The sequence below is a fragment of the Ascaphus truei genome, unplaced genomic scaffold, assembly GCF_040206685.1.
Source record: "Ascaphus truei isolate aAscTru1 unplaced genomic scaffold, aAscTru1.hap1 HAP1_SCAFFOLD_1539, whole genome shotgun sequence".
NCBI lineage: Eukaryota > Metazoa > Chordata > Amphibia > Anura > Ascaphidae > Ascaphus > Ascaphus truei.
In genome coordinates this window covers 4,521-76,609 of record NW_027454427.1, presented here as the reverse complement: position 1 = coordinate 76,609, position 72,089 = coordinate 4,521, and the positions used below count along the sequence as shown (strand labels likewise).

The following is a 72,089-nucleotide window of genomic DNA, read 5'->3' as shown; positions in this document are numbered from 1 at the left end:
CTCTCTCCTTTTCCTTTCTCTTCCATCTCTCTCCTTTTCCTTCCCCTCCCCTTTCCTTCGCTCTCCCTCCCCTCTCTCTCTCTCCACTCTTCTCTCTCTCTCTGCCCCCTCCTTCTCTCTCCCTCTCCCTATAACTCCCTCGGTCATTCCCTCTACTCTCTCTTCCCTCTCCCTCTCTCTCTCTCCCTTCTCTCTCTCTCCCTTTCCCTTCTCTCTCCTCTCTTCTCCTCTGCTCTCTCCCCTCTCCCTTCCTTCTCTCTCCCCTTCTCTCTCCTCCTCTCGTCCCTCTCCCTTCTCTCTCCTACTCATCCCTCCCATTCCTTGTCACTCCCACATCACTCTCTCTCTCTCCCTCTCTCTCTCTCTCTCCCTTCTCTCTCTCTCCCTTCTTCCATCTTCCTTCTTTCTCCCCTCTCCCTTCTCCTCTACATCTACCTCTCTCTCTTCTCTCCGTATCCCTTCTCTCTCTCCGTATCCCTACTCTCTCTCGTCTCCATCTCTCTCTCCTATCCCTTTTCTCTCTCCCTCTTCCTTCTCTCTCCTATCCCTTGTCGCTCCCCTCTGCCTTGTTTCTACTCTACCCTTGTCCTCTCCATTCTCTCTCCCTCTTCCTTCCCTCTCCCTCTTCCTTCCCTCTCCCTCTTCCTCTCTCTCCATCTTCCTTCTCTCTCCCTCTTCCTTCTCTCTCCATCTTCCTTTCTCTCTCCCTTTCCATTCTCTCTCCCTTTTCCTTTCCGCTCCCTTTTCCTTCTCTCTCCCTCTCCCTTCTCTCTTCCTCCTCTCTCCCTTGTCACCCCCTCCTCTCTCCTCTCCTTCTCTCTTCCCTATCCTTCTCTCTCCCTTTCCTTGTCTCTCCCTCTCCCTTGTCTCTCCATTCTCTCTCCCTTATCCTTCCCTCTCCCTTTCCTTCTCTCTCCCTTTTCCTTCTCTCTCCCTTTTTCCTTCTCTCTCCTTTTCCCTTCTCTCTCCCTTTTCTTTCTCTCTCCCTTTTCTCACTCCCTTCTCTATCCCTCTGCCTTTCTCTCCCTTCTCTCTCCTATCCCTTCTCTCTCCCTCTTCCTTTCTCTCCCTCTTCCTCTCTCTACCTTTCCATGCTATCTCCCTTTTCCTTATCTCTCCATTCTCTCTCCCTTTTCCTTTCCCTACCCTTTCCTTCGCTCATCCCTCTCCCTTCTCCTCTCTCTCCACTCCCTTCTCTCTCTCCCCCTCCCTCTCTCTCCCTCTCCCTTATAACTCCCTCGTCATTCCCTCTCCCTCTCCCTTCTCTCTCTCAACCATTCCTTCTCTCTCACCCTCTATCCTTCTCTCTGTCTCTCCCTCTCCTCTCTCATCTCTTCCCTTCTCTCTCCTCTCTCCCTCTCCCTTCTCTCTCACTCTCCCTTCTCTCTCCATTTTCCTTGTCACTCCCTCATCTCTCTCTCTCTCTCTCTCTCTCTCTCTCTCTCTCTCTCTCCCTTCTCCATCTTCCTTCTTCTCCATCTCCCTTCTCTCTACATTCTACCTTCTCTCTCTCCGTATCCCTCTCTCTCTCCTCCTCTTCCTTCTCTCTCTCCCTCTTCCTTCTCTCTCTCCCTCTTCCTTCTCTCTCTCCCTCATCCTTCTCTCTCCCTATCCCTTGTCGCTCCCTCTCCCTTGTTTCTACCTCTCCCTTGTCTCTCCATTCTCTCTCCCTCTTCCTTCTCTCTCCCTCTTCCTTCTCTCTCCCTCTTCCTTCTCTCTCCCTCTTCCTTCTCTCTCCCTCTTCCTTCTCTCTCCCTCTTCCTTCTCTCTCCTCTTCCTTCTCTCTCCCTCTTCCTTCTCTCTCCCTCTTCTCTCTCTCCTCTTCCTTCTCTCTCCCTCTTCCTTCTCTCTCCCTCTTCCTCTCTCTCCATCTTCCTTCTCTCTCCATCTTCCTTCTCTCCATCTTCCTTCTCTCTCCCCTTTCCTTTCCCCTCTCTTTTCCTTCTCTTCTCCTTTTCCTCCCCTCCCTTTTCCTTCTCTCTCCCTCTCCCTTCTCTCTCCCTCCTCTCTCCCTTGTCACCCCCTTCTCTCTCCCTCTCCCTTCTCTCTCCCTCTCCTTGTCTCTCCATTCTCTCTCCCTATCCCTTCTCTCTCCCTCTTCCTTCTCTCTCCCTCTTACTTCTCACTCCCTTTCCATGCTCTCTCCCTTTCCATGCTCTCTCCCTTTCCTTATCTCTCCATTCTCTCCCTTTTCCTTGCCTCCCCTTTCCTTCGCTCTCCCTCTCCCTTCTCTCTCTCTCCACTCCCTTCTCTCTCTCTCCACTCCCTCTCTCTCTCTCCCCCTCCCTTCTCTCTCCTCTCCCTTATAACTCCCTCGTCATTCCCTCTACCTCTCTCTCTCCCTCTCCCTTCTCTCTCTCTCCCTTTTCTCTCTCCTCTCTCCCTCTCCCTTCTCTCTCCCTCTCCCTTCTCTCTCCCTTTTCCTTGTCACTCCCTCATCACTCTCTTTCTCTCCCTTCTCTCTCTCTCTCCCTTTTCTCTCTCCCTCTTCCTTCGCTCTCCCTATCCCTTCTCTCTCCCTTTCCTTGTCTCTCCCTCTTCCTTGTCTCTCCATTCTCTCTCCCTTCTCATTCTCTTCCCTTTCCTTCTATCTCCCTTTCCTTCTCTCTCCCTTTTCCTTCTCTCTCCCCTTTTCCTTCTCTCTCCCTTTTCTTTCTCTCTCCATTTTCTCACTCCCTTCTCTATCCCTCTGCCTTCTCTCTCCTTCTCTCTCCCTATCCATTCTCTCTCCCTCTTCCTTCTCTCTCCCTCTTCTTCTCTCTCCCTTTCCAATCTCTCTCCCTTTTCCTTGTCTCTCCATTCTCTCCCTTTTCCTTTCCCCTCCCCTTTCCTTTGCTCTCCCTCTCCCTTCTCTCTCTCTCCACTCCCTTCTCTCTCTCTCTCCCCCTCCCTTCTCTATCCCTCTCCCTTATAACTCCCTGATCATTCCCTCTACCTCTCTCTCCCCCTCTCCCTTCTCTCTCTCTCCCTTTCCCTTCTCTCGCACCCTCTTCCTTCTCTCTGTCTATCCCTCTCCCTTCTCTCTCTCCCTTCTCTCTCTCCTCTCTCCCTCTCCCTTCTCTCTCCCTCTCCCTTCTCTCTCCCTTTTCCTTGTCACTCCCTCATCACTCTCTCCCTCTCCCTTCTCTCTCCCTCTCCCTTCTCTCTCCCTATCCCTTCTCTCTCCCTATCCCTTCTCTCTCCCTTTCCTTGTCTCTCCCTCTCCCTTGTCTCTCCATTCTCTCTCCCTCTTCCTTCTCTCTCCCTCTTCCTTCTCTCTCCCTTTTCCTTCTATCTCCCTTTCCTTCTCTCTCCCTTTTCCTTCTCTCTCCCTTTACCTTCTCTCTCATTTTGCCTTCTCTCTCCCTTTTCTCTCCCTTTTCTCTCCCTTTTCTCTCCCTTTTCTCTCCCTTTTCTCTCCCTTTTCTTTTCCTTTTCTCTCCCTTTTCCTTTTCTCTCCCTTTTCCTTTTCTCTCCCTTTTCCTTTTCTCTCCCTTTTCCTTTTCTTTCCCTTTTCCTTTTCTCTCCCTCACCCTTCTCTCTCCCTCTCCCTTCTCTCTCCATCTCCCTTATCTCTCCCTTTCCTTGTCTCTCCCTCTCCCTTCTCTCTCCCTTTTCTTTCTCTCTCCCTTCTCTCTCCCTTTTCTCACTCCCTTCTCTATCCCTCTGCCTTCTCTCTCCCTTCTCTCTCCCTATCCCATCTCTCTCCCTCTTCCTTCTCTCTCCTTCTTCCTTCTCTCTCACTTTCCATGCTCTCTCCCTTTCCTTGTCTCTCCATTCTCTCCCTTTTCCTTTCCCCTCTCCTTTCCTTCGCTCTCCCTCTCCCTCCTCTCTCCCTCCTCTCTCCCTTGTCACTTCCATCTCTCTCCCTCTCCCTTTTCTCTCACTATCCCTTCTCTCTCCCTTTCCTTGTCTCTCCCTCTCCCTTGTCTCTCCATTCTCTCTCCCTCTTCCTTCTCTCTCCCTTTTCCTTCTATCTCCATTTCCTTCTCTCTCCCTTTTCATTTTCTCTCCCTTTTCCTTTTCTCTCCCTCTCCCTTCTCTCTCCCTCTCCCTTCTCTGTCCCTCCTCTCACACTTGTCTCTCCCTGCTTTCTCTCTCTCCCTTCTCTCTCCCTCTCTTCTCTCTCCCTCTCCCTTCTCTCTCCCTCTCCCTTCTCTCAATTTTTTTCTCTCTTACTCCCACTCTATCTCTTTCACTTCAACCCGTCTCTTGCTCTCACACACATTTCTTTCTTCCACTTCTCTCTCTCTCTTTTTCTTTCTCACACCCTCTCTTTCTCTCCCTGCTCTCTATTACTCTCCCTGACTAGCATCCCTGCTCCTTCTAAATCACCTGTATTTTACTCTCACAAATGTCCTTTCTTTCTCTCTCTCTTTCAAGGACTACCACTCTCCCCTCTCTCTCACAAACCCCTCTCTCACTCAGTCTAAGCATTGTTTATTTAGTCCATCAGTGAAAGAGGGTCCTCAACTGCATTGCTCTAAAGGGGATTGCATTATATTTTTTCACTTATCTTGGGTAAAATTTATTTGCAGTATGAAAATAGGTAAGTTCGTCTATCAAGATGATGTTCACAAAGGACATACTAACAAGGAGGTAAGTAGTTGAGGTAAGTGAGTACACCTACACAATGCATTGCTTTTATCTCTCAGGATATAAAGCTTTGAGTTGATTTCTCTCCCTTTACACGAGTGTGCCCTTTTAGAGTCAGGCAGTGAACTCTTCGCTACTGTCCCATCTGCAGCGCTAGCTCGACTGTAAATTGGGGGAAGAAAGCATACCCCTTTACGGACGATAGACAGTAGTGCTTCTTCACTCCTAGCATACGGCAGAGGAGAAGCTCCGCTCTGTACAAAACGGATCTAGTCCTCAATGTCCAAGTACTTAGTAGTGAGGTAAAAGCTAGCTCTTTACCTCTAAGGGTGCCTCTCGCTAACATGCAACGAATGCAAGAGTTTTCAAATTTTTGAATGACTAACTGCATATAAATGCAACATGTCAATTGGATAGGGAATAGAATATATACAACAAAATAGAAAGGGCAGGCTCACAGACTGATTCCATGCCCTCCCTCACCCGCTCTTGACCCATGTTCACTATCACCCACCACCTCATCCACCTTCACCCTCACACTCATCCACCTTCACCCACCCACCATTGCCCCCTCACCAACACCTTCACTCACCCACACCTTCACTCATCCCCCTACCTCACCTACATTCACCAACCTTTAACCCCACTTAAACACACCCTCCCTCTTCCACCTTAATCTTCACCCTCCCTCACCCATGTTCACTCTACCTTACTGGCCTCAACCTTACCTACAAAGCCTCCTATACCCATATTAACCATCCCTCACCCACCTTCAACATCACCTTCCCACACCCTCCTTCACCCAACCTCCCTCACCCACCTTCTACCCTCATCATCCATATTAAAATTCACCTTCACCACCCTTACCTGCACACCAATACCCAGCCTCACCCTTGCCCACTCACCCATACCTGAACTGACCCACACTTTTTTCACCCACCTTCATCCTCACCCTCCCAGACACATTTACTCACCCTCCCTAATCCACCTTCAACACCACCTACCCACTCTCTTCATCATCCACCTTCCCTCAAAAACCTTCAACCTCCTTACCCACACCCACCATACATCCCTAAACCTCCCTCACCCACCTACCCACAACCTCCCTCACGTTCTTACCCACTTACACTTTTTCTTACCACACTTTCAACCCCAAACCACACCCTCCCTAAATTGTTCAGAACTTAACTCTCATTGGCCAAGTACCTAAATGAGTCACATAACTAAAAATGTTCTATTCTTTTTTCACCAAACACAAATACAAAAATAATCGTAAGGGTCAACCCTAACCCTAACTTTCAACGCTAACCCTAACTCTTCTCTGATTGGTTAGTACCCAAATGAGTCACATACCTAAATTTTCGTATTCCCCTATAACCCTGGGCCAAACAAAAATAGAAAAATAATCCTAAGTGTCAACCCTAACTTTCAACCCTAACTTTCAACCCTAACTTTCAACCCTAACTTTCAACCCTAACTCTTCTCTGATTGGTTAGTACCCAAATGAGTCACATACCTAAATTTTCGTATTCCCCTATAACCCTAACCCTAACCCTAACCCTAACCCTAACCCTAACCCTAACCCTAACCCTAACCCTAACCCTAACCCTAACCCAACCCTAACTTTCAACCCTAACTTTCAACCCTAACTTTCAACCCTAACTCTTCTCTGATTGGTTAGTACCCAAATGAGTCACATACCTAAATTTTCGTATTCCCCTATAACCCTAACCCTAACCCTAACCCTAACCCTAACCCTAACTTTCAACCCTAACTTTCAACCCTAACTTTCAACCCTAACTCTTCTCTGATTGGTTAGTACCCAAATGAGTCACATACCTAAATTTTCGTATTCCCCTATAACCCTGGGCCAAACAAAAATAGAAAAATAATCCTAAGTGTCAACCCTAACTTTCAACCCTAACTTTCAACCCTAACTTTCAACCCTAACTTTCAACCCTAACTCTTCTCTGATTGGTTAGTACCCAAATGAGTCACATACCTAAATTTTCGTATTCCCCTATAACCCTAACCCTAACCCTAACCCTAACCCTAACCCTAACCCTAACCCTAACCCTAACCCTAACTTTCAACCCTAACTTTCAACCCTAACTCTTCTCTGATTGGTTAGTACCCAAATGAGTCACATACCTAAATTTTCGTATTCCCCTATAACCCTGGGCCAAACAAAAATAGAAAAATAATCCTAAGTGTCAACCCTAACTTTCAACCCTAACTTTCAACCCTAACTTTCAACCCTAACTTTCAACCCTAACTTTCAACCCTAACTTTCAACCCTAACTCTTCTCTGATTGGTTAGTACCCAAATGAGTCACATACCTAAATTTTCGTATTCCCCTATAACCCTAACCCTAACCCTAACCCTAACCCTAACCCTAACCCTAACTTTCAACCCTAACTTTCAACCCTAACTTTCAACCCTAACTCTTCTCTGATTGGTTAGTACCCAAATGAGTCACATACCTAAATTTTCGTATTCCCCTATAACCCTAACCCTAACCCTAACCCTAACCCTAACCCTAACCCTAACCCTAATACCCTAACCCTAACCCTAACCCTAACCCTAATACCCTAACCCTAACCCTAACCCTAACCCTAACCCTAACCCTAACCCCTATAACCCTGGGCCAAACAAAAATAGAAAAATAATCCTAAGTGTCAACCCTAACTTTCAACCCTAACTTTCAACCCTAACTTTCAACCCTAACTTTCAACCCTAACTTTCAACCCTAACTCTTCTCTGATTGGTTAGTACCCAAATGAGTCACATACCTAAATTTTCGTATTCCCCTATAACCCTGGGCCAAACAAAAATAGAAAAATAATCCTAAGTGTCAACCCTAACTTTCAACCCTAACTTTCAACCCTAACTTTCAACCCTAACTTTCAACCCTAACTCTTCTCTGATTGGTTAGTACCCAAATGAGTCACATACCTAAATTTTCGTATTCCCCTATAACCCTGGGCCAAACAAAAATAGAAAAATAATCCTAAGTGTCAACCCTAACTTTCAACCCTAACTTTCAACCCTAACTTTCAACCCTAACTCTTCTCTGATTGGTTAGTACCCAAATGAGTCACATACCTAAATTTTCGTATTCCCCTATAACCCTAACCCTAACCCTAACCCTAACCCTAACCCTAACCCTAACCCTAACCCTAACCCTAACCCTAACCCTAACCCCCTAACCCTAACCCTAACCCTAACCCTAACCCTAACCCTCTCCCTTTTCTCTCACTATCCCTTCTCTCTCCCTTTCCTTGTCTCTCCCTCTCCCTTGTCTCTCCATTCTCTCTCCCTCTTCCTTCTCTCTCCCTTTTCCTTCTATCTCCATTTCCTTCTCTCTCCCTTTTCATTTTCTCTCCCTTTTCCTTTTCTCTCCCTCTCCCTTCTCTCTCCCTCTCCCTTCTCTGTCCCTCCTCTCACACTTGTCTCTCCCTGCTTTCTCTCTCTCCCTTCTCTCTCCCTCTCTTCTCTCTCCCTCTCCCTTCTCTCTCCCTCTCCCTTCTCTCAATTTTTTTCTCTCTTACTCCCACTCTATCTCTTTCACTTCAACCCGTCTCTTGCTCTCACACACATTTCTTTCTTCCACTTCTCTCTCTCTCTTTTTCTTTCTCACACCCTCTCTTTCTCTCCCTGCTCTCTATTACTCTCCCTGACTAGCATCCCTGCTCCTTCTAAATCACCTGTATTTTACTCTCACAAATGTCCTTTCTTTCTCTCTCTCTTTCAAGGACTACCACTCTCCCCTCTCTCTCACAAACCCCTCTCTCACTCAGTCTAAGCATTGTTTATTTAGTCCATCAGTGAAAGAGGGTCCTCAACTGCATTGCTCTAAAGGGGATTGCATTATATTTTTTCACTTATCTTGGGTAAAATTTATTTGCAGTATGAAAATAGGTAAGTTCGTCTATCAAGATGATGTTCACAAAGGACATACTAACAAGGAGGTAAGTAGTTGAGGTAAGTGAGTACACCTACACAATGCATTGCTTTTATCTCTCAGGATATAAAGCTTTGAGTTGATTTCTCTCCCTTTACACGAGTGTGCCCTTTTAGAGTCAGGCAGTGAACTCTTCGCTACTGTCCCATCTGCAGCGCTAGCTCGACTGTAAATTGGGGGAAGAAAGCATACCCCTTTACGGACGATAGACAGTAGTGCTTCTTCACTCCTAGCATACGGCAGAGGAGAAGCTCCGCTCTGTACAAAACGGATCTAGTCCTCAATGTCCAAGTACTTAGTAGTGAGGTAAAAGCTAGCTCTTTACCTCTAAGGGTGCCTCTCGCTAACATGCAACGAATGCAAGAGTTTTCAAATTTTTGAATGACTAACTGCATATAAATGCAACATGTCAATTGGATAGGGAATAGAATATATACAACAAAATAGAAAGGGCAGGCTCACAGACTGATTCCATGCCCTCCCTCACCCGCTCTTGACCCATGTTCACTATCACCCACCACCTCATCCACCTTCACCCTCACACTCATCCACCTTCACCCACCCACCATTGCCCCCTCACCAACACCTTCACTCACCCACACCTTCACTCATCCCCCTACCTCACCTACATTCACCAACCTTTAACCCCACTTAAACACACCCTCCCTCTTCCACCTTAATCCTCACCCTCCCTCACCCATGTTCACTCTACCTTACTGGCCTCAACCTTACCTACAAAGCCTCCTATACCCATATTAACCATCCCTCACCCACCTTCAACATCACCTTCCCACACCCTCCTTCACCCAACCTCCCTCACCCACCTTCTACCCTCATCATCCATATTAAAATTCACCTTCACCACCCTTACCTGCACACCAATACCCAGCCTCACCCTTGCCCACTCACCCATACCTGAACTGACCCACACTTTTTTCACCCACCTTCATCCTCACCCTCCCAGACACATTTACTCACCCTCCCTAATCCACCTTCAACACCACCTACCCACTCTCTTCATCATCCACCTTCCCTCAAAAACCTTCAACCTCCTTACCCACACCCACCATACATCCCTAAACCTCCCTCACCCACCTACCCACAACCTCCCTCACGTTCTTACCCACTTACACTTTTTCTTACCACACTTTCAACCCCAAACCACACCCTCCCTAAATTGTTCAGAACTTAACTCTCATTGGCCAAGTACCTAAATGAGTCACATAACTAAAAATGTTCTATTCTTTTTTCACCAAACACAAATACAAAAATAATCGTAAGGGTCAACCCTAACCCTAACTTTCAACGCTAACCCTAACTCTTCTCTGATTGGTTAGTACCCAAATGAGTCACATACCTAAATTTTCGTATTCCCCTATAACCCTGGGCCAAACAAAAATAGAAAAATAATCCTAAGTGTCAACCCTAACTTTCAACCCTAACTTTCAACCCTAACTTTCAACCCTAACTCTTCTCTGATTGGTTAGTACCCAAATGAGTCACATACCTAAATTTTCGTATTCCCCTATAACCCTGGGCCAAACAAAAATAGAAAAATAATCCTAAGTGTCAACCCTAACTTTCAACCCTAACTTTCAACCCTAACTTTCAACCCTAACTCTTCTCTGATTGGTTAGTACCCAAATGAGTCACATACCTAAATTTTCGTATTCCCCTATAACCCTGGGCCAAACAAAAATAGAAAAATAATCCTAAGTGTCAACCCTAACTTTCAACCCTAACTTTCAACCCTAACTTTCAACCCTAACTTTCAACCCTAACTTTCAACCCTAACTCTTCTCTGATTGGTTAGTACCCAAATGAGTCACATACCTAAATTTTCATATTCCCCTATAACCCTGGGCCAAACAAAAATAGAAAAATAATCCTAAGTGTCAACCCTACTTTCAACCCTAACTTTCAACCCTAACTTTCAACCCTAACTCTTCTCTGATTGGTTAGTACCCAAATGAGTCACATACCTAAATTTTCGTATTCCCCTATAACCCTGGGCCAAACAAAAATAGAAAAATAATCCTAACTTTCAACCCTAACTTTCAACCCTAACTTTCAACCCTAACTTTCAACCCTAACTTTCAACCCTAACTCTTCTCTGATTGGTTAGTACCCAAATGAGTCACATACCTAAATTTTCGTATTCCCCTATAACCCTGGGCCAAACAAAAATAGAAAAAAAATCCTAAGTGTCAACCCTAACTTTCAACCCTAACTTTCAACCCTAACTTTCAACCCTAACTTTCAACCCTAACTTTCAACCCTAACTCTTCTCTGATTGGTTAGTACCCAAATGAGTCACATACCTAAATTTTCGTATTCCCCTATAACCCTGGGCCAAACAAAAATAGAAAAATAATCCTAAGTGTCAACCCTAACTTTCAACCCTAACTTTCAACCCTAACTTTCAACCCTAACTCTTCTCTGATTGGTTAGTACCCAAATGAGTCACATACCTAAATTTTCGTATTCCCCTATAACCCTGGGCCAAACAAAAATAGAAAAATAATCCTAAGTGTCAACCCAAACTTTCAACCCAAACTTTCAACCCTAACTTTCAACCCTAATTTCAACCCTAACTTTCAACCCTAACTCTTCTCTGATTGGTTAGTACCCAAATGAGTCACATACCTAAATTTTCGTATTCCCCTATAACCCTGGGCCAAACAAAAATAGAAAAATAATCCTAAGTGTCAACCCTAACTTTCAACCCTAACTTTCAACCCTAACTTTCAACCCTAACTTTCAACCCTAACTCTTCTCTGATTGGTTAGTACCCAAATGAGTCACATACCTAAATTTTCGTATTCCCCTATAACCCTGGGCCAAACAAAAATAGAAAAATAATCCTAACTTTCAACCCTAACTTTCAACCCTAACTTTCAACCCTAACTTTCAACCCTAACTTTCAACCCTAACTCTTCTCTGATTGGTTAGTACCCAAATGAGTCACATACCTAAATTTTCGTATTCCCCTATAACCCTGGGCCAAACAAAAATAGAAAAATAATCCTAAGTGTCAACCCTAACTTTCAACCCTAACTTTCAACCCTAACTTTCAACCCTAACTTTCAACCCTAACTCTTCTCTGATTGGTTAGTACCCAAATGAGTCACATACCTAAATTTTCGTATTCCCCTATAACCCTAACCCTAACCCTAACTTTCAACCCTAACTTTCAACCCTAACTTTCAACCCTAACTCTTCTCTGATTGGTTAGTACCCAAATGAGTCACATACCTAAATTTTCGTATTCCCCTATAACCCTGGGCCAAACAAAAATAGAAAAATAATCCTAAGTGTCAACCCTAACTTTCAACCCTAACTTTCAACCCTAACTTTCAACCCTAACTTTCAACCATAACTTTCAACCCTAACTCTTCTCTGATTGGTTAGTACCCAAATGAGTCACATACCTAAATTTTCGTATTCCCCTATAACCCTGGGCCAAACAAAAATAGAAAAATAATCCTAAGTGTCAACCCTAACTTTCAACCCTAACTTTCAACCCTAACTCTTCTCTGATTGGTTAGTACCCAAATGAGTCACATACCTAAATTTTCGTATTCCCCTATAACCCTAACCCTAACCCTAACCCTAAGTGTCAACCCTAACCCTAACCCTAACTTTGAACCCTAACCCTAACTTTGAACCCTAACCCTAACTCTTCTCTGATTGGTTAGTACCCAAATGAGTCACATACCTAAATTTTCGTATTCCCCTATAACCCTGGGCCAAACAAAAGTAGAAAAATAATCCTAAATGTCAACCCTAACCCTAACTTTGAACCCTAACCCTAACTTTGAACCCTAACCCTAACTCTTCTCTGATTGGTTAGTACCCAAATGAGTCACATACCTAAATTTTCGTATTCCCCTATAACCCTGGGCCAAACAAAAGTAGAAAAATAATCCTAAGTGTCAACCCTAACCCTAACCCTAATTTTGAACCCTAACCCTAACTCTTCTCTGATTGGTTAGTACCCAAATGAGTCACATACCTAAATTTTCGTATTCCCCTATAACCCTAACCCTAACTTTGAACCCTAACCCTAACTTTGAACCCTAACTCTTCTCTGATTGGTTAGTACCCAAATGAGTCACATACCTAAATTTTCGTATTCCCCTATAACCCTAACCCTAACCCTTTGAACCTAACCCTAACTTTAAACCCTAACCCTAACTCTTCTCTGATTGGTTAGTACCCAAATAAGTCACATACCTAAATTTTCGTATTCCCCTATAACCCTAACCCTAACCCTAACCCTAATACCCTAACCCTAATACCCTAATACCCTAACCCTAACCCTAACCCTACCCTAACTTTCAACCCTAACTTTCAACCCTAACTCTTCTCTGATTGGTTAGTACCCAAATGAGTCACATACCTAAATTTTCGTATTCCCCTATAACCCTGGGCCAAACAAAAATAGAAAAATAATCCTAAATGTCAACCCTAACTTTCAACCCTAACTTTCAACCCTAACTTTCAACCCTAACTTTCAACCCTAACTCTTCTCTGATTGGTTAGTACCCAAATGAGTCACATACCTAAATTTTCGTATTCCCCTATAACCCTAACCCTAACCCTAATACGCGGCCAAACAAAAGTAGAAAAATAATCCTAAGTGTCAACCCTAACCCTAACCCTAACTTTGAACCCTAACCCTAACTTTGAACCCTAACCCTAACTCTTTTCTGATTGGTTAGTACCCAAATGAGTCACATACCTAAATTTTCGTATTCCCCTATAACCCTGGGCCAAACAAAAGTAGAAAAATAATCCTAAGTGTCAACCCTAACCCTAACTTTGAACCCTAACCCTAACTCTTCTCTGATTGGTTAGTACCCAAATGAGTCACATACCTAAATTTTCGTATTCCCCTATAACCCTGGGCCAAACAAAAGTAGAAAAATAATCCTAAGTGTCAACCCTAACCCTAACCCTAACTTTGAACCCTAACCCTAACCCTAACTTTGAACCCTAACCCTAACTTTGAACCCTAACCCTAACTCTTCTCTGATTGGTTAGTACCCAAATGAGTCACATACCTAAATTTTCGTATTCCCCTATAACCCTGGGCCAAACAAAAGTAGAAAAATAATCCTAAGTGTCAACCCTAACCCTAACTTTGAACCCTAACCCTAACTCTTCTCTGATTGGTTAGTACCCAAATGAGTCACATACCTAAATTTTCATATTCCCCTATAACCCTAACCCTAAGTTTGAACCCTAACCCTAACCCTAACTTTGAACCCTAACCCTAACTCTTCTCTGATTGGTTAGTACCCAAATGAGTCACATACCTAAATTTTCATATTCCCCTATAACCCTAACCCTAACCCTAAATTTTCGTATTCCCCTATAACCCTGGGCCAAACAAAAATAGAAAAATAATCCTAAGTGTCAACCCTAACTTTCAACCCTAACTCTTCTCTGATTGGTTAGTACCCAAATGAGTCACATACCTAAATTTTCGTATTCCCCTATAACCCTAACCCTAATTGAGGGAGCAAATGTATAACTCAACCTGAGGGGGAGGTATAGCACGAAAGCTTGCACAGCAGCTGATGAAGATTATAGTCTTAAAGTTACGTGTACCTGTCAGGGCATTCAAGAATGTCAATTCTCACAAGTGCAGAGTTTATGATAATGCTGAATCCAGTTCCCCTCCAATTTAATTTTAATATAACTTTTTCATTCTTCATTACTGCAAAAATCAAACCAAAAAAGAACACATTGTATAACTATTTTCCAAATGGATTGAATGGCATATTCAACATTGACTGTGTAATGCCAATACACCCCACTCACTCGTAGTGAAGCACATACTGTACCAGTGTTGAAAGTAGGCTGGTACAGTCAGGCAAAACAATAAGTGCGTGTACTAAGTACCTTTATGAATTAAAAGGACATTTAAATCTCACGGTCTCTCTCCATCTCCGCAACAGTGCGGGCGTCACATCAGTGACATGGATGCACATATATGGATAAGCCCATATTAAGGCCTCACACGTCACTGATCAGACCCAGCTGTGTATGGATATATGCAAAGAAACAGGGAGATGCAAGGAAAGGGAGGGAGAGAGACAGGGAGAAGGGAAACGGAGGCACGGATGGAGAGAGGGAGTTCTTCCCAGCTTCTGCGGGCCTCTCTCTTCCACTGGTGCATGCCGGGAGCTGGTCCAAACATCCACAAAGTGTGTGTGTGTATTATTGGTTGTATTTTATGGGGGTAGGAGGTTAGTGTGTATATTGTGTGTGTGTGGAAGTATAATATTGTGTTTAGGATATTAGAGTGTGCATATTATGTTGAGGTGCAGAGGAGAGTATTAGATTGTGTATCTTGTGTATGGGGTATTGTGTATATTGTGTTTGGAGCTATAATATTATTGGGGAGATATTATATTATTGAGGAGGTATTATAGTGTGTATTGTGGGGAGAATTAGTGTGTGTGTTGTTTGGGAGTGATATTCGGGAGGATTGTGTGTGCAGAAGGAAGAATGAGTGAGGGGGGAGTAAGGGAGCAGGATTGAATGAGAGGGGGTCATTGAGTGATAGCGGGGAGGGGAGGGAAGAGTGGGTGTAGGAGGGAGCAGTGCAAGAGACCGTCGGGGGCAGAATACATGGTGAGAAGGGAGGCTGCCTAGAAGCATAAAAATCTACTTCACCACTGTTCTGTACTCTCTTCAATACTCTGTGTTACAGATCTCTCTGGCAAGAAATGGGGTCCAATGGCAAAGACTGCTCTAAATAAGATAATATAAATGAACACAGAGAGAAATTCCAAAGAGTAACCCAAGAAAATACAAGTGAAATCTAATCGTAAGGTAATTAGTCCCATTAAGTGAAATACATAAAGGAATAGTCCATAAAAAAGCACAAAGGAAAAAAATAGGAGTACTTTATTGTGATGTTACATTTCAGAGAATATAAAATTATAGGAAAACAATTCCACTTTGTTCAGAAAACCAGAAAGTCTTGGTCCCAGGTGGACTGAATTTTTATTGCAAATAAGTTCCTTAATACACAAGTAAAGAATATAGTTACTTATTCTATTCTCTACTGTAAGACGTGCCACATTGCCCAATATTTGGGTACAGTGCCCAGATTGTGACCATGCACTACAGAGGTGAGATTCCCCCAACTCCAATTTGCTACACACTCCAAGAGAGATTATTGTGATCAGAGGTGGAATGAGAGGGGTGAGAAGGGTCACTGCCCAGGGAGTAGCCTGACAGGGGGTACAGAAATCTCTTTTGGTGCATATATTGCGGAGCTGCATTGATTGACTTGTCAATCAGCTCTGCTGCCTATCCCATTGACATCATGATCCGGCACTGTGATCAGCTGCAGCGCTGACCCAGGTGTGTTAGTGCAGCACTTTACAGGGAGGGAACAGAGGTTGTGGATGACAGATGCTGGGGATAGGCCATGAGTACGGGCCAGAGTAAGGTGGAGACTTTCTGTACTCTGCATACAGGACACTGCATGCATGACAGTGTCTGTGTGTGTGTGTGTGTGTGTGTGTATTCCAAGTGTCAGTGTGCATAAGTAAGTGTGCTCTGTAAGTATGCCTGTGTGGCAGGTGTAGGGGGGTGGTTCAGCTGGAGGAACTTATCCAGGCACAAAAGCACATAGATGCCCCAGATTATACCACCCCAAATGCTGATAATATCCTGCTGCACTTTACAGAAGATGATGCAGATGTCAGTGGGTGGTGGGTTCATTAAATCCATCCATCATATCATAGCCACACTGTGCATATGATGTACTGAATCAATCACAGGAAGACATCTCCATGGTAGGGGTAGAAGTTAACAGAATATGTCCAGCACTGTGGTGTGTAGCCCATAAATAATAATTGTGCACATTACAGAACATACTTGCAACTGCAAGATCATTTTGCTGCTTGTAGTGTTTGCTCTTGTCCTGTGCAGTGTTGTCGTAGATCCGTCTCTTCAGTGTTCACTGCAATAAAAGTAAGACATTGCATTAATATTACAGAAGTTTGGTAGCTGAAATCCCACTATGCTGCAGACATTTTCCCTTTGCATAAGATTCTTGTGATTATATCTCAATGATGATCAATAACAACTACATCATAACACAGCCGCTCAATACAAAATATGTATTTGCTATCAATGGTCATGGAGGCCAAACGTCACACAATGTACAGATATACTGCTGCGGCCGAGTTTATTCGAGCATTTGCCCGTTCTTGGCCGCAGCAGTAACCTGGCGCACGCCGGAGGGTGCCGGGCCCACGCCGAAGCAGCGGAGGAGCGCCCTCCGATCGGGGCTTTCTCCCTTCCGCTGCCGGGTCCGTCGGGTCCCCCGGAACCCCCTGCCGCTGTCCCCCACATCGCGGGACACCAGTGCTCCCTCGGGGAGCCCTGGACGCGCGTGCAGGGGGCGCAGGCACCCGCTGACGCGTGACCGTGCATCGGTGATGCGCGGCACACTGAGGGAGTGCGGCTAGCACGCCGGGGCATCCCCCGGCTTGCGGTGCTAGCCGTGCTTCAATAAAACGTGTCGTTAGTGTAGCAAGGATTATTTCTTCCTCTGGTGAATTATGATGGGATGTGTTGTAAGATTCTGCATTAGTAGCATCACTGAATCTTTTGGAAACTGAGTAATAGTCTATGTTTTAATGCAATATTATGGATGATCAGCCGGTAAAATAAAGCTTACTGTTTCTGTAGCCATGCTCTACCCATGATGTGCTGAATCAATGACTGCAGAGTGATTCAGAGTGGTAAACATGACTGGAACTCATCTCTGAATAGAGGACAGAACAGCAGTGCAGAGTAGGAGGTGAATGTATCTCAAATGGAAGACTTAGTAGCTGTGTGGGGAGTAGACAGTACAGACTGATCAAATAAATAGTTAAAGGAGTATCTTCAACATTACTTGGCTTTGTTATCCACATTGAAGTTTCTCTTGTTTTTTCTGTTCTTTAAATCACTACTACTGATGCCATGTGTAACCTGTACTGAGAGATATACTCTACTGGCCTAGATGAAACCATATGATGCAAACAGGATTCATCCCACTCCAGATTCATATGATTGCACCACTTCAACCTTTAATAAAACACATAGAACTACAGCAGTGCGCTACTGCACATGTTCTTGTTATGAATGGTAGTAGATGTGGTCCTTGGGTCAATACTTCATACAGCAGCCACACTCTACTCATGATGTATTGAATCAACAAAAACCTGCATGGTACAGATCACAGGAAGGGTAGAGTAGAGGGGAATATGTCCAATGCGAAACCCTTAGCAGCTGGATTGTGTGGAGTCAACAAAACGACAAATACTAAATGAGAAATATACACATTGCTTATCTGTCTCTGTGTAGTCATTTTCCTCCTCTTCAACTGTCTTTCAAAATTTCTCTTCTGACAGAAAAGAAACACATGGCTTCAATATTCACTGTTCTTCCCTCCTGAAATAAAAGTTAAGCATTGCATGGTTATGATCATACATACAATGAACCTTGCGCCAAACCATGTGATCCAAAGTAAATCCACCTCCCTCCCATAGCTGGGTTCCTTCTAGAGCTTCTACCACACAAGTCATTAATGTTCGTGACACTGTACTGCAGTCACAGTCTGCACACAAAGTACTGAATCAATTACATCACACTGAAAAGGCAGTCTACATGATGCAATAGTTAACCATAATAACTCTATCATGCAAATGACAGGAAAACCTATATGTATATCATTAGGGGAGAGGGGAAAAATAATTAAAAAATAAGTGCGACAAATAAAAACAGATTATAGGAAAGTAAATCCTTGCCCTGGGAACTTTACAATCTAATAGAAATGTTAGAAGACTTAAAGAGAGGCAGCAGTTGGGGGAAGAAGTGCAGTAGATGACAATGCTTGTCCTTAATGGTGGGTACAATTAGTAGAAAGCACATCTTGGGAACAATAGTTGGTAGCAGTGACTGTGGGTGTGGGACAGTAGCCACGAGTCAAAGTTTTTGAAATGCTTGATTTAAGTCGTGAATTTTAAGATTGGTCTTACATGTGGGTGGAAGAGGTTATGTTGGCATATACTGAGTGTGAGGAAGTTTCACATGTACGGTGCAGTGATGGAAAATGGTTTCAGGCAAGTGAGAGAACAGTAGAGGTGAAAGAAGTTTACAGGAGACAGTTATGGTTATAGTGCAAGAGACAAGTAAGGGCATAACGAGAGATCAAAGATGATATGCAAGAAGGAGCAGATTAATGGAGAGCCTTAACAAAAAGGTAAGGGGGAGAACTTTGTAGGTGATACAAAAACTTGATGGGATGCCAGGACAGGGATTTAAGGAGATGAGCAGAGACTGTTGTGGGAGAAAGTGAGATAATTCAAGCAGCAGAGTTTTGCATAGGAGAAAGTTGTGAAGCATGGAGGCCTGTTAGTAGTATGTTAAAATAACCTATAGGATAACAGTATACATTGGAGCTTTAGCAGTAGGTTGAGAGGGGAAAGGGAAGATCTTGGCAATATTACAGAGAAAGAGGCAACACATTTTACCCATAGCCGTGCATGTGTATGGAGATGGAATTGAAGAGCCAAATGTTACTCCTATGCAACATGTTTGATGACAAGATAGATGGTAGTACTGTTTACTGTGATGGAGAAAGGGGATAATATGAGCCCAGTTTTAGACATTAAGTTTAAGGCAGTGGAGTGCCATCCATGAGCATATAGCCAGGAGACAACCCAAGAGTAGGGACTGGATTGCAGGAGTGAGAACAGGGGTGGATAGATTTGTGTGTGTATCATCCACATAGAGATTATATCTAAGGCCAAAAGCATTGATGAAGTCACCAAATGATAGTATGTAGAGAGAAAGAGAGATCTCAGAACAGAGACCTGATGTATACCCACAGATAGATCAATAGAAGACGAAGACATGTTAGCAACAGAGATGGAGAATGTGTGACAGGAAAGTTATGATGAAAACCAGGATAGAACTTTGTTACTGATACCAAGAGAGAGTTTAGAATATGAAGGAGGAGAGTGATTGAGAGCATCAAACGCAGCCGATAGATCAAGTAGGATTAGTAGGGAAAAGTGACCTTGGGAATTTGCTTTAAGCACAGTCTGTAGAACGTGCTGTACGAAAGGCAGGTTGTAAAGGATCCAGGAGGGCATGTGATTTAAGAATGTTGACACTAGCAATTAGAAGGCAAACAGCATGAGGGATACAGAGCGGTAGTTAGTAAGGCACATAGGGTGTAGTTTGTTTCTGACAAAAGGGTGACCGCTACAGGCTTAAAGTAAGAGGGCAAAAATCCAGAGAATAGGGAGAAATTGAAGATGTGGGTGAGAGTGGGGACTAAGAGATGCAGTAAGGTGTGAGGGGATACGATCTAGAGGGCATGTGGTAGAGGGAGAATAGAAGATGATTAGCTTCCAGCTCTGTAAGATAAGAAAAGGAGTCAAGTGCAGAAGGAGATTTGGGTAGAAGGAGAGAAGGGGGAAGGGACAGAAGGAATCTCCTTTTGGGTGGCATCCACCTTACCTCTGAAGTAGTCAAATGCTTGAGGAGAAGTGAAGGAAGGATGGCAAGTGGGAGGAGAAGGTCAGTGGAGGGAGTCAAATACAGAGAAAAAAAACAGCGTAAATTAAATTTGAGTGTTGATGAGTGTGGAAAAAAGTAGTGTATTTAGCCCTAGAGAGCAGCTTTATACAGGACAGAAGACATTTTTACTGTAGAAAAATCAAACAAAGTGTGAGATTTCCTCCGTAGGTATTAAGAACAGCGAGTGGAAGTGTGATGAGTGTGTTTGGGAATTTAGCCAAAGGTGTGGGTTAGAGGGATGAGTGTGTCAGAGCCTAGAGGGGGCATATAGATAGGAGGATAGCATTGTAAGAGTTAATAAGATTGTTAGTTTAAGCAGAAAGAGAGAGAGAGAAGAGAGGTTAGAGTAGATGTCAGAAGAGAGTTTAATTAAGCAGAGGCAAATCAGTGGGACAGGTAAGATGCGGTGAGGGGAATGACTGATTGTGACTGATGAGAGCAGAAGAGGTTATGTACAACTAGAGCCTTGTTAGTAAGAGTGGACATTCCAGAGGGCACAGGAGAAGGGAAGAGAAAAGTAAGGAAAGGAATGTGGATTACATTAGATAGGTTAACACTCTTAGTAGGGAGGCCTGATGTGTATATGAGCCGGTCCAAGATTATAAGAGATATCCCCCAACATCAGCGAGCATAGAAGGAGACACAGAGATAGGTGTAGAGAGAGACAGAGATAGGGATATGTAGAGAGAGAAGGGCGTCAAGAGAATGAGACAGATAGGCGTAGAGAGAGGAGACATAGAGAGAGGGGGCTTTGAGAGGGGGGCGTAGAGAATGAGGGAAGGTGGAAGAGAATAGGATGTGCATGAGTGCATTTCATTGAGCAGTGCAGAAATAGCTGCAATAGAGGTCTGTACAAATGGTGCTTTGTGTAGACACATGCAAAGGTAGGGGAAGGAAAGTGTATAGAACATGTGGATAAAAGCAGGAGTGTGGAAGTTAGAGAAATTAGAAAAGTTTTACAGAGCAGTGAGGAAACAGTAAACAGAAAGAACAAGAGAGAGGTTACATTGGGATGACGTGCTGTGGTAGAGAGAAATGCTAGGAGAGAGCCTCCAGATATTAGAGGACATGAATTGAGAGAGCAAATGTATAAATCAAAACCGGAGGGGGAGGTATAGCACGAAAGCTTGCACAGCAGTTGATGAAGATTATAGTCTTAAAGTTGCGTGTACCTGTCAGGGCACTCAAGAAGGTCAATGCTCACAAGTGCAGAGTTCATGAAGAAATGCTGAATCCAGTTCCCCTCCAATTTAATTTTAATATAACTCTTTCATTCTTCATTACTGCAAAAAGCAAACAAAACAAAACCACATTGCATTACTATTTTCAAAATGGATTGAATGACATATTCAACAGTAACTGTGTGATGCCAATATTGCCTTCTCACTCGTAGGCCAGTACGGTCAGGTACCCAGTACTGATAAAACAATAAGTGCCCGTACTAAGTACCAATATGAATTATAAGGAAATGTAAAATCTCCAGGTCTCTCTCCATCTCTGCAACAGATATATGGATAAGCCCATATTAAGGCATCACGTGACTGTCACTGACTGGGTATACGCAAAGATGCAGGGAGATGCAAAGAAAGGGAGGGAGAGAGACAGGGAGAAGATGGGAAACGGAGGGAGGCACGGATGGCAGGCCTCTCTCTTTCACTGGTGCATGCAAGGAGCTGGTCCCAACATCCACAAAGTGTGTGTGTATTATTGGTTGTGTTTTATGGCGGTAGGAGGATAGTGTGTATATTGTGTGTGTGTGGGAGTATTATATTGTGTGTAGGGTATTATAGTGTGTACACTGCCGACACGTTTAAATCGAGCAGGGCTAGTTCCGCAAGCCGGGGGATGCCCCGGCTTGCTAGCCCCACTCCCTCGGCGTGCCGCGCGTCATCGATGCGCGGTCACGCGTCATCGGGTATCAGCGCCCCCTGCACGCGCGTCCAGGGCTCCCCGAGGGAGCCCTGGTGTCCCGAGATCGCGGGACGGCGGCAGGGGGTTCCGGCGGACCCGGCAGCGGTAGGGAGAGCGCCCCGATCGGAGGGCGCTCTTCCGCTGCTTCGGCGCGCGCCCGGCACCCTCCGTCGCGCGCCAGGTTACTGCTGCGGCAGAGAACGGGCAAATGCTCGAATAAACTCTGCCGCAGCAGTATATTATGTTGAGGTGCAGAGGAGAGTATTAGATTGGGTATCTTGTGTTAGGGGGTATTGTGTATATTGTGTTTAAGACTATAATATTATTGGGGAGATTATTATTGAGGAGGTATTAAAGTGTGTATTGTGGGGAGTATTAGTGTATGTATTATTTGTGGGTGACAGATGCTGTGGGTAGGCCAAGAGTACGGGCCAGACTAAGGTGGAGACTTTCTGTACTCTGCATACAGGACTCTACATGCACTGCAGAGGTGAAATTCCCCCAACTCCAATTTGCTACACTCTCCAAGAGAGAATATTGTGATCAGAGGTGGAAGATGAGCAGGGTCACTGCCCAGGGAGTAGCCTGTCAGGGGGCATGGAAATCTCTTTTGGTGCGTATGTTGCCACGTGGCATTGATTGACCGGTCAATTAGCACTGCTTCCTATCACAGTGACATGATCCGGTGCTGTGATCGGTTGCAGCGCTGACCAAGGTGTGTTAGTGCAGCAATTTACAGGGAGGGAACAGAGGTTGTGGGTGACAGATGCTGGGGGTAGGCCAAGAGTACGGGCCAGAGCAAGGTGGAGATATTCTGTACTCTGCATGCCCATCCTGCATGCCCAGGACTCTGCATGCATGCCAGTGGCTGTGGGGTGTGTGTGTGTAGGTATGCCAAGTGTCAGTGTGCATAAGTAAGTGTGCTGTGTGTGTAAGTAAGTTTGCCTGTGTGGCAGGAGGTGTAGGGGGGTGGGGGGTGGGGGGCGGTTCAGCTGGAGGACTTTACCCAGCACAAAAGCACATAGATGCCTCTGATTATATCACCCCAAATGCTGATAATATCCTGCTGTAGATGCACTTTACAGAAGATGATACAGATGTCATCAGTGTTTGGTGGGTTCATTAAATCAATCCATCATATAATAGCCACACTGTGCATATGATGTACTGAATCAGTAACACCAATCACAGGAAGACATCTCCATGGTAGGGGTAGTGTTGAAGTTAACAAAATATGTCCAGCACTGTGGTGTGGAGCCCATACATAATAATTGTGCACATTACCAGAACAACATACTGTCAACTGCATGATCATTTTGCTGCTTGTAGTGTATACTCTTGTCCTGTGCAGTGTTGTAGTAGATCCGTCTCTTCGGTGTTCACTGCAATAAAAGTAAGACATTGCATTAATATTACAGAAGTTTGGGGGCTGAAATCCCACTATGCTAATGACAGTTTCCCTTTGCATAAGATTCTTGTGATTATATCTCAATGATGATCAATAACAACTACATCATAACACAGCTGCTCTATACAGAATATGTATTTGCCATCAATGGTCATGGAGGCAATATGTCACACAATGTACATATATAGCAAGGATTATTTCTTCCTCTGGTGTATTATGATGGGAGGGTGAGATTCTGCATTATCAGCATCAGTAAATCTGTAGGAAACTGAGTGATATTCTATTTTTTAATGCAATATTAGGGTAAAATAAAGCTTGCTGTATCTATAGCCATGCTCTACCCATGATGTGCTGAATCAATGACTGCAGAGCGATTTAGAGTGGTAAACATGACTTGAACTCATCTCTGAATAGAGGGTAGCACAGTAGTGCAGAGTAGAAGGTGAATGTATCTCAAATGGAAACCCTTAGCAGCTGTGTGGGGAGTAGACAGTACAGACTGACCAAGTAAATAGTAAAAAGTAGTAACTTCAACATTACTTGGTTTTGTTCTCCACTCCTGTTTTTCTGTTCTTTAAATCACTAATACTGATGCCATATGTAACCTGTACTGAGAGTTATATACTCTACTGGCCTAGATCAAATTAAATGATGCAAACAGGATTCCTCCCACTCAAGATTCATATGATTGCACCACCTCAACCTTTCATAACAATAACATAGAACTGCAGCAGTGCGCTACTGCACATGTTCTTGTTATGAATGGTAGTAGATGTGGTCCTTGGGTCAGTACTTCATACTGTAGCCACACTCTATTCATGATGTATTGAATCAACAAAAATCTGCATGGTACAGATCACAGGAAGGGGTGGAGTAGAGGTGAATATGTCCAATGCGAAACCCTTAGCAGCCGGATTTTTTGGAGTCAATAAAACGACAAATACTAAATGAGAAATATACACATTGCTTATCTGTCTCTGTGTAGTCATTTTCCTCCTCTTCAACTGTCCTTCAATTTTCTATTTTGCAAGAAAATGAACACATGGCTTCAATATTCACTTCTGTTCTGCAGTCTTTCCTCTTGAAATAAAAAAGTTAAGCATTGCATTATTATTATTATTATAATTATTATTGACGATACATACAATGAACCTTGCTCCAAACCATGTGATACAAAGCAAATCCACCTCCCTCCCACAGCTGTGCTCCTTCTAGAGCTTCTAACACACAAGTTATTCATGTCAGTGAAACTGTACTGCAGTCCCGGTCTGCACACAATCTACTGAATCAATGACATCACACTGTGTCACACTATGTCATGCTAACGACAGGAAACAATTGCATTGTTATTATGATAATACATACAATAAACCTTGCTCCAAACCATTTAATGCAAAGCAAATCCACCTCCCACCCACAGCTGTGCTCCTTCTAGAGCATGCATGTCAAACTCCAGTCATCGAGGGTCCCAAACAGGCCAGGTTTTCAGTAGGGATATCCTGAAAACCTGGCCTGTTTGCTGCCCTCGAGGACTGGAGTTTGACATCCTTGTTCTTGAGCTTCTACCACGCAAGTCATCCATGTGAGTGACACTGTACTGCAGTCCTGGTCTGCACACAATCTACTGAATCAATGACATCACACAGTAAAGGCAATCTACAAGATGTATTAGTTGTCCACACTTCCGAAATGTTACTTTTATGTCCAAATCACTTATTCCCATGACCTGATATTTGTATTTGTTATTTATAGGATTGTCACAAAGAGTTGATGAGGTCACCAAATGATAGTATGTAGAGAGAAAGAGAGATCTCAGAACAGAGCCCTGATGTATACCCACAGACAGATCAATAGAAGACGAAGACATGTTAGCAACAGAGATGGAGAATGTGTGACAGGAAAGTTATGATGAAAACCAGGATAGAACTGTGTTACGGATACCAAGAGAGAGTTTAGAATATGAAGGAGGAGAGTGATTGAGAGCATCAAACGCAGCAGATAGATCAAGTAGGATTAGTAGGGAAAAGTGACCTTGGGAATTTGCTTTAAGCACAGTCTGTAGAACGAGCTGTACGAAAGGCAGGTTGTAAAGGATCCAGGAGGGAATGTGATTTAAGAATGTTGACATTCTAGCAATTAGGAGACAAACAGCAGGAGGGATACAGGGCGGTAGTTAGTAAGGCACATAGGGTGTAGGTTGTTTCTGAGAAAAGGGTGACCACTACAGGCTTAAAGTAAGAGGGTAAAGAGCCAGAGAATAGGGAGGAATTGAAGATGTGGGTGAGAGTGGGGACTAAGAGATGCAGTAAGGTGTGAGGGGATACGATCTAGAGGGCATGTGGTAGAGGGAGAAGAGAAGATGATTAGCTTCCAGCTCTGTAAGAGAAGAAAAGGAGTCAAATGCAGAAGGAGAATTAGGTAGAAGGAGAGAAGGGGGAAGGGACAGAAGGAATCTCCTTGTGGGTGGCATCCACCTTGCCTCTGAAGTAGTCAAATGCTTGAGGAGAAGTGAAGGAAGAATGGCAAGTGTGAGGAGAAGGTTAGTGGAGGGAGTCAAATACAGGGAAAAAAAGACAGCGTAAATTAAATTTGAGTGTTGATGAATGTGAAAAAAAAGTAGTGTGGTTTGGCCCCAGAGAGCAGCTTTATACAGGACTGGAGACATTTTTACTGTAGAAAAATCAAATATCAATTGTGTCATTTCCTTCATAGGCATTAAGAACAGCGAGTGGAAGTGTGATGAACATGTTTGGGAATTTAGCCAAGGGTGTGGGCTAGAGGGACAAGTGTGTCAGAGCCTAGAGGGGGCATATAGATAGGAGGATAGCATTGTAAGAGTTAATAAGATTGTTAGTTTAAGCGGAAAGAGAGAGAGAGCAGAGAGGTTAGAGTAGATGTCAGAGGAGAGTTTAATTAAGCAGAGGCAAATCAGTGGGACAGGTAAGATGGGGTGAGGGGAATGACTGATTGTGAATGATGAGAGCAGAAGAGGTCATGTACAACTAGAGCCTTGTTAGTCAGAGAACAGACATTCCAGATGGCATAGGAGAAGGGAAGAGAAAAGTAAGGAAAGGAATGTGGATTACATTAGATAGGTTAACACTCTTAGCAGGGAGGCAGAGGCAGGGAGGCCCGATGTGTATATGAGCAGGTTCAAGATTATAAGAGATATCCCACACATCAGCAAACATAGAAGGAGACACAGAGATAGGTGTAGAGAGAGACAGAGATAGCTCTATGTAGAGAGAGAGGGACGTAGAGAGAATGAGACAGATAGGCGCAGAGAGAGGGGGCGCAGAGAGAGGAGGCGCCAAAAGAGGGGGCGCAGAGAGAGGGGGCACAGAGAATAGGATATTAAAGAGTGCTTTTCATTGAGCAGTGCAGAAATAGCTGCAATAGAGGTCTGTACAAATGGTGCAGTGTGTAGACACATGCAAAGGTAGGGGAAGGAAAGAGGAGAACATGTGGATAAAAGCAGGAGTGTGGAAGTTAGAGAAATTAGAAAAGTTTAACAGAGGAGTGAGGAAACAGCAAGCAGAAAGAACAAGAGAGAGGTTACATTGGGATGACGTTCTGTGGTAAAGAGAAAATGCTAGGAGAGAGCTTTCAAATATTAGAGGACATGAATTGAGGGAGCAAATGTATAAATCAAAACCTGAGGGGGAGGTATAGCACGAAAGCTTGCACAGCAGATTATAGTCTTAATGTTGCGTGTACCTGTCAGGGTATTCAAGAAGTTAAATTCTCACAAGTGCAGAGTTCATGATGAAATGCTGAATCTAGTCCCCCTCCAATTTAATTTTAATATAACTTTTCCATTCTTCATTACTGCAAAAAGCAAACAAAACAAAACCACATTGCATTACTATTTTCAAAATGGATTGAATGGCATATTCAACAGTGACTGTGTGATGCCAATATTCCCCACTCACTCGTAGTGAAGCACATATTGTACTAGTGTTGAAAGTAGGCCGGTAGAGTCAGGTACGCAGTACTGATAAAACAATAAGTGCCCGTCGTAAGTACCAGCTCCGCAACAGTGCGGGCATCACATTAGTGACGTGGATGAACATATATGGATAAGCCCATATTAAGGCATCACGTGACCAGAGCCGTCACTGACTGGGTATACGTAAAGACGCAGGGAGATGCAAGGAAAGGGAGGGAGAGAGACAGGGAGAAGATGTGAAACGGAGGAAGGCACGGATGGAGGGAGTTCTTCCGAGCTTCTGCGGGCCTCTCTCTTTCACTGGTGCATGCCGGGAGCTGGTCCCAACATCCACAAAGTGTGTGTGTATTATTGGTTGTATTTTATGGGGGTAGGAGGGTAGTGTGTATATTGTGTGTGTGGGAGTATTATATTGTGTGTAGAGGTGCAGAGGAGAGTACTAGATTGTGTATCTTGTGTAAGGGTGTTGTGTATATTGTGTTTGGAGCTATAATATTATTGGGGAGATTAGTATTGAGGAGGTATTATAGTGTGTATTGTGGGGAGTATTAGTGTGTGTATTGTTTGTGGGTGACAGATGCTGGGGGTATGCAGCAATCCCTGCACTGAGGTCCGAGGCGGCTCTGCATCGCTCGCACGCACTGTGGACGACCAAGCATGTGCCCATGATAATCATGGCCTTAGAGGGATGAGTGTGTCAGAGCCTAGAAGGGGTATATATATAATGGAGGAGGGAGGAGGAAGGAGGAGGAGGAAGGAGGAGGAGGGAGGAGGAGATGATAGCATTGTAAAAGTTAACAAGATAGTTAGTTTAAGCAGAAAGTGAGGAGAGGTTAGAGATAAGGGTAGATGTCAGAGGAGAGAGTTCAATTAAGCTGAGGTATCGAGTAGGACAGGGATGAGGGGAATGAGAGGAATGAGAGGTGGTGGATGATGAGAGCAGAAGAGGTCATGTACAAATAGACCTTGTTAGTCAGAGAGCAGTCATTCCAGAGGGCACGTGAGAAGTGAAGAGTAAAGTGAGACATGGAATGTGGATTACATTAGATGGGTTAATACGCTTAGCAGGGAGGTGGAGAGAGAGAGGCAAGAGGCAGAGAGTGGTGCAGGGGTTGAGGAAGAGATGTTGCATGTACCTTATCAGAACATTAAAGAACATCAATTCACACTGGTGCAGAGTTGATGATGAATCCAGTTCACCTCCAATTCAATTTTAACAGAAATGTTTCATTCTTCATTACTGAAAAAAAAGAAAAGTAAAAAACATTTCATTACTATTTTCAAAATGGATTGAATTCCCCCAACAATGACTATGTGTTACCAATATATCCCTCTCAGTCCCACTGCAGCATATACTGTACCAGTGTGAAAGTAGGAAGGTACACAGTACCGGTAAAACAATACGTGCCGGTACTATGCACCATATGAATTATAAGGGGATGTAAATCTCCCAGTCTCTCTCCATATCCGCAACAGAGCGGGCTCCGGTCAGTGGCATGGATGCCCATATATGGGTATGCTCATATTTGGGCATCCCATGTCACTGACCGGAGCCGGCTCTGAGTATAGGGATATATGCGGAGACGCAGAGGTGCAAGGAAATGGGAGGAGGCACGGTGAGAAACAGGGAGAGACCACAGGAAGATAGAGGGCAACAACTTCCACAAGGTACTTGTATGGGTATAATTGTTTGTATTTTGTGCAGAGGGGGTAATTTCAGATAAAATACAATTCTCCACCCTCTACGAAACAATTCCACTTTGTTCAGTAAGCCAGAAAGTCTTGGTCCCATGTGGACTGAATTTAATGCAAATAAGGTCCTTAATACACAAGTAAAGAATAAAGTTACTTATTCTCTACTGTAAGAAGTGCCACATTGCCCACTATTTGGGTCCTGTGCCCAGATTGTGACCATGCATGGCAGAGGTGAGATTCCCCCAACTCCAATTTGCTACACTCTCCAAGAGAGATAATTGTGATCAGAGGTGGAACTAGGGGAGGGTGTGAGCAGGGTCACTGCCCAGGGAGTAACCTGACTGGGGGCACGGAAATCTCATTTAGTGCATATGTTGCGGCACTGCATTGATTGACCGGTCAATCTGCACTGCTGCCTGTCACAGTGACATCCTGATCGGGCACTGTGATCACCTATAGCACTGACCCAGGTGAGATAGTTCAGCACTTTACAAGGAGGGAACAGATGTTGTGGGTGACAGATGCTGGAGGTAGGCCAAGACTGTTGGCCAGAGTAACGTGGAGACTTACTGCACTCTGCATGCCCATCCTCTCCCTGACATCAGGGGAAGGAAGTGGCCCTGGGGTGTGTGTAGGTATGCCAGATGTCAGTGTATGCATAAGTAAGTATGCCTGTGTAGTGGGAGGTGTAGGGGCGTTAAGCTGGAGGACTTAAAACAGGCACAAAAGCACATAGATACCTCTGATTATACCGCACCAAATGCTGATAATATCATGCTGTAGCTGCACTTTACAGAAGATGATGCAGATGTCATCATTGGTTGGTGGGTTCATTAAATCAATCCATCATATCATAACCACACTGTGCATATGATGTACTGAATCAGTAACACCAGGAAGACATCTCCATGTTAGGAGTAGAGTTGAAGTTAACAGAATATGTCCAGCACTGTGGTGTGTAGCCCATAAATAATAATTGTGCACATTACCAGAACAACATACTGTCAACTGCAAGATCATTTTGCTGCTTGTAGCGTATGCTCATCCTGTACAGTGTTGTAGTAGATCCGTCTCTTCAGTGTTCACTGCAACAAAAGTAAGACATTGCATTAATATTACAGACGTTTGGGGGCTGAAATCTCACTTCGCTGCGGACAATTTCCCTTTGCATAAGATTCTTGTGATTATGTCAATGATGATCAATAACTGCATCATAACACAGCCGCTCTATACAGAAGATGTACTTGCTCTCATTGGTCATGGAGGTAATACGTCACACAATGTACAGATATAGCAAGGATTATTTCTCCCACTTGTGCATTATGGCATTATGATGGGAAATGTTGTGAGATTCTGCATTATCAGCATCACTGAATCTTTTGGAAATTAAGTGATATTCTATGTTTTAATGCAATATTATGGATGATCAGCCGGTAAAATAATAATAGCTTGCTGCATCTGTAGCCATGCTCTACCCATGATGTGCTGAACCAATGACTGCAGAGAGATTCAGAGTGCTAAACATGACTGGAACGCATCTCTGAATAATGGGCAGCAAAGCAGTGCAGAATAGGAGGTGAAAGTATTTAAAATGGAAGATCCTTAGCAGCTGTGTGGAGAGTAGACAGTACAGACTGACCAAGTAAATGGTAAAAGGAGTAACTTCAACATTACTTGGCTTTGTTCTCCACATTGAAGCTTTCCTCCTCTTTAAATCACTAATACTGATGCCATGTGTAACCTGTACTGAGAGTTATATAATCTACTGGCCTAGATGAAACCATATGATGCAAACAGGATCCATCCCACTCCAGATTCATAGAATTGAACCACCTCAACCTTTCATAACAATCACATAGAACTGCAGCTGTGCGCTACTGCACATGTTCTTGTTATGAATGGTAGTAGATGTGGTCCTTGGGTCTTTACTTCATACTGTAGCCACCCTCTACTCATGATGTATTGAATCAACGAAAACTTGCATGGTTCAGATCACAGGAAGGGGTAGAGTAGAGATGAAAATATTCAATGTGAAACCCGTAGCAGCCGGATTGTGTGGAGTCAATAAAACGACAAATACTAAATGGTAAATGAGAAATATACACATTGCTTATCTGTCTCTGTGTAGTAATTTTCCTTCTCTTCAACTGTCCTTCAATTTTTCTCTTTTGCAAGAAAAGGAACACATGGCTTCAATATTCACTTCTGTTCTGCAGTCATCCCTCCTGAAATAAAAGTTAAGCATTGCATTGTTATTATGATAATACATACAATAAACCTTGCTCCAAACCATTTGATGCAAAGCAAATCCACCTCCCACCCACAGCTGTGCTCCTTCTAGAGCATGCATGTCAAACTCCAGTCCTCGAGGGTCCCAAACAGGCCAGGTTTTCAGTAGGGATATCCTGAAAACCTGGCCTGTTTGCTGCCCTCGAGGACTGGAGTTTGACATCCTTGTTCTTGAGCTTCTACCACGCAAGTCATCCATGTGAGTGACACTGTACTGCAGTCCTGGTCTGCACACAATCTACTGAATCAATGACATCACACTGTAAAGGCAATCTACAAGATGTATTAGTTGTCCACACTTCCGAAATGTTACTTTTATGTCCAAATCACTTATTCCCATGACCTGATATTTGTATTTGTTATTTATAGGATTGTCACAAAGAGTTGATGAGGTCACCAAATGATAGTATGTAGAGAGAAAGAGAGATCTCAGAACAGAGCCCTGATGTATACCCACAGACAGATCAATAGAAGACGAAGACATGTTAGCAACAGAGATGGAGAATGTGTGACAGGAAAGTTATGATGAAAACCAGGATAGAACTGTGTTACGGATACCAAGAGAGAGTTTAGAATATGAAGGAGGAGAGTGATTGAGAGCATCAAACGCAGCAGATAGATCAAGTAGGATTAGTAGGGAAAAGTGACCTTGGGAATTTGCTTTAAGCACAGTCTGTAGAACGAGCTGTACGAAAGGCAGGTTGTAAAGGATCCAGGAGGGAATGTGATTTAAGAATGTTGACATTCTAGCAATTAGGAGACAAACAGCAGGAGGGATACAGGGCGGTAGTTAGTAAGGCACATAGGGTGTAGGTTGTTTCTGAGAAAAGGGTGACCACTACAGGCTTAAAGTAAGAGGGTAAAGAGCCAGAGAATAGGGAGGAATTGAAGATGTGGGTGAGAGTGGGGACTAAGAGATGCAGTAAGGTGTGAGGGGATACGATCTAGAGGGCATGTGGTAGAGGGAGAAGAGAAGATGATTAGCTTCCAGCTCTGTAAGAGAAGAAAAGGAGTCAAATGCAGAAGGAGAATTAGGTAGAAGGAGAGAAGGGGGAAGGGACAGAAGGAATCTCCTTGTGGGTGGCATCCACCTTGCCTCTGAAGTAGTCAAATGCTTGAGGAGAAGTGAAGGAAGAATGGCAAGTGTGAGGAGAAGGTTAGTGGAGGGAGTCAAATACAGGGAAAAAAAGACAGCGTAAATTAAATTTGAGTGTTGATGAATGTGAAAAAAAAGTAGTGTGGTTTGGCCCCAGAGAGCAGCTTTATACAGGACTGGAGACATTTTTACTGTAGAAAAATCAAATATCAATTGTGTCATTTCCTTCATAGGCATTAAGAACAGCGAGTGGAAGTGTGATGAACATGTTTGGGAATTTAGCCAAGGGTGTGGGCTAGAGGGACAAGTGTGTCAGAGCCTAGAGGGGGCATATAGATAGGAGGATAGCATTGTAAGAGTTAATAAGATTGTTAGTTTAAGCGGAAAGAGAGAGAGAGCAGAGAGGTTAGAGTAGATGTCAGAGGAGAGTTTAATTAAGCAGAGGCAAATCAGTGGGACAGGTAAGATGGGGTGAGGGGAATGACTGATTGTGAATGATGAGAGCAGAAGAGGTCATGTACAACTAGAGCCTTGTTAGTCAGAGAACAGACATTCCAGATGGCATAGGAGAAGGGAAGAGAAAAGTAAGGAAAGGAATGTGGATTACATTAGATAGGTTAACACTCTTAGCAGGGAGGCAGAGGCAGGGAGGCCCGATGTGTATATGAGCAGGTTCAAGATTATAAGAGATATCCCACACATCAGCAAACATAGAAGGAGACACAGAGATAGGTGTAGAGAGAGACAGAGATAGCTCTATGTAGAGAGAGAGGGACGTAGAGAGAATGAGACAGATAGGCGCAGAGAGAGGGGGCGCAGAGAGAGGAGGCGCCAAAAGAGGGGGCGCAGAGAGAGGGGGCACAGAGAATAGGATATTAAAGAGTGCTTTTCATTGAGCAGTGCAGAAATAGCTGCAATAGAGGTCTGTACAAATGGTGCAGTGTGTAGACACATGCAAAGGTAGGGGAAGGAAAGAGGAGAACATGTGGATAAAAGCAGGAGTGTGGAAGTTAGAGAAATTAGAAAAGTTTAACAGAGGAGTGAGGAAACAGCAAGCAGAAAGAACAAGAGAGAGGTTACATTGGGATGACGTTCTGTGGTAAAGAGAAAATGCTAGGAGAGAGCTTTCAAATATTAGAGGACATGAATTGAGGGAGCAAATGTATAAATCAAAACCTGAGGGGGAGGTATAGCACGAAAGCTTGCACAGCAGATTATAGTCTTAATGTTGCGTGTACCTGTCAGGGTATTCAAGAAGTTAAATTCTCACAAGTGCAGAGTTCATGATGAAATGCTGAATCTAGTCCCCCTCCAATTTAATTTTAATATAACTTTTCCATTCTTCATTACTGCAAAAAGCAAACAAAACAAAACCACATTGCATTACTATTTTCAAAATGGATTGAATGGCATATTCAACAGTGACTGTGTGATGCCAATATTCCCCACTCACTCGTAGTGAAGCACATATTGTACTAGTGTTGAAAGTAGGCCGGTAGAGTCAGGTACGCAGTACTGATAAAACAATAAGTGCCCGTCGTAAGTACCAGCTCCGCAACAGTGCGGGCATCACATTAGTGACGTGGATGAACATATATGGATAAGCCCATATTAAGGCATCACGTGACCAGAGCCGTCACTGACTGGGTATACGTAAAGACGCAGGGAGATGCAAGGAAAGGGAGGGAGAGAGACAGGGAGAAGATGTGAAACGGAGGAAGGCACGGATGGAGGGAGTTCTTCCGAGCTTCTGCGGGCCTCTCTCTTTCACTGGTGCATGCCGGGAGCTGGTCCCAACATCCACAAAGTGTGTGTGTATTATTGGTTGTATTTTATGGGGGTAGGAGGGTAGTGTGTATATTGTGTGTGTGGGAGTATTATATTGTGTGTAGAGGTGCAGAGGAGAGTACTAGATTGTGTATCTTGTGTAAGGGTGTTGTGTATATTGTGTTTGGAGCTATAATATTATTGGGGAGATTAGTATTGAGGAGGTATTATAGTGTGTATTGTGGGGAGTATTAGTGTGTGTATTGTTTGTGGGTGACAGATGCTGGGGGTATGCAGCAATCCCTGCACTGAGGTCCGAGGCGGCTCTGCATCGCTCGCACGCACTGTGGACGACCAAGCATGTGCCCATGATAATCATGGCCTTAGAGGGATGAGTGTGTCAGAGCCTAGAAGGGGTATATATATAATGGAGGAGGGAGGAGGAAGGAGGAGGAGGGAGGAGGAGATGATAGCATTGTAAAAGTTAACAAGATAGTTAGTTTAAGCAGAAAGTGAGGAGAGGTTAGAGATAAGGGTAGATGTCAGAGGAGAGAGTTCAATTAAGCTGAGGTATCGAGTAGGACAGGGATGAGGGGAATGAGAGGAATGAGAGGTGGTGGATGATGAGAGCAGAAGAGGTCATGTACAAATAGACCTTGTTAGTCAGAGAGCAGTCATTCCAGAGGGCACGTGAGAAGTGAAGAGTAAAGTGAGACATGGAATGTGGATTACATTAGATGGGTTAATACGCTTAGCAGGGAGGTGGAGAGAGAGAGGCAAGAGGCAGAGAGTGGTGCAGGGGTTGAGGAAGAGATGTTGCATGTACCTTATCAGAACATTAAAGAACATCAATTCACACTGGTGCAGAGTTGATGATGAATCCAGTTCACCTCCAATTCAATTTTAACAGAAATGTTTCATTCTTCATTACTGAAAAAAAAGAAAAGTAAAAAACATTTCATTACTATTTTCAAAATGGATTGAATTCCCCCAACAATGACTATGTGTTACCAATATATCCCTCTCAGTCCCACTGCAGCATATACTGTACCAGTGTGAAAGTAGGAAGGTACACAGTACCGGTAAAACAATACGTGCCGGTACTATGCACCATATGAATTATAAGGGGATGTAAATCTCCCAGTCTCTCTCCATATCCGCAACAGAGCGGGCTCCGGTCAGTGGCATGGATGCCCATATATGGGTATGCTCATATTTGGGCATCCCATGTCACTGACCGGAGCCGGCTCTGAGTATAGGGATATATGCGGAGACGCAGAGGTGCAAGGAAATGGGAGGAGGCACGGTGAGAAACAGGGAGAGACCACAGGAAGATAGAGGGCAACAACTTCCACAAGGTACTTGTATGGGTATAATTGTTTGTATTTTGTGCAGAGGGGGTAATTTCAGATAAAATACAATTCTCCACCCTCTACGAAACAATTCCACTTTGTTCAGTAAGCCAGAAAGTCTTGGTCCCATGTGGACTGAATTTAATGCAAATAAGGTCCTTAATACACAAGTAAAGAATAAAGTTACTTATTCTCTACTGTAAGAAGTGCCACATTGCCCACTATTTGGGTCCTGTGCCCAGATTGTGACCATGCATGGCAGAGGTGAGATTCCCCCAACTCCAATTTGCTACACTCTCCAAGAGAGATAATTGTGATCAGAGGTGGAACTAGGGGAGGGTGTGAGCAGGGTCACTGCCCAGGGAGTAACCTGACTGGGGGCACGGAAATCTCATTTAGTGCATATGTTGCGGCACTGCATTGATTGACCGGTCAATCTGCACTGCTGCCTGTCACAGTGACATCCTGATCGGGCACTGTGATCACCTATAGCACTGACCCAGGTGAGATAGTTCAGCACTTTACAAGGAGGGAACAGATGTTGTGGGTGACAGATGCTGGAGGTAGGCCAAGACTGTTGGCCAGAGTAACGTGGAGACTTACTGCACTCTGCATGCCCATCCTCTCCCTGACATCAGGGGAAGGAAGTGGCCCTGGGGTGTGTGTAGGTATGCCAGATGTCAGTGTATGCATAAGTAAGTATGCCTGTGTAGTGGGAGGTGTAGGGGCGTTAAGCTGGAGGACTTAAAACAGGCACAAAAGCACATAGATACCTCTGATTATACCGCACCAAATGCTGATAATATCATGCTGTAGCTGCACTTTACAGAAGATGATGCAGATGTCATCATTGGTTGGTGGGTTCATTAAATCAATCCATCATATCATAACCACACTGTGCATATGATGTACTGAATCAGTAACACCAGGAAGACATCTCCATGTTAGGAGTAGAGTTGAAGTTAACAGAATATGTCCAGCACTGTGGTGTGTAGCCCATAAATAATAATTGTGCACATTACCAGAACAACATACTGTCAACTGCAAGATCATTTTGCTGCTTGTAGCGTATGCTCATCCTGTACAGTGTTGTAGTAGATCCGTCTCTTCAGTGTTCACTGCAACAAAAGTAAGACATTGCATTAATATTACAGACGTTTGGGGGCTGAAATCTCACTTCGCTGCCGACAATTTCCCTTTGCATAAGATTCTTGTGATTATGTCAATGATGATCAATAACTGCATCATAACACAGCCGCTCTATACAGAAGATGTACTTGCTCTCATTGGTCATGGAGGTAATACGTCACACAATGTACAGATATAGCAAGGATTATTTCTCCCACTTGTGCATTATGGCATTATGATGGGAAATGTTGTGAGATTCTGCATTATCAGCATCACTGAATCTTTTGGAAATTAAGTGATATTCTATGTTTTAATGCAATATTATGGATGATCAGCCGGTAAAATAATAATAGCTTGCTGCATCTGTAGCCATGCTCTACCCATGATGTGCTGAACCAATGACTGCAGAGAGATTCAGAGTGCTAAACATGACTGGAACGCATCTCTGAATAATGGGCAGCAAAGCAGTGCAGAATAGGAGGTGAAAGTATTTAAAATGGAAGATCCTTAGCAGCTGTGTGGAGAGTAGACAGTACAGACTGACCAAGTAAATGGTAAAAGGAGTAACTTCAACATTACTTGGCTTTGTTCTCCACATTGAAGCTTTCCTCCTCTTTAAATCACTAATACTGATGCCATGTGTAACCTGTACTGAGAGTTATATAATCTACTGGCCTAGATGAAACCATATGATGCAAACAGGATCCATCCCACTCCAGATTCATAGAATTGAACCACCTCAACCTTTCATAACAATCACATAGAACTGCAGCTGTGCGCTACTGCACATGTTCTTGTTATGAATGGTAGTAGATGTGGTCCTTGGGTCTTTACTTCATACTGTAGCCACCCTCTACTCATGATGTATTGAATCAACGAAAACTTGCATGGTTCAGATCACAGGAAGGGGTAGAGTAGAGATGAAAATATTCAATGTGAAACCCGTAGCAGCCGGATTGTGTGGAGTCAATAAAACGACAAATACTAAATGGTAAATGAGAAATATACACATTGCTTATCTGTCTCTGTGTAGTAATTTTCCTTCTCTTCAACTGTCCTTCAAATTTTCTCTTTTGCAAGAAAAGGAACACATGGCTTCAATATTCACTTCTGTTCTGCAGTCATCCCTCCTGAAATAAAAGTTAAGCATTGCATTGTTATTATGATAATACATACAATAAACCTTGCTCCAAACCATTTGATGCAAAGCAAATCCACCTCCCACCCACAGCTGTGCTCCTTCTAGAGCATGCATGTCAAACTCCAGTCCTCGAGGGTCCCAAACAGGCCAGGTTTTCAGTAGGGATATCCTGAAAACCTGGCCTGTTTGCTGCCCTCAAGGACTGGAGTTTGACATCCTTGTTCTTGAGCTTCTACCACGCAAGTCATCCATGTGAGTGACACTGTACTGCAGTCCTGGTCTGCACACAATCTACTGAATCAATGACATCACACTGTAAAGGCAATCTACAAGATGTATTAGTTGTCCACACTTCCGAAATGTTACTTTTATGTCCAAATCACTTATTCCCATGACCTGATATTTGTATTTGTTATTTATAGGATTGTCACAAAGAGTTGATGAGGTCACCAAATGATAGTATGTAGAGAGAAAGAGAGATCTCAGAACAGAGCCCTGATGTATACCCACAGACAGATCAATAGAAGACGAAGACATGTTAGCAACAGAGATGGAGAATGTGTGACAGGAAAGTTATGATGAAAACCAGGATAGAACTGTGTTACGGATACCAAGAGAGAGTTTAGAATATGAAGGAGGCGAGTGATTGAGAGCATCAAACGCAGCAGATAGATCAAGTAGGATTAGTAGGGAAAAGTGACCTTGGGAATTTGCTTTAAGCACAGTCTGTAGAACGAGCTGTACGAAAGGCAGGTTGTAAAGGATCCAGGAGGGAATGTGATTTAAGAATGTTGACATTCTAGCAATTAGGAGACAAACAGCAGGAGGGATACAGGGCGGTAGTTAGTAAGGCACATAGGGTGTAGGTTGTTTCTGAGAAAAGGGTGACCACTACAGGCTTAAAGTAAGAGGGTAAAGAGCCAGAGAATAGGGAGAAATTGAAGATGTGGGTGAGAGTGGGGACTAAGAGATGCAGTAAGGTGTGAGGGGATACGATCTAGAGGGCATGTGGTAGAGGGAGAAGAGAAGATGATTAGCTTCCAGCTCTGTAAGAGAAGAAAAGGAGTCAAATGCAGAAGGAGAATTAGGTAGAAGGAGAGAAGGGGAAAGGGACAGAAGGAATCTCCTTGTGGGTGGCATCCACCTTGCCTCTGAAGTAGTCAAATGCTTGAGGAGAAGTGAAGGAAGGATGGCAAGTGTGAGGAGAAGGTTAGTGGAGGGAGTCAAATACAGGGAAAAAAAGACAGCGTAAATTAAATTTGAGTGTTGATGAATGTGAAAAAAAAGTAGTGTGGTTTGGCCCCAGAGAGCAGCTTTATACAGGACTGGAGACATTTTTACTGTAGAAAAATCAAATATCAATTGTGTGATTTCCTTCATAGGCATTAAGAACAGCGAGTGGAAGTGTGATGAACATGTTTGGGAATTTAGCCAAGGGTGTGGGCTAGAGGGACAAGTGTGTCAGAGCCTAGAGGGGGCATATAGATAGGAGGATAGCATTGTAAGAGTTAATAAGATTGTTAGTTTAAGCGGAAAGAGAGAGAGAGAGCAGAGAGGTTAGAGTAGATGTCAGAGGAGAGTTTAATTAAGCAGAGGCAAATCAGTGGGACAGGTAAGATGGGGTGAGGGGAATGACTGATTGTGAATGATGAGAGCAGAAGAGGTCATGTACAACTAGAGCCTTGTTAGTCAGAGAACGGACATTCCAGATGGCATAGGAGAAGGGAAGAGAAAAGTAAGGAAAGGAATGTGGATTACATTAGATAGGTTAACACTCTTAGCAGGGAGGCAGAGGCAGGGAGGCCCGATGTGTATATGAGCAGGTTCAAGATTATAAGAGATATCCCACACATCAGCAAACATAGAAGGAGACACAGAGATAGGTGTAGAGAGAGACAGAGATAGCTCTATGTAGAGAGAGAGGGACGTAGAGAGAATGAGACAGATAGGCGCAGAGAGAGGGGGCGCAGAGAGAGGAGGCGCCAAAAGAGGGGGCGCAGAGAGAGGGGGCACAGAGAATAGGATATTAAAGAGTGCTTTTCATTGAGCAGTGCAGAAATAGCTGCAATAGAGGTCTGTACAAATGGTGCAGTGTGTAGACACATGCAAAGGTAGGGGAAGGAAAGAGGAGAACATGTGGATAAAAGCAGGAGTGTGGAAGTTAGAGAAATTAGAAAAGTTTAACAGAGGAGTGAGGAAACAGCAAGCAGAAAGAACAAGAGAGAGGTTACATTGGGATGACGTTCTGTGGTAAAGAGAAAATGCTAGGAGAGAGCTTTCAAATATTAGAGGACATGAATTGAGGGAGCAAATGTATAAATCAAAACCTGAGGGGGAGGTATAGCACGAAAGCTTGCACAGCAGATTATAGTCTTAATGTTGCGTGTACCTGTCAGGGTATTCAAGAAGTTAAATTCTCACAAGTGCAGAGTTCATGATGAAATGCTGAATCTAGTCCCCCTCCAATTTAATTTTAATATAACTTTTCCATTCTTCATTACTGCAAAAAGCAAACAAAACAAAACCACATTGCATTACTATTTTCAAAATGGATTGAATGGCATATTCAACAGTGACTGTGTGATGCCAATATTCCCCACTCACTCGTAGTGAAGCACATATTGTACTAGTGTTGAAAGTAGGCCGGTAGAGTCAGGTACGCAGTACTGATAAAACAATAAGTGCCCGTCGTAAGTACCAGCTCCGCAACAGTGCGGGCATCACATTAGTGACGTGGATGAACATATATGGATAAGCCCATATTAAGGCATCACGTGACCAGAGCCGTCACTGACTGGGTATACGTAAAGACGCAGGGAGATGCAAGGAAAGGGAGGGAGAGAGACAGGGAGAAGATGTGAAACGGAGGAAGGCACGGATGGAGGGAGTTCTTCCGAGCTTCTGCGGGCCTCTCTCTTTCACTGGTGCATGCCGGGAGCTGGTCCCAACATCCACAAAGTATGTGTGTATTATTGGTTGTATTTTATGGGGGTAGGAGGGTAGTGTGTATATTGTGTGTGTGGGAGTATTATATTGTGTGTAGAGGTGCAGAGGAGAGTACTAGATTGTGTATCTTGTGTAAGGGTGTTGTGTATATTGTGTTTGGAGCTATAATATTATTGGGGAGATTAGTATTGAGGAGGTATTATAGTGTGTATTGTGGGGAGTATTAGTGTGTGTATTGTTTGTGGGTGACAGATGCTGGGGGTATGCAGCAATCCCTGCACTGAGGTCCGAGGCGGCTCTGCATCGCTCGCACACACTGTGGATGACCAAGCATGTGCCCATGATAATCATGGCCTTAGAGGGATGAGTGGGTCAGAGCCTAGAAGGGGCATATATATGATGGAGGAGGGAGGAGGAGGAGGGAGGAGGAGGAGATGATAGCATTGTAAAAGTTAACAAGATAGTTAGTTTAAGCAGAAAGTGAGGAGAGGTTAGAGATAAGGGTAGATGTCAGAGGAGAGAGTTCAATTAAGCTGAGGTATCGAGTAGGACAGGGGTGAGGGGAATGAGAGGTGGTGGATGATGAGAGCAGAAGAGGTCATGTACAAATAGACCTTGTTAGTCAGAGAGCAGTCATTCCAGAGGGCACGTGAGAAGTGAAGAGTAAAGTGAGACATGGAATGTGGATTACATTAGATGGGTTAATACACTTAGCAGGGAGGTGGAGAGAGAGAGGCAAGAGGCAGAGAGTGGTGCAGGGGTTGAGGAAGAGATGTTGCATGTACCTTATCAGAACATTAAAGAACATCAATTCACACTGGTGCAGAGTTGATGATGAATCCAGTTCACCTCCAATTCAATTTTAACAGAAATGTTTCATTCTTCATTACTGAAAAAAAAGAAAAGTAAAAAACATTTCATTACTATTTTCAAAATGGATTGAATTCCCCCAACAATGACTATGTGTTACCAATATATCCCTCTCAGTCCCACTGCAGCATATACTGTACCAGTGTGAAAGTAGGAAGGTACACAGTACCGGTAAAACAATACGTGCCGGTACTATGCACCATATGAATTATAAGGGGATGTAAATCTCCCAGTCTCTCTCCATATCCGCAACAGAGCGGGCTCCGGTCAGTGGCATGGATGCCCATATATGGGTATGCTCATATTTGGGCATCCCATGTCACTGACCGGAGCCGGCTCTGAGTATAGGAATATATGCGGAGACGCAGAGGTGCAAGGAAATGGGAGGAGGCACGGTGAGAAACAGGGAGAGACCACAGGAAGATAGAGGGCAACAACTTCCACAAGGTACTTGTATGGGTATAATTGTTTGTATTTTGTGCAGAGGGGGTAATTTCAGATAAAATACAATTCTCCACCCTCTACGAAACAATTCCACTTTGTTCAGTAAGCCAGAAAGTCTTGGTCCCATGTGGACTGAATTTAATGCAAATAAGGTCCTTAATACACAAGTAAAGAATAAAGTTACTTATTCTCTACTGTAAGAAGTGCCACATTGCCCACTATTTGGGTCCTGTGCCCAGATTGTGACCATGCATGGCAGAGGTGAGATTCCCCCAACTCCAATTTGCTACACTCTCCAAGAGAGATAATTGTGATCAGAGGTGGAACTAGGGGAGGGTGTGAGCAGGGTCACTGCCCAGGGAGTAACCTGACCGGGGGCACGGAAATCTCATTTAGTGCATATGTTGCGGCACTGCATTGATTGACCGGTCAATCTGCACTGCTGCCTGTCACAGTGACATCCTGATCGGGCACTGTGATCAGCTATAGCACTGACCCAGGTGAGATAGTTCAGCACTTTACAAGGAGGGAACAGATGTTGTGGGTGACAGATGCTGGAGGTAGGCCAAGACTGTTGGCCAGAGTAACGTGGAGACTTACTGCACTCTGCATGCCCATCCTCTCCCTGACATCAGGGGAAGGAAGTGGCCCTGGGGTGTGTGTAGGTATGCCAGATGTCAGTGTATGCATAAGTAAGTATGCCTGTGTAGTGGGAGGTGTAGGGGCGTTAAGCTGGAGGACTTAAAACAGGCACAAAAGCACATAGATACCTCTGATTATACCGCACCAAATGCTGATAATATCATGCTGTAGCTGCACTTTACAGAAGATGATGCAGATGTCATCATTGGTTGGTGGGTTCATTAAATCAATCCATCATATCATAACCACACTGTGCATATGATGTACTGAATCAGTAACACCAGGAAGACATCTCCATGTTAGGAGTAGAGTTGAAGTTAACAGAATATGTCCAGCACTGTGGTGTGTAGCCCATAAATAATAATTGTGCACATTACCAGAACAACATACTGTCAACTGCAAGATCATTTTGCTGCTTGTAGCGTATGCTCATCCTGTACAGTGTTGTAGTAGATCCGTCTCTTCAGTGTTCACTGCAACAAAAGTAAGACATTGCATTAATATTACAGACGTTTGGGGGCTGAAATCTCACTTCGCTGCCGACAATTTCCCTTTGCATAAGATTCTTGTGATTATGTCAATGATGATCAATAACTGCATCATAACACAGCCGCTCTATACAGAAGATGTACTTGCTCTCATTGGTCATGGAGGTAATACGTCACACAATGTACAGATATAGCAAGGATTATTTCTCCCACTTGTGCATTATGGCATTATGATGGGAAATGTTGTGAGATTCTGCATTATCAGCATCACTGAATCTTTTGGAAATTAAGTGATATTCTATGTTTTAATGCAATATTATGGATGATCAGCCGGTAAAATAATAATAGCTTGCTGTATCTGTAGCCATGCTCTACCCATGATGTGCTGAACCAATGACTGCAGAGAGATTCAGAGTGGTAAACATGACTGGAACGCATCTCTGAATAATGGGCAGCAAAGCAGTGCAGAATAGGAGGTGAAAGTATTTAAAATGGAAGATCCTTAGCAGCTGTGTGGAGAGTAGACAGTACAGACTGACCAAGTAAATGGTAAAAGGAGTAACTTCAACATTACTTGGCTTTGTTCTCCACATTGAAGCTTTCCTCCTCTTTAAATCACTAATACTGATGCCATGTGTAACCTGTACTGAGAGTTATATAATCTACTGGCCTAGATGAAACCATATGATGCAAACAGGATCCATCCCACTCCAGATTCATAGAATTGAACCACCTCAACCTTTCATAACAATCACATAGAACTGCAGCTGTGCGCTACTGCACATGTTCTTGTTATGAATGGTAGTAGATGTGGTCCTTGGGTCTTTACTTCATACTGTAGCCACCCTCTACTCATGATGTATTGAATCAACGAAAACTTGCATGGTTCAGATCACAGGAAGGGGTAGAGTAGAGATGAAAATATTCTATGTGAAACCCGTAGCAGCCGGATTGTGTGGAGTCAATAAAACGACAAATACTAAATGGTAAATGAGAAATATACACATTGCTTATCTGTCTCTGTGTAGTAATTTTCCTTCTCTTCAACTGTCCTTCAAATTTTCTCTTTTGCAAGAAAAGGAACACATGGCTTCAATATTCACTTCTGTTCTGCAGTCATCCCTCCTGAAATAAAAGTTAAGCATTGCATTGTTATTATGATAATACATACAATAAACCTTGCTCCAAACCATTTGATGCAAAGCAAATCCACCTCCCACCCACAGCTGTGCTCCTTCTAGAGCATGCATGTCAAACTCCAGTCCTCGAGGGTCCCAAACAGGCCAGGTTTTCAGTAGGGATATCCTGAAAACCTGGCCTGTTTGCTGCCCTCAAGGACTGGAGTTTGACATCCTTGTTCTTGAGCTTCTACCACGCAAGTCATCCATGTGAGTGACACTGTACTGCAGTCCTGGTCTGCACACAATCTACTGAATCAATGACATCACACTGTAAAGGCAATCTACAAGATGTATTAGTTGTCCACACTTCCGAAATGTTACTTTTATGTCCAAATCACTTATTCCCATGACCTGATATTTGTATTTGTTATTTATAGGATTGTCACAAAGAGTTGATGAGGTCACCAAATGATAGTATGTAGAGAGAAAGAGAGATCTCAGAACAGAGCCCTGATGTATACCCACAGACAGATCAATAGAAGACGAAGACATGTTAGCAACAGAGATGGAGAATGTGTGACAGGAAAGTTATGATGAAAACCAGGATAGAACTGTGTTACGGATACCAAGAGAGAGTTTAGAATATGAAGGAGGAGAGTGATTGAGAGCATCAAACGCAGCAGATAGATCAAGTAGGATTAGTAGGGAAAAGTGACCTTGGGAATTTGCTTTAAGCACAGTCTGTAGAACGAGCTGTACGAAAGGCAGGTTGTAAAGGATCCAGGAGGGAATGTGATTTAAGAATGTTGACATTCTAGCAATTAGGAGACAAACAGCAGGAGGGATACAGGGCGGTAGTTAGTAAGGCACATAGGGTGTAGGTTGTTTCTGAGAAAAGGGTGACCACTACAGGCTTAAAGTAAGAGGGTAAAGAGCCAGAGAATAGGGAGGAATTGAAGATGTGGGTGAGAGTGGGGACTAAGAGATGCAGTAAGGTGTGAGGGGATACGATCTAGAGGGCATGTGGTAGAGGGAGAAGAGAAGATGATTAGCTTCCAGCTCTGTAAGAGAAGAAAAGGAGTCAAATGCAGAAGGAGAATTAGGTAGAAGGAGAGAAGGGGGAAGGGACAGAAGGAATCTCCTTGTGGGTGGCATCCACCTTGCCTCTGAAGTAGTCAAATGCTTGAGGAGAAGTGAAGGAAGGATGGCAAGTGTGAGGAGAAGGTTAGTGGAGGGAGTCAAATACAGGGAAAAAAAGACAGCGTAAATTAAATTTGAGTGTTGATGAATGTGAAAAAAAAGTAGTGTGGTTTGGCCCCAGAGAGCAGCTTTATACAGGACTGGAGACATTTTTACTGTAGAAAAATCAAATATCAATTGTGTGATTTCCTTCATAGGCATTAAGAACAGCGAGTGGAAGTGTGATGAACATGTTTGGGAATTTAGCCAAGGGTGTGGGCTAGAGGGACAAGTGTGTCAGAGCCTAGAGGGGGCATATAGATAGGAGGATAGCATTGTAAGAGTTAATAAGATTGTTAGTTTAAGCGGAAAGAGAGAGAGAGCAGAGAGGTTAGAGTAGATGTCAGAGGAGAGTTTAATTAAGCAGAGGCAAATCAGTGGGACAGGTAAGATGGGGTGAGGGGAATGACTGATTGTGAATGATGAGAGCAGAACAGGTCATGTACAACTAGAGCCTTGTTAGTCAGAGAACGGACATTCCAGATGGCATAGGAGAAGGGAAGAGAAAAGTAAGGAAAGGAATGTGGATTACATTAGATAGGTTAACACTCTTAGCAGGGAGGCAGAGGCAGGGAGGCCCGATGTGTATATGAGCAGGTTCAAGATTATAAGAGATATCCCACACATCAGCAAACATAGAAGGAGACACAGAGATAGGTGTAGAGAGAGACAGAGATAGCTCTATGTAGAGAGAGAGGGACGTAGAGAGAATGAGACAGATAGGCGCAGAGAGAGGGGGCGCAGAGAGAGGAGGCGCCAAAAGAGGGGGCGCAGAGAGAGGGGGCACAGAGAATAGGATATTAAAGAGTGCTTTTCATTGAGCAGTGCAGAAATAGCTGCAATAGAGGTCTGTACAAATGGTGCAGTGTGTAGACACATGCAAAGGTAGGGGAAGGAAAGAGGAGAACATGTGGATAAAAGCAGGAGTGTGGAAGTTAGAGAAATTAGAAAAGTTTAACAGAGGAGTGAGGAAACAGCAAGCAGAAAGAACAAGAGAGAGGTTACATTGGGATGACGTTCTGAGGTAAAGAGAAAATGCTAGGAGAGAGCTTTCAAATATTAGAGGACATGAATTGAGGGAGCAAATGTATAAATCAAAACCTGAGGGGGAGGTATAGCACGAAAGCTTGCACAGCAGATTATAGTCTTAATGTTGCGTGTACCTGTCAGGGTATTCAAGAAGTTAAATTCTCACAAGTGCAGAGTTCATGATGAAATGCTGAATCTAGTCCCCCTCCAATTTAATTTTAATATAACTTTTCCATTCTTCATTACTGCAAAAAGCAAACAAAACAAAACCACATTGCATTACTATTTTCAAAATGGATTGAATGGCATATTCAACAGTGACTGTGTGATGCCAATATTCCCCACTCACTCGTAGTGAAGCACATATTGTACTAGTGTTGAAAGTAGGCCGGTAGAGTCAGGTACGCAGTACTGATAAAACAATAAGTGCCCGTCGTAAGTACCAGCTCCGCAACAGTGCGGGCATCACATTAGTGACGTGGATGAACATATATGGATAAGCCCATATTAAGGCATCACGTGACCAGAGCCGTCACTGACTGGGTATACGTAAAGACGCAGGGAGATGCAAGGAAAGGGAGGGAGAGAGACAGGGAGAAGATGTGAAACGGAGGAAGGCACGGATGGAGGGAGTTCTTCCGAGCTTCTGCGGGCCTCTCTCTTTCACTGGTGCATGCCGGGAGCTGGTCCCAACATCCACAAAGTATGTGTGTATTATTGGTTGTATTTTATGGGGGTAGGAGGGTAGTGTGTATATTGTGTGTGTGGGAGTATTATATTGTGTGTAGAGGTGCAGAGGAGAGTACTAGATTGTGTATCTTGTGTAAGGGTGTTGTGTATATTGTGTTTGGAGCTATAATATTATTGGGGAGATTAGTATTGAGGAGGTATTATAGTGTGTATTGTGGGGAGTATTAGTGTGTGTATTGTTTGTGGGTGACAGATGCTGGGGGTATGCAGCAATCCCTGCACTGAGGTCCGAGGCGGCTCTGCATCGCTCGCACACACTGTGGATGACCAAGCATGTGCCCATGATAATCATGGCCTTAGAGGGATGAGTGGGTCAGAGCCTAGAAGGGGCATATATATGATGGAGGAGGGAGGAGGAGGAGGGAGGAGGAGGAGATGATAGCATTGTAAAAGTTAACAAGATAGTTAGTTTAAGCAGAAAGTGAGGAGAGGTTAGAGATAAGGGTAGATGTCAGAGGAGAGAGTTCAATTAAGCTGAGGTATCGAGTAGGACAGGGGTGAGGGGAATGAGAGGTGGTGGATGATGAGAGCAGAAGAGGTCATGTACAAATAGACCTTGTTAGTCAGAGAGCAGTCATTCCAGAGGGCACGTGAGAAGTGAAGAGTAAAGTGAGACATGGAATGTGGATTACATTAGATGGGTTAATACACTTAGCAGGGAGGTGGAGAGAGAGAGGCAAGAGGCAGAGAGTGGTGCAGGGGTTGAGGAAGAGATGTTGCATGTACCTTATCAGAACATTAAAGAACATCAATTCACACTGGTGCAGAGTTGATGATGAATCCAGTTCACCTCCAATTCAATTTTAACAGAAATGTTTCATTCTTCATTACTGAAAAAAAAGAAAAGTAAAAAACATTTCATTACTATTTTCAAAATGGATTGAATTCCCCCAACAATGACTATGTGTTACCAATATATCCCTCTCAGTCCCACTGCAGCATATACTGTACCAGTGTGAAAGTAGGAAGGTACACAGTACCGGTAAAACAATACGTGCCGGTACTATGCACCATATGAATTATAAGGGGATGTAAATCTCCCAGTCTCTCTCCATATCCGCAACAGAGCGGGCTCCGGTCAGTGGCATGGATGCCCATATATGGGTATGCTCATATTTGGGCATCCCATGTCACTGACCGGAGCCGGCTCTGAGTATAGGAATATATGCGGAGACGCAGAGGTGCAAGGAAATGGGAGGAGGCACGGTGAGAAACAGGGAGAGACCACAGGAAGATAGAGGGCAACAACTTCCACAAGGTACTTGTATGGGTATAATTGTTTGTATTTTGTGCAGAGGGGGTAATTTCAGATAAAATACAATTCTCCACCCTCTACGAAACAATTCCACTTTGTTCAGTAAGCCAGAAAGTCTTGGTCCCATGTGGACTGAATTTAATGCAAATAAGGTCCTTAATACACAAGTAAAGAATAAAGTTACTTATTCTCTACTGTAAGAAGTGCCACATTGCCCACTATTTGGGTCCTGTGCCCAGATTGTGACCATGCATGGCAGAGGTGAGATTCCCCCAACTCCAATTTGCTACACTCTCCAAGAGAGATAATTGTGATCAGAGGTGGAACTAGGGGAGGGTGTGAGCAGGGTCACTGCCCAGGGAGTAACCTGACTGGGGGCACGGAAATCTCATTTAGTGCATATGTTGCGGCACTGCATTGATTGACCGGTCAATCTGCACTGCTGCCTGTCACAGTGACATCCTGATCGGGCACTGTGATCAGCTATAGCACTGACCCAGGTGAGATAGTTCAGCACTTTACAAGGAGGGAACAGATGTTGTGGGTGACAGATGCTGGAGGTAGGCCAAGACTGTTGGCCAGAGTAACGTGGAGACTTACTGCACTCTGCATGCCCATCCTCTCCCTGACATCAGGGGAAGGAAGTGGCCCTGGGGTGTGTGTAGGTATGCCAGATGTCAGTGTATGCATAAGTAAGTATGCCTGTGTAGTGGGAGGTGTAGGGGCGTTAAGCTGGAGGACTTAAAACAGGCACAAAAGCACATAGATACCTCTGATTATACCGCACCAAATGCTGATAATATCATGCTGTAGCTGCACTTTACAGAAGATGATGCAGATGTCATCATTGGTTGGTGGGTTCATTAAATCAATCCATCATATCATAACCACACTGTGCATATGATGTACTGAATCAGTAACACCAGGAAGACATCTCCATGTTAGGAGTAGAGTTGAAGTTAACAGAATATGTCCAGCACTGTGGTGTGTAGCCCATAAATAATAATTGTGCACATTACCAGAACAACATACTGTCAACTGCAAGATCATTTTGCTGCTTGTAGCGTATGCTCATCCTGTACAGTGTTGTAGTAGATCCGTCTCTTCAGTGTTCACTGCAACAAAAGTAAGACATTGCATTAATATTACAGACGTTTGGGGGCTGAAATCTCACTTCGCTGCCGACAATTTCCCTTTGCATAAGATTCTTGTGATTATGTCAATGATGATCAATAACTGCATCATAACACAGCCGCTCTATACAGAAGATGTACTTGCTCTCATTGGTCATGGAGGTAATACGTCACACAATGTACAGATATAGCAAGGATTATTTCTCCCACTTGTGCATTATGGCATTATGATGGGAAATGTTGTGAGATTCTGCATTATCAGCATCACTGAATCTTTTGGAAATTAAGTGATATTCTATGTTTTAATGCAATATTATGGATGATCAGCCGGTAAAATAATAATAGCTTGCTGTATCTGTAGCCATGCTCTACCCATGATGTGCTGAACCAATGACTGCAGAGAGATTCAGAGTGGTAAACATGACTGGAACGCATCTCTGAATAATGGGCAGCAAAGCAGTGCAGAATAGGAGGTGAAAGTATTTAAAATGGAAGATCCTTAGCAGCTGTGTGGAGAGTAGACAGTACAGACTGACCAAGTAAATGGTAAAAGGAGTAACTTCAACATTACTTGGCTTTGTTCTCCACATTGAAGCTTTCCTCCTCTTTAAATCACTAATACTGATGCCATGTGTAACCTGTACTGAGAGTTATATAATCTACTGGCCTAGATGAAACCATATGATGCAAACAGGATCCATCCCACTCCAGATTCATAGAATTGAACCACCTCAACCTTTCATAACAATCACATAGAACTGCAGCTGTGCGCTACTGCACATGTTCTTGTTATGAATGGTAGTAGATGTGGTCCTTGGGTCTTTACTTCATACTGTAGCCACCCTCTACTCATGATGTATTGAATCAACGAAAACTTGCATGGTTCAGATCACAGGAAGGGGTAGAGTAGAGATGAAAATATTCTATGTGAAACCCGTAGCAGCCGGATTGTGTGGAGTCAATAAAACGACAAATACTAAATGGTAAATGAGAAATATACACATTGCTTATCTGTCTCTGTGTAGTAATTTTCCTTCTCTTCAACTGTCCTTCAAATTTTCTCTTTTGCAAGAAAAGGAACACATGGCTTCAATATTCACTTCTGTTCTGCAGTCATCCCTCCTGAAATAAAAGTTAAGCATTGCATTGTTATTATGATAATACATACAATAAACCTTGCTCCAAACCATTTGATGCAAAGCAAATCCACCTCCCACCCACAGCTGTGCTCCTTCTAGAGCATGCATGTCAAACTCCAGTCCTCGAGGGTCCCAAACAGGCCAGGTTTTCAGTAGGGATATCCTGAAAACCTGGCCTGTTTGCTGCCCTCGAGGACTGGAGTTTGACATCCTTGTTCTTGAGCTTCTACCACGCAAGTCATCCATGTGAGTGACACTGTACTGCAGTCCTGGTCTGCACACAATCTACTGAATCAATGACATCACACTGTAAAGGCAATCTACAAGATGTATTAGTTGTCCACACTTCCGAAATGTTACTTTTATGTCCAAATCACTTATTCCCATGACCTGATATTTGTATTTGTTATTTATAGGATTTTCACATGTATTACTACTGTGAAACGCTATATACATTAATAGTGCTATATAAATAAATACATACACATTTATATATAATAATAATAACAGCATGTTCTTTTAAAGCGCTGCTAGTTTTACGTAGCGCTATACAGAGACATTTTGCAGACACAAGTCCCTGCCCCATAGAGCTATAATCTATGACATTGGTGCCTGAGGCACAGAGGATATGAAGTGACTTGCCCAAGGTCACACACACACAAATATATATACATAAATATATACATATATATACACACACACACACACACACACACACACACACATATGAAAACTAACACAGAAAAAAAGAATCCCCTGAATAGCACTCTAACATACACAAATTGTATCAATAAAGGTTTATTAATCACATACACATAAATGGTTAAAATGAGGAGCAGTGGTGACCTACAAAGCTGTTATAAACTGAACCTTAAGGTGTGGGGAAAAATGCTACACTGCAGTAATAAGTACAAAGTATGTAAATAAAGTGTAGAGGCAAGAAATATATGGAAATGAGAACACTCAGACCGGCCGGTCAAGTACTACCTAAGTTGAAGCCCCCTGTGTGAAGTGCTTGTATGAAACTAGTGTATAACTAACAAGCAAATGCTTGTCCGGGGGCTTAACATATAGACAGTTGATAGATGTATTTGAAGTTGCATATTCTGTGCCGTGGATTAATCAGTATACTGAAAGCAACTGAAGATGGTACAGTAGCTGTGATAGGTTGGCCTCATAGCTCCTCCTTCAATGGAGGAATCGCCTCACAGAGCACTTAAATCCATAAATGCCCAAAGAAAAAAATAAGCATGCAGTACTTAAAGTGAAAGTAAAATGAGAAATGAAATAAAATAAACACACACATTGAAAAATCACTCACCCGACTGAGAGCGCCTTCTACAGAGCGCTGTACCACTGCTCAGCTAGCAGCTAAAACTGTCTCATTTTCCCACCATTGAAGTTTACACATGTCCACGCCCCACTCTAACAAGACGCTGTGTACGGAAGCTCGCAGGAGACAAACTAGTGAGAGAAGGTGTAGCTGCTAGCCACACTCCACGAGGTGCATTGTGGGAAATGTAGTTCTTTGCCTGCTAGCTTCTCTGACTGGTTACTGATCACGTGATGTCACTAGGGGCGGGATTAGTGTGTTGCAATGTAACGGCCCGGCTGTATGATTGTCACAGAAGGGGGGAGCCTGAGAATGTCACGGATTTAATTACACATGTAATGATGTAATAACACAGCCATGAACTAAGCCAGTATACATATGGTCATGTGATATTTATAATGCATTTATTAACATTATTGTGTGGATTTGGGCTGAATTAAACTTGTATGGGATTGTCACTTTAATATCACAGTACCACTACTGTTTTAACACTTATAATGACCTGATTACAGATTATTAGGGACAGACTTAAAAAGGCCTGTGTAAATATTTATTATAGAGTGGCCTCTTTACTTTATAATATCAGGGAGTATCAGACAGGCCTGTGTTTATTTTTAATATACATTAGGGTGACCTGACTCCAGATTATTGGCCTTTCCCTCTGACAAATGCATATTTTCCTATACTGTGTTAATTTTGTTAGAACAAAATAAATATTCATGCGCTAAATGACAGTACCAGTGTGAGTCCCAATAAGAAGTAGTGAGGTAAAAAACCATGGTACCAGCAACATATGTAACTGATGGGGAGGGTGCTAAAATATATGGAGTGTGGCGTCCTGATTGCTAAATGAGGTGTATTATATCATAAGTGCATATAACAATATCCCTCATAGCAATCTATTAAGAACCAACAAGAACTAGGTAGCACAATAATCAGTGCTGCAGTTATAGCCTAATAATAAGTATATATATATATATATATATATATATATATATATACTGCTGCGGCCAAGTTTATTCGAGCATTTGCCCGTTCTTGGCCGCAGCAGTAGCCTGGCGCGCGCCCGAGAGTGACGGGCGCGCGCCGAAGCAGCGGAAGAGCGCCCTCCGATCGGGGCGCTCTCCCTACCGCTGCCGGGTCCGCCGGGTCCCCCGGAACCCCCTGCCGCTGTCCCGCGATCGCGGGACACCAGGGCTCCCTCGGGGAGCCCCTGGACGCGCGTGCAGGGGGCGCACGCTCCCGAAGACGCGTGACCGCGCGTCTATGACGCGCGGCACGCCGAGGGGCGGCCACTAGCAAGCCGGGAAATCTCCCGGCTTGCGGTACCGGCCACACTCGAATAAAGTGTGTCGGTACTATATATATATATAATATATATATGTAACCCATATTCCCCCACCCAATCGCAGATAGGGTGCATGTGAGGGGAGCTATATGTATTACCCAGTGTGGTGCTTTACCTGTGAGGCTCACAGGAGGCCTGAGCCTCCGCCAATGAGAGCCTGGGGTGTATCCTCCTGAACAATACTATATGGTGCAGCGCCTCCACCTGTGATGGCTCCAAGCAGAGCGGGAGTTGTTCCTCACAGGACAATAATATAATATCACGCACACAGCATATAAAAGAACAGTGACTTTTCTAACAGTAACATAACTATGCATGTCATACATTAAGTGTCTCTCTTCTAGGAGACACAGTAACTCACGTGTCTCGCAGGATGCAACCCCTCACCGTGTACCCACACCATGTCCAACTCCCCACACCACAACCCCACCCCCAAAATAAGGTATGTGTGTGTGTGACTGCACAGCCACTATGTACTGATTTATAGTTGGTGCACTTATGGATGTTACCTGCCGAGCGCTCCAGCGCTAGGACCTGCAAACAGACTTCGCAAAGGATCCGACGGTGAAGATACGTCAGGGTTACCTTCCAGGGCGATCCCACCCGGTTGGTTGCTGCTGTGCTTGAAGAGGTCTGATCCTAAACCTCTGTAATGGTGCTGCGACAGTCTCTGCTTCCTTCACTTCTCTCTCTCTCTAAAGTGACAGGTTCCTGTACTAGGGCCTGTCCCTGTGACCACCCACCCTCACTAGTGGGAAGTCAGGGCCTCAACTCTAGCCTGGGGATTTCTGGCCTAGGGCAGAATCTCGCAGCTCTCTGCCCACCTTCTTTCCCCCTTTGTCCCCTAAGTCTCACTCACTCATGTGCTTCCCAGTCTGCTTCCTGACTGCACAAAACAATGTATCAAATTCCCTGCTGCAGAGAATCTGCAAGTCTCAGTGGCTGGTTGGTTGCAGGTGACAGGGAACATAGGGCATTCACCAGAGGCTGCTGGGGGATGTAGTCCACTCAGAACCTCTTTCCTATGGGGACTGTGTGCGCGGTCTCTACTGCACCTGTGCAAAGCTGTAGTGGCCACCGCTACACATAACTGCACCTGCGCAACCTACCAGATCTCCTGTACACTTGTAATGGCCACCACTACCCTTGCCAACCTCTGCGTATTGCGCGAACCTCGCACCAAACACAACATGGCCGCTGTGGCTATCTGCGCATGCTTGAGCATCAGGGCCCCCGACGGCGCCGGCACAGATAGCGGCGCCAACTGGGAAAAGTCGCCATCCCCTTCCCCCACTGCCACAGGGGTAAGGCAAGGGGCAAAGGAACATCAGGGAAGCCGGGAGTGGCCCCCTTACATATATATATAGCCATAAAACACATCCACACCAGGGGAAGGAACAGCACAGATAACATTCCAAGAGACACTGTTTTTAAGTTTACCTTTTGCTTCATTCATTGTAACATCGCCGGAAGAAGAGATCAGTGTATCTCGAAAGCTCGCACAAATAAAAGCATTTCGTTAGCCACAGAACGGTATCATCTATTTATTTTTTTGATTATTGAAGCTCGGCTAACACGGTACTGATACCTCTACATATATATATATATATATATATATATTGTGGTTGACAAATCACCCAAAAATCTACTCGCTGAACAAAAAAATCTACTCATCACCTAGCCCCGCCCCAGGCCCGCTTTAAAAAAAATTGAATAAATTCCTAGTAAGAACAACATTCGTTTTTGACATGTTTATTTATTGTATTACATTATACTACAATTAGTCCTTGTTAAGAGTGTGTGTGTGACACAGAGAGAGTGTGCGTGTGTGTGTGACACAGAGAGTGTGTGAGACACAGAGAGTGTGTGAGACACAGAGAGTGTGTGAGATAGGGTGAGGCAGAGGGTGACAGGGTGAGGCAGAGGGTGACAGGGTGAGGCAGAGGGTGACAGGGTGAGACAGAGAATGACAGGGTGATACCGAGAGATACAGAGGTTGACAGGGAGAAAATGGGTGACATGGTGTGACACAGGGTGACAGGGTGAGACAGAGGGTGACAGGGTGAGACAGAGGGTGACAGGGGGAAACAGAGGGTGACAGAAAGTGAGACAGAGGGTGACAGAAAGTGAGACAGAGGGCGACAGAAAGTGAGACAGAGGGAAACAGGGTGGGTGACACACACACACACACACACACACACACACACACACACACACACACACACACACTCTCCCTCTTACACACACACTCTCTCTCTCCCTCTCACACACACACACACACACAGACAGACATCAAACCCCTCCCCTCTGCGAGAGCGAGGGTCCGCCCTCACAAATTCCTCTATGCCTCTTATCAGCGGTGCAGACAGGAGATGAAATACAGCAGTGACCGCACGACCCTTCTTTTGGCGATGTTTACATATATATACTGGTAATAGTAAAAAGCAGAACAAATAATATAAAAAGGCAATTGCTTGCTTGGGAAGTAGCTTCTGCTGGGCCCAATTTGAGGAATCCCTTGTCAGTAGGGCCGCCAGCAGAAATCTTGGGGCCCAGGACAAATGCAAGGATCAGGCCCCCCTTCCTACCCCATAGCACACCTACCATGACATTTTTTTTAGGGCACAACTTTTACTCAAATGGTAGTGTTGCAAGGCCTATTTCACACCTCGCAAACCCCCCCCATTTTACACTTTGTAGGCCCTCTCTATTTCCCTCCCTTTTCCCATGTATTTTTCTTCCCTCTGTCTCACCTCTCACTCTCCCCCGCCATCAATTACCCAACTCTCCCTCTAAACCTACCCCCCCTCACATGTATTTCTTACCCCTACTCCCTCTTTTCCTCACTCTCTCTCCCCCTCTCTCCTCTCACCCTTCCATCAATTACAACACTCTGACTCAATTCCCTCTCCCTCACATAATTCCACCCACAAAATATATGCCAAAAAAAAATCACCCCAATGCAAAAAAATTCCCACCCCCAAATACATACAAAAAAATCTGCAACCCCCAAATTCACACAACCACCCACCTCCCCAATGCACATAAAACCCCTCCAATTCATATAAAAAAAGCCCCAAGACATATATAGAAGCCCCCACTCCCTCGCAATACGTTTAAAAACATATGACTACTTCCTGTATCAGGAAAGGGATTCCCTGGGCCCGCAGTAGCTGGTCTCCAAACAGCTGACAAAGCTCTGTGATCATACAGGATGCCTCTGCACAGCCTAGGAGTGCTGCAGCTAAGGCAACGGGTTCTAGCTCATGCTAGCTGGTGGCAAATGCTCCAACACTAACTCGTAATGCATTTCGCCACTAGGTGACTTCATCTGAGATACCCCAGATGGGGAACAGCCCCCAATTTATACACTGGGAGTGCAATGTCTATAGATGGTGATTGGTGCAAATAAATTCAGTGGTATAACACTATATGACCTAAGTTTACCTCCTCCCAGCATGTGAAATGGGTAGACTGTCAGCTCCTGGGGTAAAAGATATTTTAAATAAATATAATAAAATAAATAATGGCATAAAATTGACATGAATAAAAATACATATGAATGAGCTCAAACATCCTCAGCTAGGGAAAACTCAACAATAACATTTTAAGAGAGGTATTATTTGGTCCTTGACACTTTGATGCCCATTTATTAAACATACAGGAATAATAATAAACATAAAAGTGCAAGTAATTATGGGTATGAATATATTTTTTAAAAGCCATAATGAGAAAAAAACTTAATGGTTAAAAGTATTTTTCTTTTTTTCACCCAAGTGTTTTCATTATAGCACTTATAGTGCTAGTGAAATCCATATAGGAACTAAAGTTAAAATAATTTCAACCTGTTCCAGGCTTTGGGCCTAGAAAATCTAATCACCCCTTCACATAACAAAAGTGGGAAAAGTTCATAATGCTCCACCTACTTAGAGAATATTAGGGGATCTTATGAAGATATATATATATATATATAGATATATTTGCTGGCTGTTTTGTTCAATAAATGGTTCATTAAGCATAATATAATCTCAAATTCTAATTTTAATTTTATTAGATTGTATCGGTGTCCCTGTATTCAACAGTTTTTGTATGCTTGCAATACCTATTACTTAATGGGCATGCATTTTAAATGACTCTTCAGATTTACATAGGAACCGCTGTACATCTCTGACTATAGTGCTCTTGAGCCCTTGATATCCCCTTATCAGAATATTGCTTGATTCGGTTTATCACCTTCCTGATAGCTACTGAAAGGACTACAAATCCCTTGACATTAGTGCGCCGATGTTCTAAAAACTTTTTGCACATTGTTCGTTTCGTATGGCCTACATACACTGGCGACACACTTTATTCGAGCTCGGCTAGTCCCACGAATTCGGGTATACCCGGGTGTATTGAGGTTTGTGACTGTTTTCTGCCCGAGTGCATTGAGGTATTTTCCAGGCAGGGATTGAAGCATTTTATTCCCGCTGGCTGCAATACTGCACAGTATATATATATATACTGCATTACAATTCATGAATTTATGCCATCTGGTAGACACGCAAAGCATTGCAGCCTATTAAATCCTAATCATTATCATTTCACAGATCAGCCGCCCGTCAGCCAGGCATGAACCCAGGCTGGGAAGGCAAACGCAACGGGGCTTGTCAGAGGTGAGGAGCGGCGCATTCCAGGTATCTGCCAGGTACATACTGGGTATTTGCTCGAATAAAGTGTGTCGGTGCAGTACATCCCAGTTAGGCAGCGCTTATAGTAAGTGCGACGCGATGGGAGCAACGCTGGCGACTCAAAATTTGGAGCCGGGGAAATCAGATTTTTCAGAGGCTGTCGACACATGTGACAGCTTCTGAACCAATCAATGCCCATGTCGCCAGAGACATCCCCGAAAGTTAAATTATAACTTTCGCGGGTGACGTCACACGTCGCTTCGCCAGTCGCGTTGCTGGCACTATAAGCATGACCTAGGGGAGGGCCCAGGAGACTCCCATACAACTCTGGAGAGTTTCTCTTAATTAAGGTAACTTTCCACTATGTATCCTGTTCACAGCAATGCAGTACTAACTACATTTAAGCATGTCTGTAAGATACAAAAGTTAACCCATCATGCACCTTGGCCTAGGGAGGATTTGTTCCTATTAAGTACACCCAGTTTGGCAATGATTTTGGATGTCAGATTATAAATATGCAACTCAAATTTTAAATGGGAGTGAAACCAGATGCCCAGATATTTAAAATTAGTGACACTTTAGTTGGCTTCAATTAATTACTGCATTTATAAAATTCTGCAGAGCATCTAGTAACCTTGTAATATTAAGAGATGGCAGCCTTGGTATGTTATGCCTCTTTTTTCCTGTACACCGCAAAGGATTTTGTGGCCTATTCTAGTAACTCTGAAGTGAGACAAACCACTTCTAAATAGCTCTCTTTATGTGAATTGGCCTACTTTGCTATGCTGTAAGCCAGGCCTGCACAGCTAGAGTCCTCGAGAGCCGCAAACAGGCCAGGTTTTCAGGATACCCTAACCCTAACTTCTTTCACTGCAGCCATTGTAATCAGACACTGCTAATGGAGGGTATGATACATTCTCTACCACTGAAAGAATATACATCTCAGTGGTAGACGGCTGATAAGAAGCTGTTTCAGTCTGGTTCTGCCAATTCGATCGGTTTAAAAAATCCTCCATTTTCAGGTCTATGTATGTTGATCTGATTTCTTAGGCTTTCAAGACGTTATAGCAGTCCTGTTTTTAGTGCTCATTCTCTCCCCCTTTATCTCTCAACTTTTCTCTCTCCCTTTATCACTCACTCCCCCTTTCTCTCCTTCTATATAACCCTTGCCTCACTTCCCCTGACTCAAACTAATCAATCTTTAATCACCTCTTTCTACCTCTTCTCCCTCTCCCACTCCCTTCTCGCTCCCTTCTCTCTCACTCTCCCTTCTCTCCATTTTTTCACTCGGACTCCCACTGGTATTAGTATCTCAGATTTATTTTGATTTTTGGTGTGCAACATTTTTCCACATTACATAGCACTTGTGAGCAAGACATCCAGTCCAGCCACTGCTGATGGGACACTGTTCTTTCACTGATCGCTATATCTGAGCTATTGGGAAACAATTTTAAACACTATTACATTCTCTGCTCTTTCTCTCAGCTGCTATCTCGGTCATTGTGCCCAGCATATGGCGTCATCAGGCATATTAATGCTTCCAACATCCCAGGAGAAAATGGTTATATTGTTTTGAACAAGGGGCCTATTTCTGATGACTTATTCCTGAATTAGTAATATGTGTCATATATCTTGGCTCAATCAGAGGCTTGGTTGAAAACTGAGCCCCTGATGGAACCACATGTGCTTAAGGTGGGATATCCTGAAAACCTGACCTGTTGGACAGGCTTGAGTACTGGAGTTGAGAACCCCTGCTCTAACATTTATCTTCCTACCAGTACATAGGTAATTTCAAGAAATTAAACAAAAAAAGGTAGAAAAACTTTAAACAGGAAAATAACCATACAGTAACTTGTAAACCTTGAGAAATCTTAATAGGGTCATGTCACACTGAAAATATAGTATTCCCAGGTCCGACACGAGGACTACACGTTTAATTTCCTGAACGTGTATGCTCCTGCCACCGGACCCCTGAGAAGGCAGTTCTTCGTCAGAATGTCTGAATACCTGGAGACAGTCGACACGAACGAATACGTGGTGCTCGGGGGTGATTTTAACTGTACCCTCGAGGCTCGGAAAGACCGGAATGGTCCGGAGCCACACCCGTGTTCTGCGTCGGCCTTGCGGGAGGTCATCACCCGCTACTCCTTGGTAGACGTCTGGCGAGAACAACATCCTGAGGCATCCACTGAGTTCACACATGTTAGGGTGTTTAGGGGTGAACGGATGTCCTGGTCCCGGATAGACAGGCTGTATATTTCCAGCCACAGCCTGTCGCGAGCCCAGTCCAGTGCCATTAGGCTGGCGCCGTTTTCGGACCACAATTGTGCGTCCGTGACGGTGACGCTGCTACCTGCAGCACCTTCAGCCGCATATTGGCACTTCAACAATACTTTGTTGGAGGACAAGGGGTTTGAGACGTCGGTCCGAGACTTTTGGATGGCCTGGAGAGGTTGCAGGTCAGACTTTGCCACGTTAGAGCAGTGGTGGGACGTGGGCAAGGTTCATCTGCGCCTCGTGTGTCAGGAGTATACCAGAGGTGCCAGCAGGCAGCGCGATGCTGAGATCAAGGCCCTCAGGGAGGAAGTGCTCGATCTCGAGAAGAGGCTGTCTGTGGAAGGAGACCAATACCTGCAGAGTATGTACGTGGAGAGGAAGTACGCTCTCCGGGACTTGGAAGATCGGAGAGCTCGGGGGGCGTATGTGCGATCCCGCATCCACTTCCTTCGCGAGATGGATCGCGGGTCGCGACTCTTCTACGCGCTGGAGAAAAAGAGGGGAAACCGTAGACATATCACCTGCTTGTTGGCAGAGGACGGTACTCCTTTGACTGACCCGGAGAGCATCCGGGACAGAACCCGGAGATTCTATGTAGATCTTTTCTCTCCGGAGTCAATCCAGCCAGATAAATGCAGGGTCTTATGGGAGGGGCTTCCCACGGTCAGTGAGGATGGAAGGGAGCTGCTTGAGTTACCTTTGACCATGGCCGAGCTCTCTGAAGCCCTCAATCTCATGTCCCGCGGAAAAACGCCGGGTCTGGACGGGCTGACTGTGGAGTTCTTCAGGTTTTTCTGGGAGATGCTGGGACCTGATTTCACCGAGGTCCTAGCCGAAGCCCTGGAGACCGGTGAGATGCCCCTTTCGTGTCGGCGGGCAATACTGTCTCTGCTGCCGAAGAAGGGGGATCTCCGCCAGATTTCCAACTGGCGACCGGTATCACTGCTCAGCACGGACTATAAGATCGTAGCCAAAGCGCTTTCGCTGAGGCTCAAGTCCGTGCTGGCAGAGGTGATTCACCCCGACCAGTCCTATACTGTCCCGGGCCGGAGTATTCATGACAACATCTTTCTGGTCCGGGACCTGATGCATTACGCACAAAGGACTGGTCTATCACTCGCCTTCCTGTCCCTAGATCAAGAGAAGGCGTTTGACAGAGTGGATCACCGTTACCTTATGCAGACCCTGCAGGCGTTTGGCTTCGGCCCACAATTTGTGGGCTTTCTCCAGATGCTGTACGCCTCTGCAGAGTGTCTGGTGAAGATCAACTGGTCCCTGACGGCACCTTTTGTGTTTGGTCGGGGAGTACGTCAAGGGTGCCCCCTGTCTGGGCAACTGTACGCGCTGGCCATTGAGCCCTTCCTCTGCCTACTGAGGAGGAGGCTCACCGGGCTGGTGCTGCGGGAACCTGACATGCGGGTAGTCCTGTCGGCTTATGCCGATGACGTGCTCCTCGTGGCCCAGGACCTAGATGATCTAGAGCGGGCACAAGCGTGCCAAGAGGTCTATACTGCGGCCTCTTCTGCTCGGATCAACTGGTCCAAGTGCTCTGGCATTCTGGTGGGTCCCTTACAGGTGGACTCCTTGCCCCCCGCGTTTCGGAATGTCTCGTGGGAGGGCGATACTCTCAAGTATCTGGGAGTCTACCTGTCTGCTGCGGAGGTCCCGGCCCCGGAAAACTTCAGTGATCTTGAAGAACGGGTCGTTGCTCGTCTGGGGTCATGGGTGTATCTGTCGAGAATGCTTTCCCTCAGGGGAAGAACCCTGGTGATTAATCAGCTGGTGGCCAGTCAGCTTTGGCACCGGCTGATAGCCATGGGTCCGACCCCCGAATTTATCAACAAGATCCAGAGGAAGTTGATGGATTTTCTTTGGATAGGGAAGCATTGGGTCTCTGCGGGAGTTGCGTGTCTCCCTTTGGAGGAGGGTGGACAGGGAGTGGTGTGTGTTCGCTCCCAGTTACACACTTTCCGCCTCCAATACCTGCAGAGATACCTATTCGCAGATCCGTCTCCGCAGTGGTGCCAGCTGGCAACCAGTTTCTTTCGCCAGCTGCGCAATATGAGGTATGATCGGCAACTGTTTATCATCAGGCCCGAGGGTTTAGGTAGAGACCTCTCGGTGCTGCCGGCATACTATCGGGACTTACTTAAGGCCTGGAAACTGGTCTCCGCGACCAGGAAGGAACAGGCGGTGGGGGTTGATTTCCTCGCCGAGCCCCTGCTGTATAATCCGGCAGTGGGGGCTCGGATGTTGGATTCACCCTCTATTTGCCGCCGGCTAATCCTGGCGCAGGTGACCAGAGTCGGGGATCTCCTGGACTATGGGCGGCGATACTGGGTAAGAGCAGAGGTGCTCGCGCCCCGTATGGGTCTGCGTACTGCCCGCGTCCCTCGTCGCTTGATCCAGGAGATTACGGATGCCATCCACCCCGACTCACGCACCTTCATTGAGGGGTTATTTCAGACCGGAGAGCCTTGTCAGCCTATCAACTTCAGCTCTCCGGATTTTTGCGTGGAACCGAAGCCACGGCAACCCCCTCGGGCTCTTCTTTCCCCCAACCTCAGCAAGTTGGGGGATATGTCCCCGGCGTGTTTCCGCGGCATGCCGAGGAAAGTCCTGTATTCTCTTGTGCTCCATATAGTGCATTACCTCGCCCTTGTCACCCGCCCAGACACCATCTGGAGGCGGGTATTCCCTGCGAACGAGGGCGAGAGACCCCGGTGGAGGGAACTCTATTCATCTTTGGTTCCCGGTCCCGCCGGGGATTTGGGTTGGAGGGTCCTCCACGGTGCACTGAGCACAGGAGAGTATTTGGCACACTTCACGGACTCCCCCGCCGCCTGTCCCTTCTGTGGCGAGCGGGAGTCCGTATATCACATTTATTCGAGTTGCGCTAGACTGCAGCCCCTCATGTCCTTCTTGAGGAGCCTTCTCCTGCAGTTCTGGCTGGGTTTTTCCCCTCAACTTTTTATTTTTGGGTGCCCAGTGTCCCGGAACGATAAGCCTAGGGATCTCCTGGTCAACCTGCTCCTGGCATTGGCTAAGGTAGCCATTTGTAAAACCAGGAAGCAGTGTTTGGAGGGGAGGGTCCCAACAAACATCGTGGCCATGTTCCGGGCGCTGGTGCACTCCCGTATTCGGGCAGAGTACTCGTACGCCGAGTCCACTGGGACGGTTTCAGAGTTTGCCTCCCAGTGGGCGTTAGGCGGGGTGCTTTGCTCGGTACCCCCCATCAAGGGTTCTTCAGAATTAACCCTTCTGTTTTAAGTGCACTTTAGCAGTGTACTTGTTGGATTCATTTACTTTTTTGTTTGACTGGTTTTTTCTTTGTTCTACTTGGTAACAAGTAGAATTGTTGTTTAACTGAATTGGCCGGCTTCGCCGGCCAATCAGTTTCAAACCAGATCAAAATAGGTCTACCTCTTCTCCCTCTCCCACTCCCTTCTCGCTCCCTTCTCTCTCACTCTCCCTTCTCTCCATTTTTTCACTCGGACTCCCACTGGTATTAGTATCTCAGATTTATTTTGATTTTTGGTGTGCAACATTTTTCCACATTACATAGCACTTGTGAGCAAGACATCCAGTCCAGCCACTGCTGATGGGACACTGTTCTTTCACTGATCGCTATATCTGAGCTATTGGGAAACAATTTTAAACACTATTACATTCTCTGCTCTTTCTCTCAGCTGCTATCTCGGTCATTGTGCCCAGCATATGGCGTCATCAGGCATATTAATGCTTCCAACATCCCAGGAGAAAATGGTTATATTGTTTTGAACAAGGGGCCTATTTCTGATGACTTATTCCTGCATTAGTAATATGTGTCATATATCTTGGCTCAATCAGAGGCTTGGTTGAAAACTGAGCCCCTGATGGAACCACATGTGCTTAAGGTGGGATATCCTGAAAACCTGACCTGTTGGACAGGCTTGAGTACTGGAGTTGAGAACCCCTGTTCAAACATTTATCTTCCTACCAGTACATAGGTAATTTCAAGAAATTAAACAAAAAAAGGTAGAAAAACTTTAAACAGCAAAATAACCATACAGTAACTTGTAAACCTTGAGAAATGCATCTTAATAGGGTCATGTCACACTGAAAATATAGTATTCCCAGGTTTAACCCTTGCATTCATCAGCCAGATATGTTGAGTCTTTAAGTTGCATTCATTGTTTTGAAATAGACTTGGTATTTTATGTCTCTTTTTTCCTGTACACCGTAAAGGATTTTGCGGCCTAGTCTAGAAACTCTGAAGTGAGACAAATCACTTCGAAAGAGCACTCTAGATGCGAATTGGCATGGTTTGCTATGCTGCAAGCCCTTCTCGCATGTCCAATCTGTATCTAAAAAGGCTTTGTACGAAGCTGTTTCAGTCTGGTTCTGCCAATTCGATCGGTTTTAAAAAATCCTTCATTTTCAGTGTATGTTGATCTGATTTCTTAGGCTTTAAAAACATTAAAGCAGTCCTGTTTTAAGAGCTCATTCTCTCCCCCTTTCTCTCTCCCTTTATCACTCACTCCCCCTTTATCTCTCTCGATATGACCCTTGCCTTACTTCCCCGACTAAAACTGCCCCCTCTTTAAACACCACTCTTTACCTCTGCTCTCTCTCCCTCTCCCTTCTCTCTCCCTCTCCCTTCTCTCTCATTTTCCCTTCTATCTCACATTCCCTTCTCTCTCACTTTCCCTTCTCTCCATTTTTTCACCCTGACTCCCACTCTATTTCTTTCACTCAACCCGTCTCTTGCTCTCACACATACTCCCAAAGAGTAACCCTAGAAAATACAAGAGATATCTAGAAATCTAATTGCAAGGTAATAAGTCACATTAAGTGAAATGCACAATGGAATAGTCCCCCCCTTTTTAAAAAAAAACGGTAGATTCCTTACATTTTAGCTATTTGCACTTCTATATTTGTAACACTGGTAATTGCTATAATAACACTGTTACTTTTTTTTAGTTTGTACATGCACACACACACAATTAAATGACCTACTGTATCTCAGTACCTCAGATAGACACAGACACACACACACGCCTATGCAGTAAGCGTTCATAAGCCACTTATCAAGCACTTAATGCCTACTGCTATTCAGTAAGCAGTGATAGTGGGTGATAAGGCGGGAAGGTTGGAAGAGATCACGTGCCACTACATGGGTATTCTGAAGTATACACAGCGTGAAGTGTTCGAATAAAGGCCGCTGCTGCTGCAGCTGTACATTCATATGTGCAATAATGAAAGAAAAATCAATGGCGTCTATCCTCATACAATGAGTTTTGGATTCAAATAAGGCATTTCATAGCACAAGGAGAAAAACATATTAGTTAGTAATTTTGCATTTAAAATGGGAAATGCTCAATAATATAATAATATAATTTATAATAATATAATATAGGTCCCTGCCCCATGGAGCTTACAATCTATGTTTTTGGTGCCTGAGGCACAGGGAGATAAAGTGACTTGCCCAATGTCACAAGGATCTGACACCAGGAATTGAACCAGGCCCCAGGCTTCAAACTCTCAGTGCCACTCAGTGTCTTTTACTCACTGAGCCACTCCCTCTCCACAAGAGTGCAAGAGTGCAAGAGTGCAAGAGTGCAAGAGAGCAAGAAAGCAAGAAAGAAAGAAAGCAACTGTCTATACTTCCTAATGTGTGGATTCAGAACCACAAACATGAAAAAATATATAATTAAGCAATAATTAAGAGCGGAGAGAAAAATACTAAAATAATTCAGTCAATTCATAGTGAATTAAAAGAAATTAGAGAATTAGTACATGTAAAATATTTTTATTTGTTAAGAATAGATTGATTTAAGATGACACACACACATACACACACACACACACACACACACAATTAAATGACATATCCCTGGACCTCAGACACACACACTGACATTACAATAAGCAGAATAGATACATTTAGTTTTTGTTACAATTTGTCTCACTCCCAGTTGTAAGACATCAATCATTGTAAACTCTTGAACTCCAGGATGAGTTTGCAGCAAAGCTTCATGGGCACTGTAGTTTTTTTGTCTGCTACAAATTCTCTAATTGGTCACTGATCATGTGATGTCAGATGGGCCTGGGCTTTAATTCAAAGTGTTTAACCGAGTGGTGTGTGTCTCAAATACAGTAAGTTGCTTTATTTTTTTATCTCTGGGAATCTTCTGTGATTAAAGAGGGTCTGTTACTGAAAAAGCACAAAGCTGCTGATTACTTTCTGTTTAATAGAGAAATATTCATAAGGTATCAGTGTTTATTTGAGATGTGTCTGTACCTGAAAGGCTCAACCACCCCTGTTTGTGGGGCTCTTGTGTATGAAATAGCCCAGAGCAACTACCCCTAGAGATAATATACACACATACACACCCACATACTGTAATGTGTGTGTGTGTGTGTGTGTGTGTGTGTGTGTGTGTGTGTGTGTGTGTGTGTGTGTGTGTGTGTGTATATATATCCACTTTTTATTGTCTCTATAAGAGTTCTGATAAAGATTGTAAATACTGTAAATGTTTATCAGTTGATCAAAAAAGATTTGATCAGAAGAGTTGCCCTGTAAATTATCTATTCAGAGCAGCAATACCAGTATATATGTTAGACAGTGATTGTGGTTTGAATGGTGAATTTTGCAAGTATCTATCTGCGAGTTAATAACATACAAAACATTTACAGACCTGCTGTTATTACTCTGTGAGTTATGATATGATCTCAAACTGTGATTTTTGCCAACATTTGTTTGCTAGCTAGCCACATACAAATCAATTACAGACCTGCTGTTATTACTCTGAGAGTCATGATATGATGATATATGGCAATAGATCCAAATAATCCTCATCCTATTTACATATCAGCCACAAAAGGGGATTTTTAATCATGTATATGTGTTTTTAATTATCTATGTAGAATTAATAAAATTTTATTATTTTCTGATATCCGCAGTGATTCTGGCCAACCTGACAGATCTGCAGTAATATACTGCAAGACCAATTTGTTTGCTAGCTAGCCACATACAGTAGCGACATTGCTTATTGAAGCAAAAGCCGCCGGCTCCATGCGGCTGGGAAGCGGGTAGCCGCGGCGCGTGGCGGCGCACTGTGACGTCACAGTAACATGCGCGCCCGGCTTCCCCGGCTTCCCCAGGCTTCCCCGACACCCCTGGAGATCAAATGAAGGTAAGCGGGGGTGCGGGGAAGCAGAGGGGCAGAGCAGGAGCCGGGTACGGTGTCGGGAAGGGAGGTAAATTGCGCGCGAAGTGGAGGGGGGGTGCGTGGGGGAAACGCGGCGGCGCGCGGTTGTTACTGGCGGCAGCTGGGGTAGATCTCGGCGTGCCGTCGTGATTTAGTGCAATAAACAATGTCGGTGCTATACAAATCAATTACAGACCTGCTGTTATTACTCTGAGAGTCATGATATGATGATATATGGCAATAGATCCAAATAATCCTCATCCTATTTACATATCAGCCACAAAAAGGGATTTTTAATCATGTATATGTGTTTTTAATTATCTATGTAGAATTAATAAAATGTTATTATTTTCTGATATCCGCAGTGATTCTGGCCAACCTGACAGATCTGCAGTAATATACTGCAAGACCAATTTGTTTGCTAGCTAGCCACATGCAAATCAATTACAGACCTGCTGTTATTACTCTGAGAGTCATGATATGATGATATATGGCAATAGATTCAAATAATCCTCATCCTATTTACATATCAGCCACAAAAAGGGATTTTTAATCATGTATATGTGTTTTTAATTATCTATGTAGAATTAATAAAATTTTATTATTTTCTGATATCCGCAGTGATTCTGGCCAACCTGACAGATCTGCAGTAATAAACTGCAAGACCAATTTGTTTGCTAGCTAGCCACATACAAATCAATTACAGACCTGCTGTTATTACTCTGAGAGTCATGATATGATGATATATGGCAATAGATCCAAATAATCCTCATCCTATTTACATATCAGCCACAAAAAGGGATTTTTAATCATGTATATGTGTTTTTAATTATCTATGTAGAATTAATAAAATTTTATTATTTTCTGATATCCGCAGTGATTCTGGCCAACCTGACAGATCTGCAGTAATATACTGCAAGACCAATTTGTTTGCTAGCTAGCCACATACAAATCAATTACAGACCTGCTGTTATTACTCTGAGAGTCATGATATGATGATATATGGCAATAGATCCAAATAATCCTCATCCTATTTACATATCAACCACAAAAAGGGATTTTTAATCATGTATATGTGTTTTTAATTATCTATGTAGAATTAATAAAATTTTATTATTTTCTGATATCCGCAGTGATTCTGGCCAACCTGACAGATCTGCAGTAATATACTGCAAGACCAATTTGTTTGCTAGCTAGCCACATACAAATCAATTACAGACCTGCTGTTATTACTCTGAGAGTCATGATATGATGATATATGGCAATAGATCCAAATAATCCTCATCCTATTTACATATCAGCCACAAAAAGGGATTTTTAATCATGTATATGTGTTTTTAATTATCTATGTAGAATTAATAAAATTTTATTATTTTCTGATATCCGCAGTGATTCTGGCCAACCTGACAGATCTGCAGTAATATACTGCAAGACCAATTTGTTTGCTAGCTAGCCACATACAGTAGCGACATTGCTTATTGAAGCAAAAGCCGCCGGCTCCATGCGGCTGGGAAGCGGGTAGCCGCGGCGCGTGGCGGCGCACTGTGACGTCACAGTAACATGCGCGCCCGGCTTCCCCGTCTTCCCAGGCTTCCCCGACACCCCTGGAGATCAAATGAAGGTAAGCGGGGGTGCGGGGAAGCAGAGGGGCAGAGCAGGAGCCGGGTACGGTGTCGGGAAGGGAGGTAAATTGCGCGCGAAGTGGAGGGGGGGTGCGTGGGGGAAACGCGGCGGCGCGCGGTTGTTACTGGCGGCAGCTGGGGTAGATCTCGGCGTGCCGTCGTGATTTAGTGCAATAAACAATGTCGGTGCTGTACAAATCAATTACAGACCTGCTGTTATTACTCTGAGAGTCATGATATGATGATATATGGCAATAGATCCAAATAATCCTCATCCTATTTACATATCAGCCACAAAAAGGGATTTTTAATCATGTATATGTGTTTTTAATTATCTATGTAGAATTAATAAAATTTTATTATTTTCTGATATCCGCAGTGATTCTGGCCAACCTGACAGATCTGCAGTAATATACTGCAAGACCAATTTGTTTGCTAGCTAGCCACATACAAATCAATTACAGACCTGCTGTTATTACTCTGAGAGTCATGATATGATGATATATGGCAATAGATCCAAATAATCCTCATCCTATTTACATATCAGCCACAAAAAGGGATTTTTAATCATGTATATGTGTTTTTAATTATCTATGTAGAATTAATAAAATTTTATTATTTTCTGATATCCGCAGTGATTCTGGCCAACCTGACAGATCTGCAGTAATAAACTGCAAGACCAATTTGTTTGCTAGCTAGCCACATACAAATCAATTACAGACCTGCTGTTATTACTCTGAGAGTCATGATATGATGATATATGGCAATAGATCCAAATAATCCTCATCCTATTTACATATCAGCCACAAAAAGGGATTTTTAATCATGTATATGTGTTTTTAATTATCTATGTAGAATTAATAAAATTTTATTATTTTCTGATATCCGCAGTGATTCTGGCCAACCTGACAGATCTGCAGTAATATACTGCAAGACCAATTTGTTTGCTAGCTAGCCACATACAAATCAATTACAGACCTGCTGTTATTACTCTGAGAGTCATGATATGATGATATATGGCAATAGATCCAAATAATCCTCATCCTATTTACATATCAGCCACAAAAAGGGATTTTTAATCATGTATATGTGTTTTTAATTATCTATGTAGAATTAATAAAATTTTATTATTTTCTGATATCCGCAGTGATTCTGGCCAACCTGACAGATCTGCAGTAATATACTGCAAGACCAATTTGTTTGCTAGCTAGCCACATGCAAATCAATTACAGACCTGCTGTTATTACTCTGAGAGTCATGATATGATGATATATGGCAATAGATTCAAATAATCCTCATCCTATTTACATATCAGCCACAAAAAGGGATTTTTAATAATGTATATGTGTTTTTAATTATCTATGTAGAATTAATAAAATTTTATTATTTTCTGATATCCGCAGTGATTCTGGCCAACCTGACAGATCTGCAGTAATATACTGCAAGACCAATTTGTTTGCTAGCTAGCCACATACAAATCAATTACAGACCTGCTGTTATTACTCTGAGAGTCATGATATGATGATATATGGCAATAGATCCAAATAATCCTCATCCTATTTACATATCAGCCACAAAAAGGGATTTTTAATCATGTATATGTGTTTTTAATTATCTATGTAGAATTAATAAAATGTTATTATTTTCTGATATCCGCAGTGATTCTGGCCAACCTGACAGATCTGCAGTAATATACTGCAAGACCAATTTGTTTGCTAGCTAGCCACATACAAATCAATTACAGACCTGCTGTTATTACTCTGAGAGTCATGATATGATGATATATGGCAATAGATCCAAATAATCCTCATCCTATTTACATATCAGCCACAAAAAGGGATTTTTAATCATGTATATGTGTTTTTAATTATCTATGTAGAATTAATAAAATTTTATTATTTTCTGATATCCGCAGTGATTCTGGCCAACCTGACAGATCTGCAGTAATATACTGCAAGACCAATTTGTTTGCTAGCTAGCCACATACAAATCAATTACAGACCTGCTGTTATTACTCTGAGAGTCATGATATGATGATATATGGCAATAGATCCAAATAATCCTCATCCTATTTACATATCAGCCACAAAAAGGGATTTTTAATCATGTATATGTGTTTTTAATTATCTATGTAGAATTAATAAAATTTTATTATTTTCTGATATCCGCAGTGATTCTGGCCAACCTGACAGATCTGCAGTAATATACTGCAAGACCAATTTGTTTGCTAGCTAGCCACATACAGTAGCGACATTGCTTATTGAAGCAAAAGCCGCCGGCTCCATGCGGCTGGGAAGCGGGTAGCCGCGGCGCGTGGCGGCGCACTGTGACGTCACAGTAACATGCGCGCCCGGCTTCCCCGTCTTCCCCGGCTTCCCCAGGCTTCCCCGACACCCCTGGAGATCAAATGAAGGTAAGCGGGGGTGCGGGGAAGCAGAGGGGCAGAGCAGGAGCCGGGTACGGTGTCGGGAAGGGAGGTAAATTGCGCGCGAAGTGGAGGGGGGGTGCGTGGGGGAAACGCGGCGGCGCGCGGTTGTTACTGGCGGCAGCTGGGGTAGATCTCGGCGTGCCGTCGTGATTTAGTGCAATAAACAATGTCGGTGCTGTACAAATCAATTACAGACCTGCTGTTATTACTCTGAGAGTCATGATATGATGATATATGGCAATAGATCCAAATAATCCTCATCCTATTTACATATCAGCCACA

The 72,089-nt window shown here is 43.9% G+C and overlaps 1 long non-coding RNA gene across 3 annotated transcripts; it reads right to left on the bottom strand.

The window, feature by feature from the left end:
* Window positions 1-14,126: 14,126 nt before the first annotated feature.
* Window positions 14,127-52,518, bottom strand: LOC142476240 (uncharacterized). 3 transcript variants are annotated; one of them, XR_012791465.1, is made up of 22 exons: window positions 52,258-52,518; window positions 50,800-50,919; window positions 49,684-49,779; window positions 48,136-48,239; window positions 46,794-46,904; window positions 44,276-44,395; window positions 43,160-43,255; window positions 41,612-41,715; window positions 40,270-40,380; window positions 37,750-37,869; window positions 36,634-36,729; window positions 35,086-35,189; window positions 33,731-33,841; window positions 31,213-31,332; window positions 30,097-30,192; window positions 28,549-28,652; window positions 24,426-24,543; window positions 23,340-23,437; window positions 21,317-21,427; window positions 17,899-18,008; window positions 16,443-16,527; window positions 14,127-14,265 (listed from the first exon to the last, which is right to left on the bottom strand). It is a non-coding gene; the product is annotated as an uncharacterized LOC142476240 (long non-coding RNA). The 3 variants fall into 3 exon arrangements; XR_012791464.1 differs by lacking the exon at window positions 14,127-14,265 and having other exon boundaries at window positions 15,517-16,527; window positions 52,258-52,517; XR_012791466.1 differs by lacking the exons at window positions 14,127-14,265; window positions 33,731-33,841 and having other exon boundaries at window positions 15,517-16,527.
* Between the last annotated feature and the right edge of the window lie 19,571 nt (window positions 52,519-72,089).